Source organism: Amblyomma americanum, chromosome 7, assembly GCF_052857255.1.
Source record: "Amblyomma americanum isolate KBUSLIRL-KWMA chromosome 7, ASM5285725v1, whole genome shotgun sequence".
NCBI lineage: Eukaryota > Metazoa > Arthropoda > Arachnida > Ixodida > Ixodidae > Amblyomma > Amblyomma americanum.
In genome coordinates, this window is record NC_135503.1 from 58,659,798 (window position 1) to 58,731,886 (window position 72,089).

The window sequence follows — 72,089 nt, forward strand, 5'->3', positions numbered from 1 at the left end:
ACTTTGAGTTTGCTAAGCCGTCGCCCAAAATATTTAACGAAACACTATAATTTCAGCGCTAAAAACCGCTAAGGCAGACAGAGAGGCGGAAGGGGAAAACGTATTGCTTTTTTGTTATGCCTTTTAGCAGGCGCACCTCGTGTTGGGGAAATTGTTACTATAGGCAGACTATACGAGTTGATTGAACCTAAGTTTAGGTATGTGAAAAAAATCTCTCACTAGTCATTTTTACCCAGTACGCGCTTTTACACCCCGGCGCTGAAACCTCTCATCGACTCATCCGTCATCATGAAACCTCTCATCGAGCACGTGTCACGGAGGTTCCCCTGCCCTTCGCAAGAACGCAGTCCTCCTTTTGTATGCGCAACAACGTGATGATGACGATGATGATGATGATGACGATGGCCTCTATACTATAATACACGTGCTGTACAAAGCCAACTTTTCTTCGACCGGAAACGACTGCCTCCTCGTCGTTCCTGCGAATCTCCGTGAAGAAATCTTGCAGGCGTGTCACGACGAGTCCCCCGCCGGTCACCTCGGCTACGCCCGCACTATGGCTCGGATACACAAGAGCTATTACTGGCCTAAGCTTTCGGCGACAGTGCGACACTATGTGCGCATGTGCCGCAATTGTCAACGACGAAAAAGTCTCTCTGTCAAGCCAGCTGGACTTTTACATCCTGTACAAGTGCCCAGAGTCCCGATTGAATAAGTTGGCATGGATCTTCTCGACCCTTTCCCAACTTCATCTTCGGGAAACCGGTGGGTCATCGTCGCAACTGATTACCTCGCACACTACGCTGAAACCAAGGCCCTCCAGCGCGGCACAGCAGCCGAGGCTGCGAAATCTTTCGTGGAACATATGTCTTGAGGCTGGCGCCCCGGCACTTATCGCGGATAGAGGCACCGCTTTCGCTGCCAAACTCTTGGAATCTCTCATGCGGCAGAGTGGCACTACCCATAGGAGAACAACTGCCTACCATCCCCGGACAAATGGCCTGACCGACCACCTTAACGAAACTCTCGTCGACATGCTGTCCATGTACGTTGACGTTGAGCATCGATCTTGGGACGATATCTTGCCATATATTACTTTCGCGCATAACACGGCTCAACAGGAAACCACGCAGAGGACGCCCTTCTGTCTGTTGTACGGCCGCGAAGTGTCAGCAATGCTACCCCATGATGGCCGCAACCCCAACGTTGGCGCCGAAGAATTTACGCTTCGTGCAGAAGAAGCTCAACAACTATAGCGAGAGTGTGCATCCTGAACCAACAACGCCGTGACGCCCTACGTTACAACCGCAGCCACAGACTGATGACGTACGCCCCAGACGACAAAGTGTGGGTATGGACCCCCATTCGACGCTGCGGTCTTTCCGAAAAACTGCTAAAGCAGTATTTCAGCCCCTACAGAGTTATCCGTCAGCTAAGCGACGTAACCTATGAAATTCTTCGGGATGGGGTTTCCCGTACTATTCGCCGTCAGCAGAGACCAGAGACGGTTGATGTGCGGATGAAGCCCTATATTTCACGAGACATTTAATGGCTAATTGCCGCGCATTACTCAGTCTTGTTTTTTCTTACTCCCTATTTTCTTGTTAAAGCATCGGGCCGAGGCTCTTTCCGAGAGGGAGGGTAACGCCGCGTCTACAGCAATAGCCACTCGGCGGCTATTCAGCACGCAGCTCGTGCGCCACGCTGTTCGCTTCTGAAGAAGAAACTGACGCTCCGCTCAGGCCATCTCGGTGTGCTGTCGCACCAACAACAACAGCATCTTCTCAGAGCTTCTCGGTGTTGGCGTTTCTCTGCCGTCTAGACGCGAGCTACCAAGCAGCACCAACTGCTGCGTGACAACATCTATATAGGCAACCTGCGATGAAGTCTGCGATGTTGATTCCAGGCCCATGGCACACTATAGCGAGAGAAGCAAACATTTTGGCGCACCTGTAGTAATCCGTACGGTTTGTCCACGCCATTTGCTTGTGCTGATAGGCATGAACTTCTGCGCTGTGTCGTAGCAACCAATAGCGTGCTTCAGGAAACTACTGCGTCGAGAGTACCTAGGCAAAGAATGCTATCAGGCAGGCGCGTGCCTCTAATAGTTTAGTGTGTGAGAGAGAGATAAAAAAAAGTTTAAATGCATAGGATGGTTGGGCGGGCCCTCATTCCAGGAACCCATTGGCTTTTGCCGCCGCTCTTGTCCGGTTCACCAGCAAAAGCTGGTCTTTCGAAGGTGAGCTGGACAGCGCCGCCTCCCAGTCCTTATTTGTTGGGCTATTAATTCTTGGTATAGCTGGGCTTTTCTTGCATGCCCATATCATATGGTATAAGTTAGCCATTTCACCGCAAAAGGCGTTATGCGGATCGCACGATTTTGGAAACATATAGCTCAATTTGACGTGATTTACATAAGTATGCGATTGCAATTTCCTTAAAATGACCCCTTGCTCCCTGTTTAGATTTTAGTGTTTTTCGGCATATACTTTCCTCGTTAGCCTCAAGTGTTGCAGTTATAATACCCTTAGCTTAATAGCGGTTCTGAATAATTATATTCCTGCGAATGTTGGGGGGCCCGGGGTAATAGCACGCGGGCAGTTGCGTGAGCGCCTTCATTTCCAACATCCGCAGAGTGTCCTGGAATCCATATGACTATGAATTTAAAGTCTGTATCTCCTTTAGTTCTGAGTATTCTGTTTGCGTGGTTACGAATCCTTCCTCTGGTATAGCTATGACATGCATTCTGGGAGTCCGTTATTACACACGAGCCTCTACCGGGAAACCATCGTCAAAGCAATCGCCGCCTCCTCCGCCTGAGCGATTCCAGCGGTGGCTCAGAGGTTACGGTGCTCGGCTACTGTTCCGGAATACCCGGGTTCGAACCCGGCCGCTGCGGCCGCGTTTCGATGGAAGCGAAAGGCAAGGAGGTGCCCGTGCGATGTGCGTTGTCAGCGCACGGGAAAGATCCCCAGGTGGTCGAGATTTCCGGAGCCCTCCACTACGGCACCTCTTTCTTCAATTCTACTCTCACTCACTCCTTTTTCTCTTCCCTTGCGGCTAGGTTCAGGTGTCCGCAATATGAGGCAGTCGGTTGGCGTAGACTTCAAACAGGAAGCTTTCATAACTTACACATACTTCGAAAAAATGTTTCCGAACCAGTACGCGGACACATGCAAGTGGTGTGGAGCCACCCCCACTTTATACCATATTACATGGGAGTGTAAAAACAATTATTCATTCCATAAACTAAAAGAGCCCAATGCGGAACAGTGGGAGAGCCTGCTCACCAGCAGCGTGCTGGCAGTCCAAAAAGGACTGGTCCAGCATGCGTATGAGGTAGCAAGACTCAATGGGGCCCTGGAATAAGGGCACCACCCCTGGAAGACTCGGAACTTCAACATGAAGACACCCGGGTCCCGCTGAATCGACCAATTTTTGGCGCCAATAAAGTTTTTCTCTCTCTCTCTCACGTGTCCGCCGAGATGTGAGGCAGATACTGCGCCATTTTCTTCCCTCAAAAACCAATTTTTTCAGTTTAATCTAATGGATGCCCCATTAATTAATTTCCCTTGCGCATCCGTGCATGATTTGGTTGATATCCCGTTTGCCGGCTCTGCCGCGTCCACGAAAATTGCCTCTTCCATCCCGCCCCATTGTCTCGCATGTTTTGTGACCCAAGCGGCACACGGCAGCAGTTTTTAGACGCGCAGTGCAAGAGTAGTAGCGCCGCCTGAACATTTCAGGTTATCTACACTGATTGAGTTACACTACGAGTATGAAGTGATAAAAGACCATGCTTACTGTGCGGTTATAATCAAAGCCAGAACAATACAAATGCAGTACAACAGCGACTTCATCTTCAGAGTTTGGAACTTGCCCCGCGGGAGATTGTCGTGCTGGTGGACTTGGTCGATCTGCTGCAGGCTTCTGTGAGCAGCGCGTGGTTATTTATACCTGATGAACGCATATTTATTAAGCTCTTGTCAGCTACTTCTCATGAGGTGTGTTGAAACCCTTCACTGAACCAATTTATTTTTTGACAGGCCCCAAAGCTTAAACATAAGGGAAGAAAATATCCAGAAACCTTGGTATAACAGGTAAATTAACCTCTACGCATACTGCATGATGGATGGAGATGAATGTAGATTCCCTTGTTTTACATCTGAAAACATAAAGGGTCATTAGCGTTTTCATTATGTCGTTGCCAATGTTAAGTATCCATCTTGACGTATGGAAAGTGCATTATTATTTATGCCTTCTTGCTCTAAATTCATGGAATTAGAAAATTGGCTGCGTATGTACGCCTTATTCTGTAAGTTTCTTTGTTATGTTCTTTGCGTAATTTGATATATGTCGTATATTATTCTGCAAGTGCCGCTCGTTTAAATTTGGCAGGCGAAAAAAATTAAAGGCTAAGGAAGTCGGCAAAAAGAAATCGCGCTTTACATGCGCATAATTATTCTTGCTCGGCACGTTCCGTGAGAAGCTACCAACAACAGAATAACGTAACCTAATAATAACATGAAGTTAAGATAGATATCTACAACGCTTTAGAAAGCCAAGCGATTTAAACCACTGCTTCGCCTGCGATGAACTTCGCATCCATAGTCTTAGGAGAACTTTTCGGCGGGACCGTGCCGGGCTTCCAGTGTGAATAAAGCCGCATGGTTGTCTCGTCGTATCAGTTGAGAGACACTTTTCGGTGCAGAAATTGAAAGTAATAAACAAGTAACCTCGAGTAAGCTGTTGACTGAACAGAACAATAAATTTATTATGCGTGCCTTACCAGGAGGTGCAGCAGAACTATACCTTCCCTAACTTGCACTCCATTAATGAGCTATACAGCTTCCACAACTACTTCACAATTAAAGAAAAATTCGTCCGGGTCCGGGGTTTGAACTATGCTTCCATGGATGCCAATGAGTAATTACCGCCTTATTACAAATCTACTCCACCTTGGGGATTCCCCAAACACATTTGATCATCACTGTTCCCATTTCGAGCTATTAATTAATTCGCTCTCGCCTTACCATAAGCTAGCCGTCCCGGTTAGCTCAGTTGTTAGAGCGACTGCTCCTGTGAAGCGGTGGTCCCGGGTTCGAATCACTGAACGGGACGGATTTTTCTTTACCAGCGAAGTTTCTGTGGAAACTGTATAGCTTTCCTTTGCAGCCGTATGGCTGCGGCTGGGTGGATGTCAGTGAATAATTACTCCTTTATTAAAAATCTACTGGATACAAAGCTATCTCACCAAATGAACATTTTTTTATTATGTGTGAAGGTGGCTCGACACCTGTGTATTACACCTATCGGGGCGCGCCACAGGGTGCAGTGCTCAGCCCTTCTTTGTTTAGTCTGGCACTTATAGCACACCTGAATAACGTACCTAACACCGTCCACGTCTCTATGTATGCCGATGATATCTGCACCTCGGCCTCCTCTGTGACGCGTCTCCAGGCGCGAGCAAGACTTCAGAGGGCAGCAACCATTACTTCCTCCTATCCAGAGAGCAAAGTCTAAGAGTGACAGCCGAGAAGTGCGCTATAGTGGTATTAACGCGCAAAAGTATGACTCAATATCCGCTAACTATCGGCGGCCATACCATTGCTTATCGCGCTTCTCATCGTTTTTTTAGGGATTACCATAGACCCGAGTCTATCATAGAGCCCGCATTACCGCTTTGTAAAAAAAAAAGTTAATCTCTATCACACACCTGTTCAGATTTCTTGGCGGAAAACCATGGGGCTCGTTGATTCAGTCTATGCTGCAGCTGTACAGAGCACACTTGGGATTTTTGCGGTGTAGTACACCCGTGCTTTCGAACACATGTGAGACGAATTTGCGTGCCCTCCAGACTATACAAGGTCAGGCACTTCGGACATGCCTAGGTCTCCTTCGCAGCGCATCAACAGTTGCTATCATTGCTATCGCCCAGGACCACCCACTCTCGACCTTATATAACACTTGGCACCCTGTGGATCCACATACGGCATCTAACAAGGATTCCCCAGCACCACCTTGTGTCAGTGGCGGATCAAAGACCACACGCAGCGTTTTCAAATGTTATAGCAGCCCACCAGTCGTCCATCCCATCACTGTTCACCCCGGCAGCACGGCCTTGCTCTGCGCTGTGGTGTCTGCGGGAGCCATGTGTGCTCCTTACACTTCGGGCATAATGAAAAAAATTGAACTTATCGACGCCGGCCATTAAACAGTTGACACTCTACCCACTGCACGCCGAATATAGTGACCGCACTCATTTGTATACAGATGGTTTGGTCTCAGCAACAAGTTCAACCTACGCCGTGGTCATTCCTGCGAGACAGACCAGTATTGTCCAGCAAACTTCGCATCGGACAACGTCCACCGGGTCAGAATTGGCCGCTCTTCGTGCGGCTGTGCAGTAGTACATCGGTGCACAAACACCCCGCAAATGGGCGGTGTTCTGCGACTTAAAAGCAGCCCTACAATGTCTTAATTCTGCTTTACGCCATGGCGATCAAGACCAACTCGTAGCTGAATTAAGACATCTTCAACACCAGACGCAGGAAGAGGGTCATGACATCGTCTTCCAGTGGATACCGGGACAGTGGACACCGGGACACTGCTGTGACTACTGAGCTTTCTCGGTTCACCTTGTCTCTGAAGAACGGGATAATAATGGCAATTGCAGTGCGTTGTCACCTATACCTGGGAGAGGGAGAAAGCTGCAGCTGCAGTGTACCAGATACACCAAGTAGCATGTGGGACAGACTGCCCATGAGGCGCTTGTCCTAGCCAATGGCGAATGAAGAGGCGGCGCTGCTGTCGCCTACTCTTAGTAGCACTAGAAAAACTTTATTCATCGCAAGTGTCAGGAAAGGACTCACGGGATATTAGGAACAAAGTTCGTAGGGCTCTTTTCCAGACTGGCTGTCACGTGGCTGCACAGCACTGCCTTGCAGGGACATCTTCGGCCCTGCCTGTCGCACTCAGTTGTGCCTCCGGGTCCCAGCTGGACAACACAGTCTTTTCCACTGCTTTAGGTTGGGGAGTGATTGCGAGTGGCTATGGGTGCCCCGCACTTCACGCACTCCGGTCTGAAGTTGTCCGGGCCGGATTTGGAATAAATGTACGTATTAACAAATGTTCCTGTATGAAACCGCCTCCAGATTACTCCTTGCCTTTTGCTGAGCGAGTAGTGCGGGTGCGGCAATTTATGTCTGCTGTTTCTGCAGTGAGAAGTAACTTCATGGCGCGGGGTCATTCTGTCTCTAGCCGATCGGAGACCCGGCATTGAACGCGCTGCTATGACGTTGCCGAGTTCGTCTGCAAACAGAATCGGTAACTTGAATTGCGTCACGTGCCTGGTGCCCAAAACAACGAAATATTTATTTTAGGTTGCGCAGCTAGTACTCAAACAGTGCGTTAGGCGAAAGTGCGCGACCACTCGACCGCCGTGGGAATCCACCTGTTTCTGTCGGCGCTGCGATCGGGCTTTGGTGAAAGCGGGCCGCAATTGGCGACGCCGTTGGGGACGCGCGGAGGTCCCCGCCTGCCACACTGTCAAAATAGACAGATCACTGTACCGCAGCACCTGCTAAAATTTTCACAAGAGCTTGAAACTAGAGGGAGAAGGCCAGTCCATAAGAATGAGGTTCAATGCATTTTTGGACTTTATACGGCAAGCCCCAAGAAGCCTGAACATCGATCCAATGCTTTCGTTCTAAACTATATTCTGCTTAGAAGCCAGCATTGCTTCGAGATTAGCCGCAAGACCTCACAGCAATTTACGTTAGGTAGCCGTTTTCGTGCGAATATCTGGCGTGAACGTAAAGGAGGCGGCACCGGTATTTTTCGTTCTACGAATAGTGTCACGGAACTGTAGTGTTTTTTTTTTTTCACGAGGGTGGGTACCCTCTACTTGCCCTTGGAATTTGCTTTCGGATTTCTTTTTAATGCGACAGTATTTCGGTTGTCGTCATGCAGTTTCTGGTGTCTCCATAACGAAATTCCCTGACTGGTCGCGAGAGGTCGCTGTGTCCTCATCTCAATCTGCCCTGATGGGTCATCCTGATTGGCCGAGAGCTCATGTGACTTTGTGATGTCCTCACAATCTGCCAACGGTGGTAGGGGACCCCCAAACTTGTGTCACCCCAAAAATTCTGATGGACGCCCAGAATTTTGGAAGTAGGCCCACACCAAGAAATTAATTAATGCGGATTAGTGGGTCGGTGCACCAAATAGCGCGCAGAGTAGCAGAAATTACCTTTTCAGTTTATATTTTTGCTCTCTGCTGAGTCGCAGAGCACCTTAATGAGTCTCAATTATAGTCTCAATTATACACGTGTTCAGCAATATTCATAACACGACGCAATTCGGAGAAAATACCAGCAACATATAAGATCATAACAAATTTCTTATCTGGTGTAGCCTGCCGCGCATAAATGAAATGAAGGGAAGAAGCATTTTTTTTGATGAAATTTGTTATTATGACGCCATAATGTCATCTGCAATATGTTTTGGGCAAGACAATGTTAAAAAACATAATGCGCTCTCTTTTGTCATCCGGCAGTTTGCGCTCAGTTCTATGTACAGAAATTGTGCTAGGGGAGGGGGGGGGGGGGGGGGGTCGTGGCCCACAAGTAATAAAAGTCAATTAGGGCACTGAGTGGCAGGAGTGACCTTTCGGTTTATATTTTCCCCTCTTATTGGGTTGCAGTGTTGCTTAAGACTCACAAGTAGAGAAAGATTTCATAAATATTCTTAGGACCCTGCCATGCAATCAAGATACGAAACAGATGTGTATGAAATATCAAAACAGATTTCTCTTTTTTTTCGTGACCTGCTGCATTTGACTAAAATGACGGGAAAAGTTATTTGTTATTTCAACATGACAGCTGTTTTTATGATACCAAGAAGATTACCATACCTTTGCCGAAATACTTGCCTAGATATCTCTAGTGTATTTCCTGTAACAAAATGCTAATGGATGATACGTGTTCTCGATAGTACTAATTTTTAGCCCCACTAGGAACTATACTCTACTTGCTTACCATAAAAAAAAAACATAGAGTTGATTAGTAGCGGCATATGTTTAACAGATATTGCTAGATAGATGAAAGAGTGCGTACCTACGAGGAGGATACAGGTTGTAGCGCTCTGCAGAAGGCCAAAATGATCACCCGCAGCTTCAGTGCGTGCAGTGTCTCCTGATCAGCCTTAATATTCGCAGTTCTCGAGAGCTCTATCACAGTTTCATATGGCTGAAGAATATTTACGGCAGTCTTCATAAATGGATAGCTTCTGATGATTTTTCTTCAAGTCGAGCTCGAGTGGTGGCTTGCATCGCGGTTAGAGGAGAGAAAATCGCTTTACGTTCACGCTCCGCTCTATACTCCTCATCTCTATCCTCTCCCTTTCCCTTTCAACTCCGTCGGCTACAGCTCGGGTGCTTAAGAAAATGGATAGCGATTGCCGCGGCCGGCAACATTCTTTTCCTTAACTTCTTTCTTTTTTCTTTAAAATAAACTACTGCACACATGACGGGCAAAGAAAAAATTCAATGAGCACGCATTTTTGAATGCTTACTTTCAATGTTTGCCTACCGTTCCAGTACTCCGCATGAATATGACATGGCTATGATGAACCATTAAGTCATACAAACATATCCAGATACGCACACATATGCACTCATAAGATGATTCACATGGAAGAGGCAAGCCCGGTGTCGCTGTGCGTTTCAAACGGTGGTTCCTTGCATGCAACGCTGACGCCAGTGTCCAATAACATCAGCCAGGCAGTGAGAAGTGTAGTGCTCCTTTAGCGCAGTCTTCAGACTCCTATGCAGAAATATACGACGACTACAAATGAAAATTACATTCTCACTTCTTTATTAAGTAACGCTTGTGTTATATTTGTTGTCACCAACTCACACCACCAACAAGCAATACTGAACACGCACACAGCGTCGTTTCATTACTTGCGGCGCTCATACCGGTAAGAACACCCTGACAGCTCGAGAAAAGATTCACTGGGAGAGCTAACTATTATCTGTTGGCAGTGCGACAACATTATAAGTTGTTGATGCCTTGGCGGAACTGACGTCATTTCCGGTCGATGGTGTGCCTTCTTTCCAGCCAATGGAAATCATCCGCTGTGGTGACGTCCCATCCCTCCAGCCAAATTATCCGGTCAAGTGACTGCACTTCTCTTCGACCAATGTTCGATATTTGTGACTGACCGCGCAGTTTTTTTCCATTGAGGATTTTAGTGATATCGCATTGATAATTAGGTATCCTCCCAAAGCGCCGTATTTTTCCACATATAGGTCGACTTCGTTTGTCGAAAATTAGGAATGCGGCCTTCCTTCTGTTGCCTCTGCGCGGGCGCTGCCGCCGTTCCACGTTGTTCTCTTTTAGTGTCACTATCACAATTGTCGTTTATAGAGGACATTGGCCTTTTGGAACAGCGGTAGAGGCGTAATCACGTAAGCAAGGGACTCAGGAGGAGCAATCCCCGACACGCCACTGGGAGGCTAACCCCGCTTGTACGTTTACACCACCACCACCACCACTAATACTCCTTTTTCCCTTTCTCCCGCCTCAGGCGACGGAGAAGTGGCGGCGTGACTTATCTCTGACATTCGGCCACAACTCCCTCCAATCCGGCCTTATAAGTGCGTTCGTCCATTGGAACATTTTGGCGGGAACTCGGGAACTCGAGCGGGAACTCGACCGCCCATGCGGGGTCTAGAGAGAGAGTCATCGTAAGGTGGCGCACGCTACTGTTCTTGCAGTGCATACGCGGCTCGCCAAGTCGGGGTGCTGTCGCTTAACAGCGGCTCAAACCTCCGACAGGTGACCTCCGACAGGTGACCTCCGACAGGCGTACCTTGCGTTCATTGTCTACTCATTCTATAGTAAACCGACCGAGTGGTCACAGCGAGAGAGATCACAGCACTGCCGCGGAGACCTTACATTCCGCAGCCGCGTGCTAGCTTCATGAATTGCTCTTTGTTGCCTTGTGCGCGCATTGCCGCTGTGAACACGGATATGCCGATATAGGAGTAAAAAGCGAGTAAGCTGTTTTCTTGCGCACTCCATCTACAGAGTGCGAAAGAAGACAGCTTACTCGTTTTTTACTCCTTCCTGGTTAGAGTGCATGGAGCCTTACTCCTCGCCTGTCCCCGGGTCGCGGTGACATAAGTGGGTGTGTCGCTGGAGGACGGCCTCAATAAACGTCTCCGGTGTGGACATGCAGGCCTGCTTCCTTGCAGCTACTCGGCTTCCTTCCTGTGTGAGATTAATTTCGCCGCAGAGGTTCCCCAATGTGAGTATATATGGTGATGGATGATGGGGGCCTTCGGTTCGCGCGAAGCTAGAGCCCGTGAGGGTTGGCGGCCTGTGCCCACCGCAGACGCCACTCGAAACTCGAATAATCGACTTTTGAGCTCCTCTTCTTCCAAGGTGCATACTTGGGTACCGTACAGTTTGTTTTTTTCCCCAAAGATTTCCGCGATAACGATTCGTTGTTGAGTTTGAAGTATAAGCTGGGTTTTGTTTTTCTCAGGCCACTACAATGAACAATAGCAAATAAAAGGCCTATCTTTAAGCGACTCCGTCTATTTTGGTGCTATAGTTGCTTGGCTGTGAGTTTGTATTTGCGGCATCGTGAGTCGTTCTGTTATTTGCCTTGAATTGGTAAATTTTAAAGAAAAATGGGGGACGAAAAATCATGTCTCCTTATGAGGGGAAAATCACGGCACATGCTGCATCGCAGTGAGCTTTCACCATAGACTCGCGCCGCACACGTACGCTCAAGTGCTTTGTGTTGCACAAATAAAAGAGGCCGGAAGCGACAATGCAATAGTAGGAACGCCTTCAAATTTTCCCGTTCGTGCGCGCGATTTCAATTACATGTCATCACGACTTCTTTATTTAGTCCACCTAGCCACGGACTCGAGAAAACGCAGTAATAGACGACGAAGATTTTCCTTTTCATTTAATTTATTTACTTTCGTCAAGTTTTAAGCGCCACAGCCGCGTTTTCTCTCGCGCGTTGTTGTAGTTACCGCTATCACTATTTTTTCTCCTTCCCTTGAAAATAGTCAAAGCGACCAGAAGCTGATGACGGATACCTATTCGTATGCCTAGACCTGCTTATGCCCGCTCCAAACCCTTCGCAAAGCAGCAGCCCCGTAGAAGCGCATGGCCATGGTTACAAATAAGTCATGTAAGAAAGAGGAGTGCGTGTAACGGGTTTGAATACATAAGGTACGCAAGCGTAGCTGCTGACTTTGTACACAGGGCAGCTGTTTGAATTCGCCGCTTCTAATAAGTTAGCATAGCATTAGAACCACAAAGTCAGAAGTATTTGTCCCTCCGTCCGTCCGTTTGAAGCTTCGGTTGGCAGACGGAAAATTGGAGAGAGGGAAATCTCACTCTATAGCGGGAGAGAGAAGACGAGAGAGGGTGGCAGACTGGAGAGGGGGCTTCGGCTTGTCACGCTGGGATTGCTGGATTAGATCCGGGGAGTATAGCGGGGGTTCAGGTGTCCAACGATATATGAGACAGATACTGCGCCATTTCCTTCCTTTCCCAAAATACCAATTATTATTATTATTATTATTATTATTATTATTATTATTATTATTATTATTATTATTATTATTATTATTATTATTACAGCGTGTCACATGGTGATAGACGGACAGGGTCACACCACCTGCTCGCACGATCCGAACCCGTCACCGGCAGCGACAGCACTGTACGGACGAACGCTAATGCTAACGCATACTTCGCTCATCAATTGCATGATCGTCCACAGACAGACAGTGAGGTGAGGTGGAGGACCACCTTTTTGAGCTCTCATCTTGCTATCTTTTAAGCTCGTTCTTCATAGGATCATTTCCATAGGATGATCGTCGAGTCGCAAGTCTACCTGGTTGCACTACACACCACAAGTGACCTCTCTTTGCGCCTGAAACGCGAGAGGCGATAGGCACGCCTGTGCAGGGTCCTTGCACATTACGTTCCCGAAATGACTCCTTCCCCTGGTGCGGGTTTGAATTGTGCCTCGGCTCTCTTCTGCTTGCTGTGCTTTGAGAGTGTCCGCCCTTCAGCTGGCATGTTTTGGTGACGCTGTATGCTAGGCGTGAGCACTAATTTTTGCGTAAGTGCCATTAGCCCCATGATCTGTCACCACGCCAGGCTCAGTGTCCTGCGAAAATGTGGACATAAAACATGGTTTTTCAACGGCAAGGAAAGATAGCAAGGCGCAGAGGCTGTGTGAACAAAGGCTTTAACGCGCACAACGTGTCCACTGAATCAATAAGCAAGTGTCTGCATGCACTGGTGATTCTCTTGTCATCCAAACAATTGCATTAGCGTCAATGGGAAGAATCGCACCAAAGCGTATAGGCTTCGTGTATTCGTGCTCTGATAGATAGTGTATGCAGTGTCGGTACTCCGCTAGCTGTTATAGCGAAGTTTGGCCACCTATGCGTCGAGCATCCGCCGTCATCATCGAGCGTCTGAGATCACGTGAGCACCCCGTGAACATAGCTCATGCCTCGCTTTAACTTCATCATCCTCAGACGGGGCGCGAAGTCTAAAAAAAGGCGTCGCCAAAACTCTCTGGAAAACTTGCTGAAAGTGACTGCGCTGTGCGGCATGCGGCGCATTTGCGCGCCAGCGCCGCAGCATGCTCCAGCAGTTATGACAAAGCCGTGAAGTGGTACGACAGTGACGTCGCGTGAGGGTCGTAGATGTGCCGAGGCGGGTGGTCCTGCTATGAACGCTCCCTGTATGCGGGAAGCCAGAGCCAAAGGCGTGCGCCGTGGCAAGCAAAAAACGAATGCTCGTCACCCGCAAACACGCTGCATGACAAGATGCTCAGGTCAGTGCGAACACATTTACCACACACGAAAGTACTCGCTGTATCCCTCCAAAAACAGAAACACAAAAGTCGCACACTCTTGAGTGGCACATGCATTCAAACGAAGGGCATCATAAGCCTCCGCACGTAGATCGGTATTACCTGTTTGCGCCGAAGTGGAGTTACTTAGGCTTTCTCACAGGTATGCTCAGGTGTGTATGAACGCTTGCACACGAAGTGTATGGATCGAAATATTTTTATTTAAATGCGAAAGAAGAACAACGGTGCTGGTGGACAGAATTCGGCATATCCTGCTTATCGTACTTTTATACGTTGTGTCGGAAGAGGCGGGCCTAATTATTTGCTTTCGTTCAAAGTAAATGTGACGCATTTAAGTTCTGCACTTCAGCCCGTTGCTTTAATGGTGGACACGTCTGCGAGGGGTTGACGACTTTTAGGCAAGGCTTCCAGTGCATTATCAAAGCGTCACGGAATTCACACCTGGAAATTGTGTCGCAAAATGTTTCTGCTGTAACCAGTGTTGAATGCTTCAAATGTCCTAGTGCGCACACACAAAAAAAAAAAACGAAAATGAAATCGACAGCTCCAGACGCTGTGCGCTGAGAACGAAAGATTTAACAATATTGCACGAACTACTTACTCGACTTTGCTTGATTTGAAGGTCGTAATATTGTCGTGTGGTCATGAATAAGGAAACTTTCTTTGTAATAGCTTCGAGACATCTAAGAGCTTGCTACAGAGGACGGGCTGTACATTGAGCAAGACATTTTTTTTTTAGTGATAATGATGCTTTTTTTTCACGAAGTTAAGTCCTGACGGGTACCATTGTTATTTTCTGAATGGCTCTACAGCTTGACTGCTGTTCACGAGGTGCTTTGAATGGCAAGTGATCTTTTAAGCGAGCTTGTAATCAATGCAGTGATGGGAGAAGGCGCTAGGTTATTTGTTCCTTGAGTGCGTGTCAGTTGCTATGCAGAACCAACGACCTAGGATGGAGCCCATTAAGTTGTAATTTTAACCGATAGTAGCGTACCACTTCTTATCGCTCACAGCTCACTTAAAATGCTTATAGAGACTTCACGCCACCACGAAAAAAAAAATCAATTACAAATATACTAGCGGTGGCAGAGACTGTGGCAGCCGTACTATTGATTAGGCCCAAACCGATCACAGTCCAATTTTTACTCCTCCTCACTGACTCAAGTGATCCCCATCCCCTTGGTATTGACGAGATTTCCTAGTTTGGCAGGTGGGCGAAAAGAGTAGAAGAACCACCAAGAGAAGAATGTTTTGTACGAGCCAAGGGAACGTATTTGGTAACGACTATTTTCTCCGTTCATTCATTTGCCTTTTTTGGCTCTGGCTACGCCCGTCTTACACTCTAGAGCCAGAACATGACGCTGCCTTGACGTCACAGTGGGTCCTCTACCAATGGCATAGAGGCAGAAAACTGAATCGAGATAAAAAAAAATTTTACGGTATACGGCGCTTTGAATTTCTTCGCTACGGAAGTTAACGATGGCAGTGGAGGCACCGGAGGTGCAGTTTAAGCAAATCTAAGTGCAGCCCGGTTCCGTGCCAAATGTATTTGCACAGATAATCGGAATAGATCACTTGTATTCTCACGTCAGGGACACAATACTGAAATTTTACTAGCTCCCTGAAACGCATTGACTCTCTCTCTCTCTCTCTCTGGCTGTGTTTTACCGACATCGCTGTTATGCCGGCGTCCGTGAAGCCTTTTCACCGTGAAAAATCTTTTTGCGGATACCAAAAAGGCCTATGATGAGCGCCCGTCTTCGCGACCGTATATTCCGCACTTGTCTCGCACACCGTCCTAACGACTCCCGGTCAGTGCTCGCGCGAATGTGTTTAGGCAAGACCGGCATGCGTCCAACCTTAGCAAAACCCTGCCATCTCTCGATGGACGTTCAGCGCTTGAGATATGAGTTCTCGAGGAAGTCGAGCATGTAGATGTAACCGAGCGAGTAGAGCTTCCTCCGGTTGCGCATGTTGAGTGGCGGGTACTCGGCGTCCGCTGAGTACACCTTGAGGCTGGGCTCGGCTTCGGCTTCGGCCAGCGTGTCTTCCTCCAAGCTGAGAGCGGCATTGCGATCGGGGTAGGCCGGGTAGTCGGGAAGGCGCACGTACGGATTCTGCTTCTGGCGGAAGCTCGAGCCCTGAGCCGTCAGCCGCTCGCGCCGCCTGTGGTGAACCTGCGATGAGCGATAGGTCAGCACACTTTTGGAGAGTATGTCCGTCCTATTGGTAAAAATCAATGATTCAAGGCTCTAGTGCAAGGAAATTATCAGGGACCCTTTGGAGGGTCATCTGGTTCATGATCGGTTCCAACGCGCCTGCAAACAAAGAAAAGGATGAAGTGGAAGAACAAGCAGTACGATCACAGGCGCCTATTACCACCAGATTTATTGCAGCAGCACACAGTCCTGTTTACGTTAGGCCGTGGCGTTATCAGGAAAGACCAAAAAGAACACGTCGACAGAAAATGGCAAGGCATACGGAGCAAAATAGATTGCAGAAAAAAAAGAGGTACACACATTCCATCATAAAAACGAACCCGCCAATCAACGAATTGCTAGGTTTACGTGTGTCCTTCCAAAAAACCTATTTTGTTGTCGCTGAGTCGTAAAGAGTGTGCGCTAACCCAGGTGGACCGCACAAAGAAAACTGGGCAGAGTTGCATCAACACACCGTTCCGTAGGACTCGGCCTTTGAAGGACACACGTAAACCTAGTAACGGACTTGCTTGGTCGGTTCGCTATTCGGACGCAATAGTTGTCCTTCCTCCTTTCTTCTTTTTTTCGGAACGTGGGCCATTTTATTTTCTAAGCGTTGTTACTTTGTGTTCCGATGTCTTTTTTGATTGCGTGATGAAGCTGTGGTCGCATGTACAAAGGAGGGTGTGCTGCTGCCATAAATCAGTTGGTTACCGCCGCTTATCTCGTCCTGCTTGTCATTCCACTTAGTCGTTGTTTTTCCGAGCTCTGTTAAGCCTGAAGTAAACAAGGCGCGGGTTACAGACACTTCAAATACGCCAGGTCGGCTGAAGAAAGTTGTTAGCAAGGGGGCCGTATTCTGTACCTGATCATGCCCATTGGTCGCTGTGACGTACCAGGGCTGATAGCCAGGAAGCTATGTAGGTCGCTTCTGTTATCAAAAGCAGCGCTAGTTAGAGGCAAAGGGATGAGCAAATGGATCGCTAAAAATATAGGCTATAAATAAAGTCCAACGAAAAGGCATTTCGCATAATATTTATACAATTACTGAAGAGTGTTGGCAGTATATACAAATCCTTGCATATGCCGGGGGAATATATTGGCTGCCAGCTGCGGAGGAGGCGTGCAGCAAAATAAAAATCGTATAAACAGTACTTAGGCCGTACTCATGACTGATGAACAGTTTCATGGCTTTCGTGATCTTTGTTACGTGTCTGTACCTTATCTTGTGTTCCATAAAACTGCACGTCATCATTGGCTTATTTTCATGGATACGAGCACGATTACGAGTGTGTAGGGATTCAAGCAAATAATACATAAGGAAGTTTTATTAAAGCTTGATCACTGAAATATTGCATGCGCTTCTTGCGATGCGCTAGGACCATCCCTGCACCCTATGACGCGCGAGAAATGCTGACAGGAGAGTGGAAGCCTGGAGGACATGGAAAGGACATCGTAATGGAAGGACACTGCAACGAAAAAGTATATTTTCTTACATTAATACCAACTTATAGTTTTTGTAAAGGCTTTAGCGAAGACGCAGTGTCAGAAACAAAGATGCGGGCGACGTTAGGAAGCCGTGGGCACAAGAAATAGTACCACTGACGCAGAATTATGTTAAGTTTAGGTTGTAAAATTCTCTGAACCAAAAATTGGAGGGGACAATTAAGATGGCGTTAATGAGATGGCGTTAGTGAGTCAATGACCATGTATCCGGAATTGGTCATTCTCAACTTTAAATTCATAGTTTCCTGGGAGTCCTCATATCGCTTCTTGGGCACTGGTGCAGCGGTTAAGGAATGCGCCACTGCCCTGCGATGGCAGTGGTTTCCACTGGTTGGTCTAGCGCGACCCAAGTATCTCTTCCAGAGCAGCCTCTCGCGATCAACCTTTAACTACCAGATGCCATGATGGGTAGGTTTTGATGACCCCGCAAAGGCCATGTGACCTAAGTTGCCCACCTAGGTTGCTTCTTCGAGAGTTGCTGCCTGGACCACCCTGTGCCACCCTATTTATCGCTCACAACGCCGGATTTTCTACGTAACGGGGCCTTTAACGCTATCGCGTTCAAACTTTCAGTGATGCATTCTGTCCAGCTGAGCCCCACAGACACACGAGAGAGAACAAGCAGAAGCAGATCATTATCCTTTGCGTATGACAGCTGACCAGCTGCAGGTTACAGTCGGAATTACCAAAATGGCGTACCGAATATAGCTGCCGCTATGACTCAACAGTTTGTCTGCAAGACGACTCACTCACCGGTGCGGGGTGTGGAAGCAGCACTAGCGGCTGGTGGTGATGGTGGACGGCATGGTGCAGGTGCTGCACAGTGACGTACGTCTTGTGCGCCGGGGCCCTGGACAGCAGCGGTATGTGTCCCGTGGAGATGAGTACCGGGACGTGGTGGGTGGTTTCACTGTGCAGCTGGTAGCCGTACGAGCTGCTGGTCGAGGCGGCGGCTTGGTGGCCCCCGGAGGTGGCCCCCACTAGCTGACCTCCGGGTGTTACGCTGGCACCCGGTGCCCCCTTGACTGCAGGATGGTGGATGACCAGGTACGTTTGCACCTCCTACGAGAAATGTCGCAAAGAAGACGTGACTCGATGTTACGTTTCGCAGTATAGGGTGATGATAAATGCGGAATTATCAGTCACAGACTGAATTTGAGGCACCACAGTGCATATATCCTCAAAGGCTGCATTTTCGCCTGACTCTAAATGGGATTGTCCAGTACTGCTGCTAGGCACAAGAGTCTTATTTCAGGTAGAAATTAAAAAAAAATAGTGTCCAGAGCAAATGTTTTTGCAATCCTTACGATACTAAGTGGCGCCCTGTGACAACTTGGGCTATCACCACATTGAATTGAAGCGTTGACGTGGTGACAGCCTAATACCGCGGCATTTGCTGCGACTTTATTCACAGATCGCGCACACTAACCAGTGGAGTCATTCAGAAAATATGATATGATGTTGCTTACGGTAAAAGCAGTTCCCATTTGCTTTTGCTGATATTTTGCAGCGTACTGGGTCAAAAATGAGGTAATCCTGCTTTGCCAGTTAGAATCCGCGCACGCACATTGATGAAGTTTGACACCATACCGAAATTTTTCGAACACGGAAATATCGAGAAAATTGAGCCTCCAGTGGACTTCCATATTTTTGTTTTAGTTGAACCTTTCTCAAAAGGGAATAAGATTCTTTAGGAAGAGCGACAATAGCGCAGTTTGCTGAAGTAGCACTCTGCTGATTTTTCTAACGCCTGAGTCTCATCGAAGAATAAAACGGCTTGTTTAATTTACTCCAGCCGCAGATATGAAGCCGACGGAAATTCCCACAATCACAGCAGCTGATGAGAATGATTAGTGTGTTGCTTGTGTTAGCTTCCAAAATTTTCGCTGATGACTTGTTGACGACCATAATATCGCAAAACATGCCACGAGCTGATGTGGCCGTTCGGCGACAGCGTACATGTTCTTTATTGCATGCCAACTCAGTGGCAGGATGCCTTCACTGACCGAAAGAGCAAGGCAGAATCCTTCAAAATAAGCTGAGGCCATGATTGCTGACGATGAGCAAGACAGGCGGAATGCGGACATTGTGAATCAATATTGGATGCTGGGCAGCTCGTTCTTGACGCAAACGAAAACCGAAAGCGCTATTGTGAAGTGCTACAAACCGGAGCACCTATTGGTTTCTGCGAAGTTAATGTACCATCTCATTTTCGTTTTTTGAATGCAAAAAAACTGGTGGCGACAAACTCCTTGGCATCCCTGCGCATTTATAAACATCGGAATTCAACTGAGCTTTTAGGCATTTTGGGGGAAATTCCTTTTGTGCGACTGCTTAGTAGAAAAAAAAAACGTATATGTCACATGTGAACTGATAAAATTTTCCTTGTGGTTTACTGCATGCATAGGTTCCGTGTAACCAAGAAGAGGGCTTAGTCGGGCTGGTTGGTGCATGTTGATGGAACTCGATTGAACAGCGCTAACAGAGAGGACGGAAGAGAAGAACACAGGCACAATTTGAACAACACAGGCACATTCGCTTGTGTCTGTGTTCTTCTTTTGTCTGTTAGCGCGGTTCAATCGATTTCCATCTCTCTGTAACTCGCTGTGCTCATTGGGACCTTTTCACTGTTAACTGTTTTTTTTTTCATCCGTTGTCATCGTCTCCATCGTTTTCATTGCTTTTTTGTTATCCTTTGTTATTCTTTCTATTGATCTTTCCTCCTTCAGTGCTAAGTGCACCACTGTAAAAGGTCAATGGCCGTTAGTGGTCACCTCACAATAAAGGAATAAAATTAATAAATAAATAGCGCAAACCATTCGGTACGTTAATCATTGAAACACATTGGTCTTGATTTGTCCGCGCATGTGTGATTTTATCGCTTTATCTTACCCGGATGCTTTTGGTGTGTTCACTTATGTATTTGTTGAATAATAAGAGTGCAGGACGATGGTAAACTTGGCAGTAAAACTTTCACATATAACAAATTTATTATCTTAAATAGATGCGAAAACAGCTCAATACTTAAACACACGCGCTGCTCTCGTTTTAGTTGACAGAGAGCGGGCACTTTAAGAGAGCGTTATACTCTGACATCGGTTTGTTGAATTCAGTGAAAGGGCGTTCCATTAACCTGATTGCTCTTTGTGCTTGGACATGTCCCTCGTGATTAGAGAGCTGCTTTCGTTAAAACGTTCAAAGCCTTGTCATTGCTGTTACAGAACTTGCCAGCTTTGCCATTGTTGTCAGCCTTGTCATTGCTGTTACAGTGCTGGCGTTCCTACGAAAAAGGACGTGTCCGTGCTGTTTGACTTCCGGCAGCGAGTAACCAGTTTGCAAGCAGGTGAAACCTTGTTTCACCTTGTAAGCTGTTCTTCGTCAGCGGTCGACCGCGACGGCCTGCTCAAACAATCAGGTCTTTCAAAACCAACGGAAGCGAGCTGTGCCATGTCTGAGTGTCCGGTAAGTTGAGCGTAAGCTCGACCTCGCAAGGCTGGTGACCACACGCCGAGGCGGCATACGCTGATACAACCGTCCTACTTGCGTTTGGATTGACCTGATGCGCTGGTTCCAACCATTTCAAATTGTTGGAAGGCGCCTGCGCGTGTTTGTCCTCGTGTACTTTGGATCGACTTTCCTCACTTAAGAACGCAATACCAAGTTGCTCAAGAAGCTGGCCTCATAAGCATCTTAGAATTTGTGTAGAAAATTATCGTCTCTTTTGGGAGGAGCAGAAAAATCATGTAGTTGTTTTCATGAAAATTTCTGATTCTTCCATTACATCAGCTCCCTGTAAATAATATACAAGCCTTTTCTCATCTATCCACCGATCGCTCAAAAGTTTTCCGGGGAATGGCTTGCCAATCGTTTTGCTTGCTTTCTCATTTAGTCACGACTTGGCGTCGAATGTACGGGTTCAGACGCATATAGTTCGAGGCATCAGAACTCTTAGAATTGGCCGGAGATCCGTTGTGCTGATGTTTGCATACGCTGCAAACATGGGAAAGTTTTTTTTTTGCAGCTGATATCGCGACTTACTGTATTTTGTTTAATATTTAATCTTGATGACATCAACTTATGGTCGGCCCAACCGACATGGCTGAAAAACCGTTTTTTTAGATTTTGCTTTAGAAATAAAGCAAGCGCACAGAAACTCGACGCAAAAAAATAAAGAAATGAGAAGGCAGGCATAGCGCGAGAACTACTTAGTTTGGTTGACAGGGAAGTAGAGCACAAGTCGGTGACACTACTCAGCTAAGCTAGCGGAAAAAAAACTGTAAATACCATATTCAATACCGAGGAAAGGTTAGGGCTCAAAAGGCGTTATAACACACAACACCACATATTTCGCGCACCAAGAAAAAGCCCATCAACTAATCACACTTCTCGTGGGGCTTGTAGATTTCAAACAAAACACAGTGGAGGCCAGACTGCATCTTTCCGGCATTCCTGAAGCAGGCTGACGCCTCGACAAGGCTCATTGGCGGCTTAGGTTGCGTACCTATGAACATATAGATTGCACAGCATACCTTCTTAAGAGGCACGGTACTGTGTCTTTTTTCGCATCCCGTCTGATTACTTGTGTGGCGCGACGTTGTTATTGACATCTAGCCTTTAGTTTATTAACCAAACCTTTATCGACTGAATTCAGCTCGTATACAAGCGTGTACAGCCTGGAATTCAGTGTGTACGTGTCATAACGTACGCGATCAAACGGGTGGGAAACAAACTATAGAAAACGCTTAAAAACATAAAAGCAAAAATTTTCGCGAGAGCAGTCTACACGAATTTCCTTCACCAAATTTCAATTTAAATCCAGAATGAATTTCAAACTTGTACGAACTTACCCGTGATCGATGGGCCATAGTGGATGTCCCAGGACTGATGATGAAGATTGCAGCAGTCAGTGCAACTACGCAAGCAGCCTGAAATGCAAGACGAACAGAGGTCAGGGTACGCTGCAAACCGCCGGACACACGGACAGGGGAATATTTTCATTGACAGTAATTGATTGCAGGCCTCGTTGCCTTTCCTTCTGAATGAACTGCACACATTCACGCGCCACAAAAACGATAGAAGAAATTGCGCACTCTCTGAATACGATGTTGACACCTGAACTTTGCTAGTACCCACGATCGAAGCAATTCCTTTGGCGTGTGTCGTGCTTCACAGTGCGTTTAGCTGGCTTTAAACCATAATACGCTCAGTGCCAAGGTATATTAGGACAGGAATTGTTTGAGTGAACATGAAGCTTTCCGCCCATTTGCTGGGATTTCACGATAACTCACCGCGATGGCCAAAACTAAACATTCGCAAATGCCGAAAGAAACCATATCCTGTCAGTTACAAGCGTGCTCCTGTTCAGACCACTGCGAACTGTTACCAGGGCCGTTGCACTGTAGGTCTCATAGAATGCGACTGCATCTATATACAATGACATTTCCCCTGCCGCGCAGGTAATCAGTCTGGAATGGGAAAAACGCAGATATTTCCGCTTGTTTCAAAGCAAATATATTTTCTTGGGATTTTTACAGAGTATTCATGCAGTGATACTGCGTTGCTTAAACGTTCTTAAACCTTTGCAAAACGTTGGTTCCGTTTCTCAAGTGATGAGGAATAAAACGTTTGCCGCGAATGCAAAGAAATCACGAAATACTAAGCTGAAACTGCGACGACCATACAAGGCGATGCTTAGGGAACCGTGCTTCTTGTTTCAAGAGAAATTAGATTGTTCAGTGAATTACACAATATATTGAGAACGTCATTAAAGCTGGCAGCTCTCTGGAAAGAAAAAAAGGTTCTTTTTATTTGATTCAGCCCCGCACCGAGAATATTCACGGCTGTACTGGGTGTAAACGTATACACGAATGTGCAGCATTGATCAGCCAACTTATTTGCGCGAAAAAAAAATTACCGTCTTAAATATTTTCTCGCTAGAGCCCCATGGACATTCACTATAACATACATAATGCTGATATCGGTAAATGAATATATCGCTTCAAGAGCTGTTATTGGAAGGGTCACTCAAGCGGAGTTTCATAAAGTACTCGATAGCTGGTCCTGAAGCCAGATAGAGGGCTGATATAATATCACAATTCTTTTTGCTCCTTTCAGTTCTGTTGTTATCATGTCCCGCCCCGACTGGCCAACCACGGCGATAACAATGATGTGACAGTGCTGGAACTGATGGCAAGGGGCGAAATGAAATATAATTGTAATATAACTGTTATATTATTTTGGTGCTGCCGACGTGCACGCTGATCAAAAAAGCCATATGTCAGCGCATCTCTCAGCAGTGTAAAGCAATCTCAGCGTGCGCCTTGGACGTCTGTTGTGCGATCTCGCAGTTAGTGGCGTTTTATTTAATTTTCAGAAGTTACTATTTCGCAGACTTGTGTGCGAAAAGCATTGCGAGAAACTAGAGGTGTGTCGAAGGCTGCTTTGCAGGGGCACTTCTAAGGAGCTAGTACATACGAGGTAGTTTCAGCAAGGCTTCAATGTTCTCTGTTTACGTCAGTGCTGCAGCACAGTTTGTGCTGCAAATGATGTTCATATTGAAGGTTTGAATGCTGAGGCATTTATAGCACTACACAAACATTTTTTTCTCTTTTTCTTATGCTTCTGTAGGGGCTTTTGGCCTGTGATAGTATGTGTTGAATTAAAGGTTTACCTTCTGACTGCACTGACTTTATGTCTGTGAAGTTGTACTGCAGGTCGCTCCTGTTAATGATCGCTAAAGAAACGAGAGCTTGAATGCTGCGTAAATGCTTAAATATTACGTTTTATTCCTAATCTCCCACGCCCCTTTTTCCCCTACTCACTTCATCTCTCCCCCTTTCTAAACAAAACAAAAAGAGTAGAGGAAAACTGCAGGCCACTGTGTCAAACAACGCTTCTTCTAACTGCGCTGAAATTCTTTACTTTTGAAGTTCACTTTCTGAAGCTTTGATAAGGACGCATTCGCTTTCATCTCTAAATGTCCTTAAACTTTGCTGCGTCCCGTTAGTCTGCATTAGGAATGCAGGTATTAGAAATTAAAAAGCGGCGCGCTTTAATATAGACGCCATACGTTTCGCGGTACGAAGCATTTTTTCCTCACGAAAATGGCTGCCTCCAAACCATATCCGTAACATCCGGATCCGCCTATACTCTCTGTGCTGCCGCGTAGCCCCCCTACGATCCCCCCCCCCCCCCCCTCCCAATCATTCCACTCTGTACATACTGGTCAAACTGATAGATCTCGAGTGCACAGCGGGATGCCTCACAGCGCAGAGAAAGACAGCAGCAGCGGTAGCTAAGACGTCTTGTTCTATTCCCGTCCTAATCAGTAGTCGCAGAAGCCGTCATTTTTAATGAGGAACCGGTTTGCCACGGCTCCCGTATGCGCTCTCGGTGTCCGCGCAAAAGCGCACGCGCGCGGTATGTTGCCCAGGCTCCTCTTCCGCGACTGGCGCCTGATTTGTGGGTCACGGCGACGTCTAGCGTCGTTCTCGTTCAGCGCAGACGACAACCGCGCGAGATTGTTTGTTGCTGTGCGTAGGCCCTCGAAGAGAAAACGTCATCGAGCGCTCTCGCGCGTCTCCGTCGCATTTATGCTCTGTCAAAAGGCTGTCAAACGGAGGACGAACTTAGAAACGCCGCCGAGTGTTCCGGTACATGGTTTCGGCGCACACGGTGCGTGTGTGTATAGGAAGTCACGGAAATGAATGGGTTGCGCAGAAACACATTGAAGCCGCGTCGGAGTTACAGGGCATACTCGCCCTTGCTTGGGCTGACGAGTTGGTTGAGCCGCGACGTCTGAACGCGACCAAGAAAGCAGTGACTGCTCCTATTGCTCTGCCTTCGCTGTGCGAGCGTAAAGGTTTCGCTTGCACATTGACGCCCAATGCGCGACAAGAGAACGGTGCACATGAGTGACAAAGGGTGTAATTTGGGTCTGTGGCCTAGCCTTACCAGTATACCGTACCTTGGTTTGTTCTCGTATCTATTAATGTATAGCCTTCGTCTAGGTCTGTATGACAGAGAAGCCAGCGGCGGAGGAATTAGACGTCGGGTCGGGAACTATAAGTATATATAAAAAAATAAAAGTGCTTCCAATAATGAGCTTTAAAACAATTTTCTAGCGCAATGGATAGTTTGGACTACACTAACCTGTGTATGCGAATGCATTACCACTGTAAAAATTCACAGAAACTCACACCTTCGACACATCTGTAGTGGGCGAAATGCGCACCTCCACCACGAATTAAAGCCGAATTTAACGACCAAGAAAAAAGTGTCAGGATTTTAACTTGGTTGAACCGATTATAGTGCGAAAGCATGGGAAGTATTAGTGGATGAAGAAGAAGGTGTGCAATGCACAGCGCAAGAGTGCTCTTGCGCAGAGTCTTCCGAAGCTGATCTGCTTGTGGCGCCGTGGGTTCGACTCGTGAATATTGATTTGATTTCTTTTTTAACTCAAGGTGGTGTCACTGTTGCAAGGCACGGCACAAGATCCAAGAATGACAAGATTCTTGGTCGGTGTTAGTGTATGAGTGCTTTCGCTCTAAAAGACTGGTGCAAAACTATTAAAGGACGTCAGAAGCTTCGAAACGCTTGTGCAGATCCAGGATTGCATGCGTATTTGGCATTGAATTGAGAAAATGAGCACTTCATACCAAGGCATAAATACTGCTGCGGAAAGGTTTGTTACTGCATGGTTAAAGAACAAAAGTGTAGACTACAAGCGTAACCTCAGATTCCACGCCGTTTGTTGAACGTGTTATGGTCTGTTTAGTCTCCGCCGCGCTTTCCTTCAGCAGGCCTGTTATTTAATAACGCCCGACAATTGCTTAGTGGAAGGCCCGCGAAACAAATAATCGCTGCTGTAGGCAATCGTGACAAATTGTTATCGCTCTGCTTGGCTAGCGGGGCGCGCTGCAAGGTTACATGTCCAAAGCGCACTTTCCAACTCAACGGTGAAACACGACCAGAGTGCCTCGTGTGACGTGGGAAGGCAAACTCAGCCCTGCCGAAACAGCAGGATGACGGGCGGCGTTACTATACCAGGCGGCGAAGAAATGGCTCGACCGACAAGCCGGGGCAACCATTATTCGAAGCGAGGACGTCGTCCTTGCTCGATGGCCCAACTCGTTTCCGTATATTTGGGGGCCGTTTTTAGTGCATGCGCTTGGAGGCGGCACTATAGCTGAGTCCTTGAGAAAAGCCGCGCCCGCGCCCCGAGTGTTTCCCAATCTCGGCGGCGTCTAACGGCACGCTGTCGGCGGAGTGACTCTGCAGGAGCACGCGCTCACACACACCGCATGCGCGCATACGCACGCACGCACGCTGGCGCGGCATGCGTATACCGTGTTAGCCCATTTTCTTCACCGACGCGTAGCCATCGCCGCTATCACGAGCGGCCCAGAAATTAGGAGCGCCTTTTGAAATGCGCGCCGCCTGGTGGGAGATGTGGACACGTTTGTCGGAGGGTATACGGCGACGATGCAGGTGGTCGCCGAATGCACAATGAGCCGCTGCTCGCTGCGCGTCGGAGGAAGGCGGGATTCTGACGTGCGCTATGCAACCTGCACGACGCAATAACTTTGGAGGCGAGGGAGACACCTACGGTGGGGACCGTTAGCGCCGCTCTGCTGGCTTTGAAGCATTCCAAGCTTAAACGAGGTTGCGAGTTGGAAAGAGCGATGCAGGTAACGATAAAATGTAGGAATGCACCTTTGGCTTTTGTAGCTGGCACTCAGGAGAAACGGAAAACTTTATTAATTTTACAGGTCTCTGCCGTGGTGTTAAGTGAGTGATTTGATCTTCCGGGTAGCATGATGGCTTTTGATCACATTGGTGATGTAGGGAAACCGGACACGATAGAGCAATTGTGTCTTCGCATTGTATCTGGACGCCGAAGTTTATGGTAGAGCCGGCGTGATAGCGTCAATAAGAAATTAAATTCGGTGGCTGTGAAGGGGTAGGGGGGAGGTGAGGAATACATGAAGAAAACAGTGTTAGCCACGTTTAGAAATCACGCATTGCATTGCAGAGATTCATGCGATCTAGAACAGTCAGAACACGCAGCATCTGGTATTGAAGCCAATGTACTATATTCGACTGCGTCTTTCAGCCTATTGCGCTTCGCAATGTCTGCGATATGAGAATTTGCGCTGACCCAGAAACTAACAACAGTCCGAAAAAAAAAAGAAAAGCAGAGGGGATATGAACAAGGAAAAAATTCCTGTTTCTTATATTTGCGGTTCTCTGTCTCAGTCAGAACGAAGCTGCACGATACTAACAATAAGACGGTGCAATTATTGTCCTCGCGCTTTTAAAAGTAGGCGCGGATGAAGTCGAGACAGGTAATGAGCAATGAACAAAAGCACTAGCACGTTAGGACTTTAAAAAGTGAAGTACTTTGTCGTGCTACACTGACTTTTGGGCGAAAAGCGTTATTGAATGGCAGGGCATCAACTAAGCCATTAAATGAGTTCAACGACAGTTTGTTTGCGGTAATTCAGTGCAGTCATGCACCTTGCAACAAGTGGCATATAGGGAATTAAATATGCGATATATGAGGGATGTACCCTGCAACTGTAAATTGCAACGACTTTTTTTACCGTTCCATTTTTTTTCTCCTTTATTAACTGCTGCCGCCGGTAACATCAAGGTTTATTGCTGCCAAGCAGGGTGCGTCGCTGCATATGGTATAAAAAGCAGGACGAAAAATGCGTGTGAGAAATGGGGTCAAAAAACGATTACATGAAATTGCACCCATGGACATTGGGTGGCACTGGTATACGTGTAAGCAAGGAGGTCATTTAGCCTGATTTTTGACTCAATTAAAAGCTATAGGGGGACTAAAGTATGGTGCAGCTCCTCGGCAGAGCAGGTCGTGATCTCGTTTACTTTCACCTTGAATTTTACAAATGTGATCGGCATAAAAACCGACATATATGCATGCGTCGTTCTAATTGCTATTGTCCATTCTAAACTATCTCACAGTTAAAGACTTATACGTTGTCCATGTCCTCTTTTTGAAGTGCACTGGGGGCAACAAGTTGTGAAGGATAAGACTTTGTGAAGGATATGATTTAATGGCCGTTAACTAAAGACGAAGTAAGGAATAACGTTGATCTCATAAATGAAATGCAATTATTCTAAGCATCTGAGATTCCGCAAGCTATAGGGAGCCAAGAAAGAATTAGCTTCAGCGGCACAGAGGTGTAGTGCAATGGCGCAAGCGGCATTAACTGCATTTCGCTTTGAACCTAGCCGGGAGCTCGTTAAATTTTTCCACAATAAAGTGAACGAAAAAACTGGGATTTTATCTCGAAGGGTATACGTTTATTTCGGACGCCGTAGGGTAAAGTTCCGCTTTATATCTGCAACCGGCGCCGTACTTTATCATTAACCATAATCTCCCGCATGTCCATCCCATTAGATATGGCCGCCATGGCCTACAAATCAAACCCGCGATCTCGCCTTTGATGTAGGCCTCTTCGAGCAAAATGGTATCTTTCTCAGCACAAGTACGCCTCGCCCGTTTCTTGCCTCTGACCACGCTGGGCCCGCCGTGCGAAACTTCGTCCTCTATCACGCTGAAGTGAGGGAGTCAATAAAAATTAACTGGTCGCAGCTAAAGAAAACTTCCCCGGGCTTTGCCTCTAGTCCTGAGCCACAGTGACACCCCGTTGTTGTTGTTGCTGCGACTGAAGGAAGGATGAAAAGTAAAGTACACGGGCTTGTCCACTTACTCCAGCTGAGCCACAATCGCTGTCGCGTGCAGACAGAGGGGAGTTGAAAGACGCGAGAGGAAAGATAGAAAGAACAGATGCGCGTCGCAACAACCGCGTCCTCCGAAGCGACGACGCCGGCTATAAAAGATACGTCCCAGTGGGCCCAACCAATGCTGGTTTATGAGGACTGAGCGGAGCGCTGCAACACTCTACTAAAGCTCAAGAGTCTTAGAGGGAGAATATTAGTTCTCCATTCACGTCAAGCTGTGCCTTTGTCCCATCGTGTTCCGGAAATTTCAACTGCTAAAAAGCGTTGAAGAGCTTTTCTCGTTTAGTGTGGATGACGGGAGAGAGATAAAGATTTTTAATGCGTGGAGAGGTGGAGAGGTCCGCCGGAGTGACAAGTCTCTGGCCTGCTAATGCACACTGGTGGAAAGGAGAAAAGATTAATATGCTGATAGTGGCCATGAGAGGTGATACGGTCAGTTCTACTCGTGGTTCCGACCTCCTTCAGTGATAGCAAACCCTTTGTGTTTTGCTCTTTCGGCGTTGAAATAATTGTGCCGCGCTGATAGAGACTTCAAGGGGTTGATTGATGAAAGTAAATCGATTTTTCAACTCGATTTATCTATCCTAAAGTGGCTGTCGGTTAATTGGACTAAGGAACGTTGGCGATTTTTTATGTATGCATGCATATGAATTTTACGAGCAGAAAAATGTTCATGGTGAAATTCCCAGAGGGAACCCCACTAGAAAACGCTGCACCACTCTGCAAAATCCATCGACTTGAAGGCGTGAGTGTTGAAGCCTTTTTATCTAATGCAACCTTCGTTATACCTACCCTGAAGAGTTCTTCAACTACGCTACGTTACAGTGTAAGAGTTTCGCGCTGCACTGGAGCGAATCGCAATTAAAGCGCCATGAAGAAGCCAAGATTAGTAAATGAAGAGAATTCCTGACAGGACAAGCATTTTTTGTGCTCTCAGCGCCTTAATGCTACTGTGGGCTCGGTTAAAATCAAATCTTGAGTAGCCGCACGTCATTAGGCTTGATGAGCACAGGCTGTGGGACAGACTTAAAAAAGTCGTTTCAACCATGACAATATGGAATATTTTACAGAAGCAAAGTGGGGGATCATCGCAATCAGTTTAGAAACAACCGAAAAGTTCCCCAGACGTTTACTTTTGCAATAATGCAAACTTGATGCCTGTTTGATTAATAATTGTGGATAGGGGTGCAGAGTAGGTGAGCGTAGGCGTAAGTAAAGCACGATCATGCTGTTACACGTCACGCACGATCGCTCACCCATCCATGCTAAAGGGCAAATGAATAGCTTTTAGAAATCGACGAGCTTAAAGGGCTCGAATGTGTGAAACTTGCAGGTAAATCATGCGAAGTCCTTTTGGGATAGCATTTGAAATGGTGTCATAATCGTCGATTGAAATTACGATGCCCTTCAATCTTCTCCGCAGCACACAACGCCAAGTGGGGGGCGTATGGTGACGTCGTCGAAGGTACCGGTGCATTTCCAACGCATAAAGGCTTGGTTTGAAGGAAAAAAAAAAGCAACTCCACTGAAGTCAAAGCCCAGCGAGAGTTGTTTGGCAGCTTCAAACGGGGCACGGAAGGGTGTGGTTGACGGTAGCGGAAATTTGAAATCTTATCTTCCATGACGTCACACCGAACTATCCCGCATTTCGCCGGCGCTTTGAGAAGAAGCCTACAATTCAATCGTCGATTATGCCACTATTTTAAATGCTAACGCAAAAACACTTGGCATGCTTTACCTACAGCCTATATAGATTTGAATCCTTGAAAATCGCGGAATTCTCAAAAAATGGTGCAGTTGCCCTTCAAGCAGGCGTTCACAGTGAGAGCTGTAGCATGGAAAACGATGGGGGGGGGGGGGGGGGGCAGCGAGAAGAAGAAAGAAAGAGAGAAAGGCGTAGAGCGTGGACCAAGAATATGCACACAAGAGTTCTTTAGTTGCAGTGGCAGAAAGCTTACGATAATTGAGAGCTGAACACTGTAGGCAAGGGTAGCGGATCGGGCTAGTTGGTGCAGATTTGACATTTTCAGAAGCGCTTCTGAAACTGTAGGCAACACAGTGCATATATGGCCTTCTTCATTTCTTGAAGTCTGTAGCTCATGCTGGCTGAATAAATAGACGCGTACAGGTAAAAAAACTTCAAATTTTTCTCACCGCGCGGCGGAATGCGTCCGGTGGAGAGTGACAACCAACTAATTTGTAGCTAAACAAATATCCAATTAAAAATGCTGTAATTAAGTAATGTTGCATGCTCGCGGATTAACGGGTGCAAAATCATTCCAGTAAAAAGTGGCAGTGCTTAAGAAATTTTGAACACACACAAGCGCGCGCAAACATGCGCACGCACGCACGCAATGCTTGACTGTGTTTTGTAGACATTTACAGCGCCTGATAAAGTTTTGAGCTGCTATCCATTTGCGTACGTTATTCATGAATTACTTGCCACTCAATACTTTGCGATATCAAGCGAATTAATATTGAATGCGGAAAATGGCACTTTGCTTAGTGTGACGCTGTAAGAAATGTGAAAGTTCGTGTCTCTTCCCGCCCTTTTCGGAGCAGTGAATTATTTCATTCGTATCCTATGCCAAAATTTTATTTATTTTTATTTCATTTTATTTATTTATGTACATACTGCAGACCATGGTTAGGTCCAAGCAGGACGGGCACTGTATAGAATGAGTGAATCAGAAAAATCACATGGCAACTTGCAGTTTACAAAAAAAGAAAAAAAACATATGCATACATTTGCAAAGCATTGCTCATGTCAAATATGTCAATGTTGGTCCGTGGGTGCAGAGAGTTCCAGTCCGCTATTGTGCGCGGAAAAAAAGAAAATTTGAACACATTTGTGCGTGCGAAGTATGGTGCTAATAGGCTGGTGCGATAGTGGCGGGTGCTTCTTGCCCTACCGGTCTCTATATGGTGAGTATAACTACTAAAAATGTTGCAGGCATGGCTGCACCTTTCAGCTCTTCAGCTATGTCTGCTTCTAGGACGGAATTAGTTTTGTGACTTTCGTTCGAGGTAAATACTTCCCCGCCGCTATAGTTTGAAGGGCTTCTACAGGAAATATTTCGGTGTTAAATATTTTTCTCTGTAGGGAAGCATTGTTTGAGAATAAAGGCACCTTTTTTTCTCGGTGGCAGATTTTACGTTTATTTACGCTCTTCAAAATTAAGGCAAAAATTGCGCTTGCCTGATTGTGAACTATATTTTTCGTTGAGGATCTAACTCACCTTTTAAACAGAGGATGTATCAGAACGTTTGCCGTCATCCGTTTCAAATATTAGCCTTTTGTACGGGCGTTAGTGATGTGGGGATATTTTCTGTTAAATATATGTTTAACTGTGCGCAGTTTCTGTTTATTTTTTTACAACTTGTTCCAGTGCATTTTTGTTACTGCATTTTCAAGAATTTTTCTGCGCTCTCCCGCGATACTTCACACGTGAAAACGACGCAAATACCTCAGAAAGCCGGCGACGTTTTCTAAATCATTGCAAAAATGCGCAACTAATGTCGCTGGTAGCTGACAAAATCATTATCGCAATTTAAGACAAAAAAAAGCTCCTATGTATTTCGCTCTCTCTATGTGGAGCACTAGGGCAGAGGAAGTTTTCTACATCTCTCTTTGATCTTTCACTCTTACCTTCCTCCTTTCTCTTACGACGTAGTTGAGGTCCCCACCAGGGAGTGAGACAGTTACTGGGCCTTTCATTTCCTCATAGCCAATATTTTCCTACAGCGGACCTTTCCGCCAAATGTTAAATACACTAGGTTCATACAGTAAATGCTCCAATGTAAATACTTGCAGAGGAAGACAAGGTCCCAATTTCGATGGAGGAGAAATTCTAGAGGCCCGTGTGCTGTGCGATGTCAGTGCACGTAGAAGAACCCCAGGTGGCGGAAATTTCCGGAGCCCTTCACTACGGCGTCCCTCATAGCCTGAGTCGCTTTGGGACGTTAAATCCCCATAAACCATAAACCAAACCGTAGACAAGGTCCCGCGAAATGCTGTCCAGTCTGCAAGTCATTTCGTCCCTGAGCACGCAGGGCAGCCGGCTCGGGGAGCAGACAAGCACTTCGCATGACCCACGGCAGTGCTCGCAAACTCTTTCTGAAAATTTCCGAAGGTTCGCAAAGAGCGGTGACAGATAAAGTTCCATACAATGGAAGTATACTGAAGCCTCGGCAGCACAAGGCTCCGGTACAGGGCAAGATGGCAATCAGTACTGCGTAGGGCTAACAAAAAAAATACTGAAAAATAAAGATCGCGGCCCGTGCCACTAAACCAAGCACTACTCATGGGGCCAAAATGCGCCAAAATGCGAGGGAAGCCGCGTCACCAGACTGGAAAATTCCCATTGGCTGGAATGAACTGACGTCACTTCCTGCAAGGGCATCAACGGCTTCTAATGCTGTGGCGCTGTCCCTGTGAATTTTTATTTCACGGGACAGCAGTACTGTAAACGAAGTTTTTCGCCCCTCCTCGTCGTCCTCCCTATGGCCAGCGGATCATATGCGGCGATATTTTTTCTTTCTTTTGGCGACGAGCTTGTCAACCCCACTCCAACATTTGCCTTATAAAGTGCGCCATTCCCCTTGTTCTCTCTACCATCCTGACCCGATCTACTATCCTCGCTGCGAAGCTAAACAAGACAAACTCAGTCATGAAAGCATGTAATACATATTGTTTTACGGAGGGAAGCCAAAGGAGATGACAGCATAATGACAGGAAGAAATATGTCTTAAAGACTGGGCGTCTAGCGTGAGCGCTCCGTCGCGCGTCACTGCCCGCTTTGCCGCCGTTCCGCGCCTACAGCACGACGCACGCGGAGGAAATCGCGATTGCGCTCGCACTCTCCCTCCCACAAGTGAAGCACATCATTACCGACTCGAAGGGGGCTTGTCGGAACTATGAGCTGGGTTGGATACCTCCTCTCGCCTGGCGCATCCTACAAAATTGCTGTCGGTCCAGCGCCCTCCAAATTGCAACCTCATCTGGGCTCCCGGCCACCAGGGACTCCAGGGCAATGAGTTAGCCGATCAGGCGTCCCGCGCGCTTTCTCTCCGGGCACTCACACTTGCTGGGGAAGCCTACTCCGAGCCTACACAATCTCCAATTACATTCAAAGACATCACTACATATTATAAGGACAGTCATCGTCGCTTTCCGGAACCCTGTAAGGATCTCCGGAGAACAGACGAACGGCTTCTTCTCAAAATTTTTACGAATACAATGCTGTGCCCGGCAGTATCGAAACACTTCAATTCAGAATTTGGTGGTGGCTGTAGCCAGAGGAGCGACATTCTCGGACGTTTTCCATATGGTCTGGGCCTGCCCTTCCAATCCCCACCCTTCCCAATCCTTCATCTCCCACCCTTCTAGGGAGGCCTGGGAGGCGGCGCTGCTCAGCTGCCATGACCTGCAGTCCCAACGGACCTTGGTCGCCAGGGCGCGAGCGGCGCTAGACGCCGTTGGGGCTCCGGAATAGGAGCTCCACCTACGTCTGTGAGGACCTCGGCCAATCATACAACATACAGGCGCATTCTGCGTTTCGTCGCCTTGAAAACGTGGCTGCCGCAGCTGGGTTTGGACCCCGGTACTCTTCGCGCCCGAAAACAACGCCGACAACCACTTGCATATATAATCACCCGTTCACCGCCATTGGGGAACAACGGGTAACTCAATGTGCATATATTTAAACTTGTAATTTTGATAAAACTATGGGGGTCCGAGGAGATTCTACGCGGATACGATGATTATCAAGGCTGACTCTTTCCTCATCTCTGCAAAATCTTCTTCATGAAATCATTCCTGCCCTCACAACCATTTCCGATGGTCATAGAAAATCAAATGGGATGTACCGAAGATTCGAAATTCCCGCGCTGTTTTTGAGTGTTCAGCGCCATCCGGCATATGGTGGCAGCTGTGAAGCAAAATACAAGCGTTTGTCCCGTTTTCCTGCACAAACGAATCCCGGTCGCGGTAGCAGCATTTCAATGAAGCGAAATGCAAAAACGACCGAGTTATGTGCGATATGTCAGTGGAAGTCAAAGAACCTCAGGTGGCGGAAAAAAAATCCGGAGTCCTTTAGTGCGGCGTCTTTCATTTCTCCTGTGCAGCCGTCGGACTTCGAACCTCTCATACCATAAAATAGCACATAGCAGATTTTGTTTCTGTCCTAGATTGCTGCTAGCTTTTGTGACCGCGTCGTTAAACATTTCAGGCGGTATCTGCAGAGTTGTGGACATAGCGAATTGGCCGCCTTTTCTTGGTAGTTTTGAGCAGCTAGCAGGGATTTCTTTATTTAAGACGAATTTAACACCTTTAACGTCCTAATGGACTCCTTTTTTTACATCGACTACCAAACGCAGCACGCAATATTTCTCAAAATAAGCTTGGTAGCGCGTCCTCCGCCGTTTCTGCGGATACTGGATTTGATGCCCGTGATAGAATAAGTTTTATCTACGCTTCTGCTGCTGTGTGCAGCTTTGAAATGAATAACATGGATTCCCTGATTTCTTTCTTACTCATAAAAAAAATCCTGGTGTTTCAATTTTATAATTTCTAACCATTGTGATACCTTTTACGAAGGTTGGTGCACGGCTGTAAAAGTAATCATCGCTAGTGTTTTTTGTTGCAAAGCAAGCAAAGCGCATATCTTCAGGTCTGCATTGAGTATTTACACGGTAAACAAATATTTCTCCAGAAAGACTAATGCGGGGCTAATGGGATTCATGGGTAGGGTAAATTTTGCTATTTACGGCTGCCTTTTTATGCCGAATTTCGTTGCAAAAACTTCTGCCCAAACGTTTGATTTCTTTGTACTTACATGTGTTCATTTACGGCTGAGTATAACTTTGCACCGGTTGGTGCGACCTCCGTGCGTGAGTCAGTACAATGCGTCTGTCGCCATGTAGGAAAACATTTCAGTCAAACCTGCAATCTGATTAGACGTTGTCCGTAAAAGGATATGACATGAAAAAAAAAACAAGAAAGGGGTATTTTTTTAGACGTCATTTAAACAATTGAGCAATGCCATATAAGTTGTAAGGATGTTATAATATTCTGTATATGCCGACAGGTGGCTCTGAAAGATCCCAAGTGTTCTTTCTTCATAAAGCATGTTCACCAGCAGCGTGCTGGCGGTCCAAAAAGGACTGGTCCAGCATGCGTATGAGGTAGCAAGACTCAGTGGGGCCCTGGAATAAGGGCACCACCCCTGGAAAACTCGGAACTTCAACATGAAGACACCCGAGTCCCGCTGATTCGACCAATTTTTGGCGCCAATAAAGTTTTTTTTCTCTCTCTCTCTCTCCATGAGGAGCACGTGTGATATACTGCCACTTTGTGTCGTTTTGCCAACGTAAGCGAAACGTATGGCCTAGCTGCCTGGAAATTGAACTGATACTCTAATGCTGACTTATTCGCTAGCGGTACTTGAAACAGTTTTCGAATGTTGACACCAGTTCGATGTCACTTTTTGATAGGAATTTCATTTAACAAATAGCATATTAAGTAAGAAAAGGATGCGGCGAATCTGAGCTTTCCCTGAAAGCGCATGATGATTACTGCAACGCGGTTCTGAAGCACATTGAAAAAATATGATCCAAGTGAAGGAAACCTATGAAGAAAGCGCGGCTTTCCGCCTGACATCTTACCGTTGTTGATGTATTCTGTCACCTTCCCCTCCCCCTTTTTATTTCTCAAAATCATGACGATATTCGGCTGAGCCGCCTTCAGGAATTATCTTGGCTTATGCTAGTGCATGCGCACACTTTTCGGCCACTTTTTAAGCAGCTGTTTGTAAAGACGATGCTGTTTCTCTGCGTATACCTTAACCCCTTTAATAAACATTACGTTACGTAAAACAAGGCGATTGCAAAGTGGTATAAGATTCATGATAGTTCCCCAGCGCAAACTAACAGGACCGAATATGAGTAGGGGCAACAGAACGGCACTCTGTGCCTTCTCCTATTCTATTCTGTTCGTTAGCGCCGTTTAACTATCATGAATTGTTAGCAACTCGCCCAACCTGCCGTTCTTCTTTGGTCTAAGATATCAGCGTGTTTGCTTGCTCCCGACCCATTTGCTTCTAATTCAGCTTGGTGTTTATAGTATTTTTAGCTCATGTAACAGATTCATTGCAGAAATTTCGGCATTATATTTGGCGTTCGTTTCACCGTCAGCTTCGGTGCTAATTCAGGCGTCAACTATGCCGCAATATCGGGGCGATGTTCGGCTAAGACTGGTCAGATTGGGAGCAAAAAAAAAAAAATGTGGTCACCAGAAGCTTATAAGCATTAGTGCTTAGTACAGTTGCAAGGCTGCGGGAAATAATATTTCAGGGTAAGTGCCCATGCGTACGTAGTTGTCTGCCAGGCTAGTTGGTTGTTCATCAAGAATGGAAAAAAGTGCAAAAGCACACAGAGGACACAGAAAGGAAGAGAAGACGAGAAGAGATTGCAAACTGAGGAGTGAAAGCAAAAAAAGCCGCTTTATATGGAAACGCGTAACACCATAGAAGACAACTGAGCTACCTTTACATGCGAAGAATGGCGCGGCAGAACCTGATGAGGCGGAGTACTGTACACACACAAGCGCGTAGCACTTCTCACCAACTCGCCCAAACCTTTACATTACTTTCCAATATAAAGGTATTTGCATCAAAAAGCGATAATAAATGTTTCATTCTTATCAGTATTGTAGTGTGAACGTATTGTAATACTCGAGGGAACAGGAGGCCGGTTCTCTTAAAGACAATACTGAAACTACTAAGAAACTGAAGCCACAGAGATAGTTTGTGTGACGTCATTCACGAGAGAATAAGAATCCGGCATACACGAGTATGCCATTGCCGCCTCGCGAATGAAATCAACGTCATCTTTAGCTTTACAAAATTTAGCGCGAACAAATTCTTACTCAGCGATCAGCTACTGATTGCATATAAACAAACATGTAATTTCCTTAGTGGCACTGGGATCTATTGTAGTTATTTTTGCAACATTTGAAAAAAAAAAAATTTATGTCTTTATCATACTTGTACGTCTCGGATTTTAAACTCACGTGTTATATTTAATAACCGGAAGTAACTAATATTATGTTGTGAAAAAGTCAGAGCGATAGCTAGAAGAGGGAGAGGAGAAGGATAGGAGAAAGAAGGCATTCTCGTGCGCTGGTGAATGTCTTCTATCTCCTTTATTTTTTCTGTCCTAACTTTCACGCTGACTTCTTCATAACATACAATACTAACTAGACCGGCCGCATGTTAGGAGCAATATAGCGTTAGTCACCGGTGCACTTCCAAACCTCAGTTATCAGTATTATCACGTACGTAGCCAAAGGGGCAGTTCTCTTGGGCACGCACCGTCAACCATCTGTCCCCGCCCTTAGTACAAGAAGATGATCTTGGACCCCTTGCGGAACAAATTCCCGCTTACGTGCCTTATACAACAGCTGCTGCTAATGTTACTACTACTGCTAGTAATACCACCACTACTACTGCGGCTACTACAAAAATACTACCTCATACAACATGAGATTAATGTCATGAGCACCGAAATTCATTACAAAGCACTAGCTTTAACCTTCTGAATTCTTCATGGAGGATTTTCAAGTGTCGCATCCGCCAACTTCCATGCACTACACAGTAAGCTGTTTCGTCATGCTCTGCCCTGCATTCGCGGTCCTAGGGAGATGTTATCAGGCGGACAGGATTGCCTCATATGTGTAGCGTCAATGCTACTCTACAGCCACCGCGGTGGCTCTGTGGCTATTACGTTCTGCAGCCGGCGGCTATGTCGCGGATTAAATACCTTTAGTAGGGGACGAGGCACTAAAACACCCACGTACCGCGATTTTGGGCCACGTTATCCTGATGGTCGTGGGGTGGAAATGGACCCCAAACGGACCCCGGGCCCGCACGTGGGCTCGCCTCATAACCCGTAGCATTGTTTTGCCCCGTAAAAATTCATTAAGCATTAGCTCAGCAGTGCCAATCCGCGACAGCATGGGTGGCTGCAGCCGATATGTGGGAACTGTGCCATTGGTGTTAGCTCGCCAAATTGAGACATCGTGCGGTTAATGTGATGGCGTCTCTGCCGATAGTAATCTATTATCCGTCCGCTAATGTCAGCAGGAAGGCTTTATCAACCTTAGCATGCGTTTATCGAAACCCACCTGTCGTGACTTGCATATAAGCGAGACCGAAGGCAGGAGTGAACTCGAGGCGATCTAATTAACGCAATTAAAGTTTTGAATGCGAAACAAATATAATTTATTTCCTGTGGGCATTACAAGCAAATAATGCATTGACAAGATATGGAGCGTTCCCGCTACACTCTTTCGCGAGAATACGAAACGGCAATGTAGTGTACCCTCCAGATAATCAGGGATTGTTTCGTATGCACTGATTTCAGCTACAAAGTACAATCCACGTCCGCTAATCCAAGTGCGTGTGAGATCAAACAGCGTGCACACCGATACGTATCGAAGATCTGCGACAAAACTCACCTGCAAGTTTGGCCAATCCATAACGATGCCAGTCACACCCGATGGTCGCGCACAAACTCACTAAATCGAAGAGTCTTCTGTGCGAGCGGGTTACAATCAAGAGAAAGGAGAACGGAGACGGTGATCGCCTTGACGATCGCTCCCGAACGCCGGAAGGTTCCGAGAGAACGTATAGGTCCGAGCAAGCGAGCGAGCCCTTTCACCGGCGGAAAAAGATAATCTCCCCGCGGACACAGCATCCACAGCGGCGCGGAGTCTCTTTGAGCGGCTCGGTGATCAACGCCCAGCGAACTTTCTTCTTTGCGTCCGTATCGTTCGCCAGCGAAACAAAAGGCACGAATTGCTCCTCGGAAGGTGCGCAGGGCTGGTCGGACTCCGAAGGTCTGCGGCTTTGTCTTTCGTATTTTCGCTTTTCTCACAGGAGGCGGACGGCGCGTTTATGGGGGCGAGCGCTCAGGCCGATGAGACGTTCGATCCACCTCTCCGCTCGGATTGAACAATGCGCCGTCTCCCAATGTTGCGCGTACTGTTCACGAAGTTCCCATTCGCACCGGGCGTTTGCTGGCCAGGGAAGACGAGGACGTCTACGTAGAAGAAGTATTAGCTGGGCACTCTGATCGCGCAAGCTGACTCTCACGACCTCGGTATAACGCCGTGAGGTCGGCACGGTACGCCGGCGACGCTCGGGGGCCACCGACACAACGTCCGCGCTCTCGCTCGCCGGAACACGCCGTGGAGGACAGGAAACGAAAGGAGGCAAGAGAAAAAGGATAGGGGAGGGGGAAAAGAAAGACAAAACGGTGCGATGACAAGCAGAAGAACGAGGGAGCCACGAGAAGAAGGAGAGGAAGGTGGAAAGGGAGCACGGCAGCTTCCACTGAACCGGTCACTTTGTGCAGGTGGGCAGTGCCCCGCCACTCTCGCTTTCACCGACCCGTGGCGTTCTTTTGCGAGTGCTTTATTTCTTCTTCGCTATTGGCGTCGTTTCCCAATTGCGCGGTTGCGCACCGCGGCCGACAAAGCGAGCCTCGTGGCCGCCGTCGTGTTCTTGGGAGGACGCAGACAAACGAAACGGCTGTTCGCCTCACTCGGATTCGTTTAGTGAAGCACTGTGGCGAAAAGAAAGCAAAGCAACGCGCAATTTCGCTCTCGAAACTGGCTGGCCAGACAGAAGAGGGAAAGCGAGGGAGGGCGAACACCGTGATCTCTTTCCTCCTTGCCCCTCCCCCCACTGTCTTCTTTCCTCCGGATCCGCCTCTCCCATCTTCTCAACTGCGGTTGAAACGTTTTGCTTTCTTCTAGTCTGTCTTGATATTCGAGAGTACAAAAAGATATTTGCCCTGGCATCACGGATTGGGGGCTTTATCTGGCTTCCCATCGGGCGTGCTTGCATATGCGGTCGACTTTTCATTAGACAGTTTTAGCGCAGCGTTGAAGCGGCGCGACGAGACGGCCTGCCGGAACGCGAAGCGTCTACGTTGCGTATCATGACGCGGTTGGACGTTGCCGTCGCGAACGCATTGGCCGCGCACTTTCGAGCGCCGCGGTGGTTTCACGTTCGTCGACTGGTTGACGGGTCGCGCGGCGCGTGGCTGTCGAAGGAACGGAGCGTGAGGCCCACTTCGGTAGCGTACTCCTGCGGGACGTGATCAAGAGTCGCGTGCACGCGGTATTGTTTTTGCTGGCTTTGACGGCCTCTACCTGACACGGCGACGAGATTCGAGGCGTGCCGCTGAGAACTGCTAGACTGCGGCGGCACCCGCGCCGCGGTTCAGCGCCCTCTGTTGTGGGTTGTGTGTGGGTGGGAGGGGGGGGGGGGGGAGGTGTAAGGCGATCTCGCTCATTCTACTTCACCCCTGTGGCTTGAAGTCGAAGCACGCGGCTGGCGAGCGCGGTTCACTTCTCTCGTGCTGTGCTGTGCTGTGCCAGAGTGGACACATGACTTGGACTTCGTAAGGAGCGCTTGAATTCAAGCAGAGCTCTCACAGCAGGACACTACAATAAACTGACGGCCAGAAGGGGCTGCTGCAACCCTCCACGTGGCACACTTAGCTTATAAGACGAGGCTGAACTCAGCACGATTCTCGCCTTCTCACTGGTGGTACGTCATCAAACTGTGAAATGCACATTACTGTCACGAGTCGACTACTCTTGAACCATAGCCTACACGAAATGCCTTGTTAATACCTTAACGGATGCATTATTTTTCCGAAAATGGTACCAAAATGGTCATTTAGTACCCATGCAGCACAAACCACGAAAACGCTTTGGACGGGCACGACTCGTCTTAAACCGGACATATAGTGCCATAAAACTCTCGACCGATTCCACTCGTCAGGAGCCAGAAATGAGTGTCGGCCTATGACGAGCCTGGCTCGTCCAAACCCTTGGGGGGGGTTAAAACCAAGGGAGGATTGATAAGGAGTGTTTGGAGGGGTAGTCCTAATTTCAGAATACACTTCACCTTTTTTCGTTGAAGAAATGGCACCGACCGAGATGCAGTTTTTCCCAAGGTAAGTTTCTTGATGCGGGACGCCTCCTTCCCCCTTTCGTCCCGGTTTTACCCATTTCTCAGTTGTCTTTTTCAAACGTGCTCTCTATAATGGCATTAGTCGCTTGGAGGAACTGCTGACAGACCGCAGTCTGGATTTCCGGATGGTAATGTTACATCCTACCCTTAATCTTTTAGGCGATCCGGGTTCGCCGTGCAATTGAAGTTATGCATGCTTTCACGCGCAAGAGGCGAACATCGGATCAAGATCGAAGAAAACGCGGGGACTTGACGATTGACAGGAAATAGAGTTCAGATATAGAGGGAGACGGTTGAGTTACAAATAAAAGTAAACAAGAGAAAAACGAGGAAATTTATTAAGTGTTTAGAGTATATTTTTTAGCACAGGCAGAAAACTGGAAAACTGCGACAAAGAATTCACATGTAAGTATGAGTAGAACAATAAGACAATGCTCGAAGCAGAAAGAGAAAAATGTCACTCTGTACAGAACGCCTCTCTGAGTCTGAGAAGCTTAAATAATATAATAATAATTGGTTTTTTGGGTGAAAGGAAATGGCGCAGTATCTGTCTCATATATCGTTGGACACCTGAACCGCGCCGTAAGGGAAGGGACAAAGGAGGGAGTGAAAGAAGAAAGGAAGAGAGAGGTGCCGTAGTGGAGGGCTCCGGAATAATTTCGACCACCTGGGGATCTTTAACGTGCACTGACATCGCACAGCACACGGGTGCCTTAGCGTTTTTCCTCCATAAAAACGCAGCCGCCGCGGTTAAATCAGAGCATCATTTTGGCTGATATAAAATAATGGACTGAACGGGGGTGAAGCAAAATCACGTCTTTATCGAAGTTCCGAAAGGTTCATGCAGCGGGCAGACCCTCCCAGTGCCGTATTTTGTAGCCCTATTGTTGTTTTTTTTGTTGCCCGTGTAACGTTCCGCTTCGCTTTCCTTCCTCTTTGTCCTCTTCCATTGATCACGGCTTTCCTGTGACATAAGCCGTGGCGGAGGACACCAATAACAAAGGACGTAAACAAAGGAAAATCAAACGAAACGTTACAAAACGCGTTTCGTGGAAACAACGTCCACACGAACCCGGATTACGGCTTGCAACTTCCTCGTTTAACTTTCAGAGGAGCGCCATGGAAAGCCGCGCCGCACCGTTAGCACCCCCGGAAGGACGACGACCCTCCCCATGAGATCATTACAGTTCAAGCCCAGAGGAGCACCTCCAACGTGTGAATCCCCCGTGGCACGAAGTTGGAAGGGAGGACAGGCGAGCTGTCCGGCGTGAAGCAAAAAAAAAAAAAATGGGAGAGGACGGGCTATCACGCGCGGGCAACTGATGCCGGTGTGGGGAAACTGTGTCGCTCCGAGTAACCTGCCCGGATCGAAGGACGGCGGCGTCAAGAGGAAAGCGCCGAGGAGGAGAGAGGCTCGCCGAGGGACCGGCCGTGTCGAAGATGACAGCGCTCGGCCGTCTCTGGCTCGATCGACTTTCGTTGCTCGGCGTTGATGATGATGTGCGGACAGTGCGGCGTATAAGCGACGAGTATTGCTGTAGAGTCCTACATTTTGTCTAAAGCGCTCGAAGGGCGTGCTCTTTAGAGCACTGACGTCATTTGCGATTGGCCCGGATGGGGATGGAAGCAGTGCCCTGCCATGCATTAGCTTTCCTATGGATTGTTACTAATCGCGTTACGGAAGCCTCTATGAAGTCGATGAGGAAGAGCCAGAGGGCATGAGCGTGCTCTGGAGTTCATCGTTCGAAAGCTCTGAACAGCTGTGTTGAGGAGTTTGCAGTGAAAGATTCATGCTATGAATGTTGGCAGCAGAAGCTGGGCGTGAGTTTATATTGCTTGCCGAGAAATACAGACCTGTAAACGTGCGCATTTACCACGTGCCTGCTGCACCACAAGCATAAGGTATATGTTGTAATACCATTCGCAGAGATATGTAAAAAAGTAGGCTAATAAGGGGGCAATAATAATAATAATAACAATAATAATAATAATAATTGGTTTTGGGGGAAAGGAAATGGCGCAGTATCTGTCTCATATATCGTTGGGCACCTGAACCGCGCCGTAAGGGAAAGGATAAAGGAGGGAGTGAAAGAAGAAAGGAAGAATGCAGTGCCGTAGTGGTGGGCTCCGGAATAATTTCCACCACCTGGGAATCTTTAACGTGCACTGACATCGCACAGCACACGGGCGCCTTAGCGTTTTTGGTGGTGGTAGTGATTTTATTAAAAAATAATAGTAAAAAGGAAGGAAAAGATTTTTGCTAGCCCCGGCATCTGCCATCGATACTGAAGCACCTGAGCTGGGGCAGCGGAAATAAAGGACAGCAGGCAGAATGGAGAAATGAAATGAAAGGGTGAGGGGACAGGAATAGAGGACAGGGGGAGAAGTAATATGTACAAACTATTTACACAATAAGAAATGTGTCCAGGTTGTGCGCGTGATTAGTTCATTTTAGAGGAATTAAATCACACACGCGCACAGCACTGTGTTGGTTACAACTGGAGTGGGGCGTCCAGTTATTAATCGTTCAAGGTAGAACTCGCGGAGCGTTCGGTCACTGCGTGTAACTACCTGACGGAGAACAGACGGGACGTCAAGCCCGTGTGTTCGAGGAATGCACAGAGGCTCACCAAAGTTCCCTCACGAGTGCGCGCACTGCCCTGCGGCCACAATAGCGTCTTGATGGAGTCTGGTAGCATGCCCTGCGCCCTATAGGCCGCGAGCATATCGCGACGAGCATCGGCGAACTCGGAACAGCGAAAGAGCAGGTGTTCTAGTGTTCCCACTGCACCGCATCCGTCACACACATCACTCGTCGCGATTCCGTGACGCACCCGTCGTTCTCCGGGCCGGGCCACACGCAGCCAATGCGAGCGCGGAGGATCATTGCACGTTGTGACCGTGTAAGTGCGCGACAGCCGGTGACACTGTCGATGCGCTCATCTCCCGCGATGCGTGGGTCGGGGTGCTGCTTTCGGAGATGGTCGTGGATGGCCGCACGCACGTCCTCCAGCGCAAGGGGCAGATCGCTGGCAGGTAGTTGGTGTGCAGCGGTCGCGAGGTCGTCAGCTTCTTCGTTGCCGGCGATGCCGCAGTGACCGGGCACCCACTGTGCACGCACGGCACAACCTGTCTGCGCGAGGCGCTCGATGCGCGAGCGAATTTCCCGCACTAGTGGGGTACCGCGGCCGTTAGATTGCAGGCGGCTGAGGGCGGCGCGGGAGTCCCACAGCAGAGCACTCCTGGGCGGCGGAGGGCCGAGGGTGAGCAGCAGGTCCAGCCCGAGCCGGATCCCCATCAACTCCGCCGTGGTGGAGGAGCCCAAGAAGGCTGCGTGTTGCTGGCTGTGCAGTCGCAGGGCGGGGATGGTGGCCGCCGCAGCAAGGGAGCAGCTGTCGCGGGCCACTGAGCCGTCGGTGTACACGAGGATATGGTCCTGGAGCTCCTCGTGTATGACGGCTCTGGCCAGCTGCTGCACAGCACAGAGGGGTGTGCTCCGCTTTCCCGCATTACCGTTTTTCCGTCAGTCTTATTTTTCGCTTAGACGGTCTCGCTGCGAGGTGTTTTCTTTTTAAAGCTTTTTATTTGTGGCATACTTTTCGTGGATGCGATATATTTAAAAAGCGACTAGAGCCTTTTCTGATTTAGTCGAGTGCCATCTTTTCTAACAGGATCTATTTATTTTAATTCTTTTTTCACCTTAAATTCATTATATTACGTTAGTATACGTTCCAGCTATCATATCGCAGTTTGTGGAAGAAGTGTGCAACGTTAATTTCCTGCGTAAAAATAGTTGTTTTTGAGGAAAGGAAACGGCGCAGTTTCTGTATCACTTCTCTGTGGTCAACTCGACCACGTGTTGAGAACAGGGAGGAAGATGGGAGCGAAAGCAGAAAGGAAGAAAGAGGTGCCTTAGTGGAGACCTCCGGAATAATTTCGACCGCCTGGAGATCTTCAACGTGCACTGACATCGCACAGCACACGGGCACCTTTGCGTTTCGCCTCGATCGAAACGCGGCCGCCGCGTTCGGGGTCGGAGTACCGTGTACTCCGGATAAGCAGCCGAGCACCCTAACTGCCCGCATGGAAGGTGATTTTGATGACGAATTATAGGAGGATGAAGCACAAAAGATGTAGTAGCTTTCCTTCTTACAATGGGTGCACAATCTCCACAAAGCGCGTGGAACTAACGAATAATGTTAAGGAGAAGGAAATGAAAAAAAAAAAGAGACCCCGGAAAAGGTAGAGAGGGGACTACGAGATATCACCGATGCTAATGGCTAGTGGCCGGCAAGCGAATGCTGTTACGAGGTGTTTCCGGAACAATAACATCGCACATCAGGATGATCTGCAGATAAAAACACATGAAATCTGTGGAAAAATGTGATATAAGAACTTCAGAGAGGTGCCTTTTCTATTTGCCTGTCAAGGCACACTGTGTAAGTCAAGGTGTGCCAAATGGAAGCTTTATTCAAATGAAGCTTTGTCACTTGCTGTCATACAGTATCCCTTGCAGTGCCGTTGCTTTAGCCAATTGCCCGATGATAATCGTCTGATCTGTCTTGATACCAGAAGACTCTACCTTTGGGATTGGTATTATCGTGTAGGTTTTTGGGCCTCGAAACGGCACATGGGTCATGAGGGACGCCGTACGGGAAAGGCTCCGTATTCATTTCGACCGCATTTTGTTCTTTAACGTGAGCTGACATCGCACAACACAGAAACGTTTTTGCGTTTTGCCTCTGTTGAAATTCGGCTGCTGTAGTCGGGATTCGATCACGTGACCTTGGGATTAATAGCCAAACAAGAAACCTTTTGGTCAAATCTACCTTTAGTTTTTTCACTAAAGGTTATTGTGGACAGGGACACTCACTCATATATGAGTTTCTAAGTGAATTTTTTTGCGCGGTCCTCTGTGCTAGTGCAGGGCCTAAGATGCAAATTCAAACAAATAAGTGATTATTTACTCATGATGATGGTGGCGATGATGGGGACAGTGTGGCATAGCCGTTTTTAGCGGGCGGGCAGTAAGAAATTAAAATATAAAACGAGATAAAAATGAAAGTAAGCACACACTACCAGGAGTCACAACAGAGCACAGGCGTTCCGCGACTACTTCTGTGTGGGTGTAGTCAGCAGAACAGGTCACCGCTGTTCCACACATCCACACAAGCGCCACCATGTTGCATCAAGAGGAAACTATTTTTCGCATGTATAATGAGTATTTACTCCCTTATTTCAAAGTAAGTCCACCTTGGGGTGGGCTAAACAGATTTCCCTAAACAGATTGGACTAAACGCAAAGTATATGGAAATAAGAGCACGAACTGCCACACTGCTGTTTCCGCCGAAGCGAGTGAATGGCGACGGTGGCGCCCCACTGCAAGTGCTGCAGTGCTCTGAGGCCTCTGAACAGAGCCTTAGCAGTCGAACACCGTCCCGATCTGCTCCTGCATTTGTTTATGTTGAACTCACATGGCTGAGTTCGTTGTTCTAACGATGTTGGACGTTGTAGGAGTGCTTGAGCCGAATTACGCCCGGTCGTTTTCTGCCATCTCGCTCAAAGAATCAGTGCTTGCGTCGAAGTTTCGCCGTCTAACACTTCCAACAAAGATTCATTATTTGGGAAATTGCACCGGATTAATATTTTTACGCATACGTACTCTTTGGCAAGCCTGTTCCTTCTAATGTCAATCAGATATTGAGCTGTCCTGATCTAGAAACGATTTATGCTCAGTAATAATTTTTAAAGCGCAGCCACTTCACACGATTCCCGTGGCTACGGAGATTAATCTGCCGTGAGCAGAACTGACTGTGTCAAAACGTCTTTACGATATCTACCTGCACCCGAGTGCATAGGTCCCTACAGGTGCGTACGTATTTTCACCCGTTGCCCTATGAAAATATGGACGTTTGGCATGCGCATGCTGCAAGCACTTGCTGGTGCGGTTCCTCATGGAAACGTAGTAAGTCTTTATTTCTGCTGGGACAATCGTGATCGCACCTGGAACAGAACAGCGTGCTCTGTTTAGCTACGTCCGCATTTTTATGCTTCAAGATATGCGAATTTGGCTTTTAGCAAACCAGTCTCTTTCGGACGCCATAAATCTGAAAATTAAATCGCATCAATATAAAAGTGAAATAAATCAGTGAATAAATGTCGTGTTGCATCAAGTGGCAATTGAACAAAAAAAAATACGAGTGGGTCAGCAGAAGATGGGGAGCCGCTACGTGAACACTGCCATCAAGGTGCAGTTCAGCTTTAGTTCAAAAAACAGATCAAAGGAGGCGTCGAGGCGGCAATAATGAAGGCCGGTCGTGGCCTTCCTGCGATAATGGATGCCAATCGACATGCCGTTTAGTGGCCGCGGCGACAGGGTTATTTGGAACGCGGCTAGTAATAGCCACGGCTATTATCCTCCACAGCGGCAGAGCGACGGCCAAGGACTTGTGTCGAGGCTCGAGGGCACGCAACGAATGCTGGACGCGGAGGTTCCTGCACGAAGAAATACCGAAAAGGCAAAGCGCCCGTTGCCGATACCTGGATGCAGGGCGTCAAATGCCGCACTGTCGAGAAGCGCAGCCAAGAAAGTTTTTATTTAATCACCGATTTTGTTGCTTACGTAGCGCACTCTGTTCTCAACGTATCAATTATGTTCTGAGCAATGAACGGCCACGGTAACGATTGCGCAGGCAGAGAAGGACCGGTTCTCTGACTTCAGGTGGTGACAGCAGGGTGGTATTGGAGAGAGCCGTGGGTGATCCTCTCAGCATTGTCCTGGTTAACGCGGAGTCATTGACTGCATAGGGTTAAGGATCCCGGTAGCTGGAGTTTGGAAGATATTTAAGAGTAAATTTTCTATGAGCTCTGAAGGACAGTGAGGCGGAAAGCTGGGCTAGTTGGGCCAGCAGAAAAGTGGACTAGCGCATGTCCTGCCTCCTTGTATATCTTGGTTTCCGTCTTAAGCGCTAGTCGTTTTACATTAACAGTACGAAAGACATGCGCTACGATTAGTGTTTGTATGCCTGTTGCACCTCCGTTCACACGCAGAACACTTCCGTTATCGATCTATAAAAAAACTGCAATCAAACAGCGTTCTGCGTACGCGTGATGAAATCCTGCGCCTCCCAACGCAGAATTGCGCACATTTTCGCGACCCTTCTCTCCCTCTTGTTCGTTGCTTAGAGCACTGACTGGGCCACTCGGTCCGCGCTGGAAAAACGTACTAGGTAGAAACGAAATCAGTTGCGCTTAGGGTCATTGCTAGGCAGTTTTGCATGCAAGCTTGGGTTGAGTGGGCGAAGCAAACCGCTGTTTCGATCCGTGGATATAGCGTCACGTGACTCACGAGTGTGATTTAGTGCACGAGTAGAGGCACCTGAGGACCACGCGAATTACGCAGAGCCCTGTTCTATGCTCCTGGGTCACGTGACATGTCGGCCTGCGCGTATCGGAGGAGCCAAGAGCGGAGGAGAAAAAAGTTTTTGCGTCAGGTCCTTCTTTTTTTTTGTTTTTGCTTAAGAATGCGTTCCTAATGAAGCCTAGCGTAAAAATGCTGCCTATGCTTTCTGCTGCCGCAGGAGCGTACGCAACGAAGGAACCGACGAAAAAGCAACAGTAAAATAAAGAAACCAAGAAACAATTACCAATCTCCATTTTTCGTGTACTGGCCATTGCAAATTAGCACATCTCACTACGCAGGCAAAACGTTTTACCGCTACTAAGACGGACAGTGGGTATTGTCTAAAATTGAATAACGTGACCACAGACAACGCATTCTCGGCAGTGGGCATTCCTTAGCTTTCCTGGCTATTTTCCTAACCGGCCCCCAGGTAATCGCTGGAGTTTTCGGTGCCGACGTATTAGGACGCTGGCAACGAGAGAAATCTCGCACACTGATTTGAACGTGGAGCAAGAAAATACAAAATTGCAACAAAAAGCTGCTTTTGCGTGAAACGGTAGCCGTCCACGGTGCGCTCCATTTCGGACAAGGCCATCTGGTTCAGTAATCGATTCTCTAGCCTCGAGGTTAATGTCCTGTAACGCGCAGTGACTTAGCCAGGAACGAAATTCAAGGAAAACTATTGTCCTGTGTTAACGTTGTGTCCCACTTAACTCGATTACTTGACATTCAGTGCAGGCTTAGCCTGCCAGTAATGCATTAGCCCAAAGGTACGAGCAAATCCTACCGCCAAGGTTTGTTTGTTGATTTGTCGAAACATCCAATCAAAAACCCTTTTATTCTTCATTCTGGCCGAAATACGAACCCCACGGCCTATTGGCTCCACGCAGCTAACGTTGGACAGTACAATGTGGGCGTAGCCGATTCACTTCCGCAGCAGCCGCTATTGAGAGTACGATGCTCGGTTGAAATAGAGGCGCACGATTGAGAACAACCATCGAAAGCCCGGATAGCGGAGTCGGCGCAGTTGCGAAGCTGGGACAAATGATACGACAATAATTCACACGGGCAGTGACATCTTCGCCTGTTTCACTCGTGCCATTCGCGGCTTCGGCTGTTGGGAAGCTGACAACCCCATTTGCAACCCAGTGGTAATGCAGATTTTGCCTTGCTGTTCGTATAGGCTCAGTGGCTTTGGAATTAGGCTGCTGATCTCAAGGTCGCAGGTTCGATCCCAGCTGCGGCTGACCCGTTTCGGTTGAGGCGAAATTCAATTGACGGCCGTGTGCTGTGCTATATCAGTGCTTGTCAAACAATCTCAGGGTGACGGAAATTAACCTGAGGCCCTTCACTACGGCGACCCGTTTTGTGTCTCCCTCTTCTCACTACCTCAGTCATGCCCCCTCCACGGCGCTGTTTGGGTGTACATCTTGAGAATAGGATGGTCCACACCGGCCTCGGAGTGGCCGAGCTCATGGGCCACCTCGTGAGCTTGAGGCACACCGCATAGACCATTGTCACTTATTTATTCCGCAAATGATTAAGAAGAATGGGAGGTTTTCATTTTGTAGCGACAGCTATATTACGGTAGCATTTCGAGCCTTCAGCGTGGAGGCGCCGCCACCCTGTGGCTGCGCCGCCACGCTGTCACGTGGTTGGTCACGTGATGCGGAGCAGCTGCCGGCGGCACGGCGCCGTGGTTGCGCACGTGACCAAGTTCCACTCGGCCAGCTGTAGCTATCGCGCCACTCCAGGTTTAACCAGAGCTAAACCACCGCCAGTTTTTTTGTTTTCCGTTCGAAGTTCGTAGTCGTAAAAAGCACTGGCCTGGGCACTAAGTTTGCTTTACACTTCTCTGTGTTCAGCGAGCGATGGGGGAAGGGGGGAGGGGGGGAGGGTGCGGTTAGAGGGAATACTCTTTATTTCGTACCGACCTCAATCGCTAGTTCGGATTGATTACTCCTCAGACAACTAAAACGCATAAAATACTAGGTAAGAGAGGCACTCATAATCAAAGAAACTATAGATAGGCATATCTTCAAAAATGTTTGTCCACTTCAAGCAGTTTTGTTTTTACGATTTCAAAGAAAAGTGAGAAACCCCAGAAAAGCGGGGAGATAGCATAAACATCAGAGCTGGCTAACGTGGACGAGGACGCTGGTAAATAGCGCGCATAACACACGCTTGCCGTGCCTGCTAATTTGCCTCCATCCCCGTGCATGTGCGTTACTCGTGGTGCAGTTGTATCGCACCAACGGGCCCAGATATCTTCGAATTTATGGGGTACAAGGATCGCGGCCATTCAGGAGCGTTAATGGCGATGGCAGCTGTCTGAACTTACGCACGCCACATCGCCAGCCAGTAGAGGACGCTACCAGGCGCAGGACCTTCAATGCAAACGCTCCTGTTAGGGTACATTATTTTTCTTTCTTTTTATCAGCCCACTCTAAAGTATGCCATTCCAATTAGCCTATTGTGCCTATAATAGTGCCTGTAACACACACACACACACACACACACACACACACACACACACACACACACACACACACACACACACACACACACACACACACACACACACACACACACACACACACACACACACACACACACACACGCACACACACACACACACACACACACACACACACACACACACACACACACACACACACACACACACACACACACACACACACACACACACACACACACACACACACACACACACACGCACGCACGCACGCACGCACGCACGCACGCACGCACGCACGCACGCACGCACGCACGCACACACACACACACACACACACACACACACACACACACACACACACACACACACACACACACACACACACACACACACACACACACACACACACACACACACACACACACACACACACACACACACACACACACACACACACACAAATACTGAAACTGTCAGTTCCCTGATGAGGCCAACTATGTTGTAATGTGTGAGGAACGAATACCGTACAAAATGCGGCAAAATAGCGTTAAATGGACAAATTTGCTGTAATTAAACCCGAAGGCCGTATAAGGTTAATACTGCGTGGCCATAAGGAGAGTGAGAGAGCTTTGTTGTAAGAAATGAAGGGAGGCTTGCGCCAGCGGCATTGCTCTCACCTGTTACTCTGCATGGAATGAAACAAGACCTTAGAGATGCCCTTCCTTTAAGTGAGCAAGAGCCTACTGTTCGGTGTGAAAATTGAAGATTGGTTTTGAGGGAATAAAAAGCGCTGTAACTGGTTCACTACTCGGTGGACTCCTCAACCACGCCGTGAGGGGTTGGAGAAAGGTCGGATTGAAAGAGAAATAGATGCCGTCGTGGAGGGCTCCAGAATAATTTCAACCGCCTGCGGATCTTTAACGTGCACTGACATCGTACAGCTCAAGGACGCCTTTTGTGTTTCGCCTCCATAGGAACGCGGCAGCCGCGGCGGGTTTGAAGCTGTGTACTGCAGCTTAGTAACCCAGCGCCCTAACAACTGAACAACCTCAATGGGCCCAGGTGTGAGGCGCCGAGGCCGTATAGGCTCGCCAGTGTGGGGGTGAGAGGGGTTGGCGATGGACCATCTCTTATCCTCGGTAGAAAAGTTATATGTAGCGTAAAAACCGGTCTTGGGGCCTGAAGTTTAAGTGTTTGAGGTTGCACGTTTTATGTCAAATGCTTCTTCGCGTGTTTTACGTTAACGGACAAATTTTGCAGAATGTTGCCACCGTGCTTAATTATGTATTGTGCGTGACATTCTTTAAAACAACAATTGCATGCTATTAATCCGACCTTTTAATATCGCTTAGCTTGCAGCACCGGAGTCGTCGAAAATGGTGCTTCTCGTGCTTCCTCTCTGTACTGTAGACGTCCTTCATATACCCCACAACTCGCATCATAGTAGCGCCGGCAGGTTTACGGAGAACTAAAGCTTGGCCCGTTTTTGCATGACACCTACAGTCATGGATAAAATTTTAGGGGATGGGGGCTCGAGGAATAAAAATATATATCTGATCTATCTATCAGCCAAACTAGGGTACTAAAAAGCGTGGAAGCTTGAGCAACATGCATACTTTATCTAAACCGAATACCAGCTGACTGGACTGCAAGGAATCGCAGAATTAAACGATTATTTTTTCGCAAACCCATGGACTTACCTTGAAATTTTATTCACGAAAGTACGGGGTACGAATCGTTAGAAGGCTTAGCTATGTCGATAAAACAGATTCTATCCGATCGTTTCTTATGCTTACTCTCCTAGCAAGGCGCCATATCGCCCGAAGTTTTCGTCACCCGAATGCTGTGTTAAGGCTTGTTGCAGCTGAGAAACGCGAAACCCGGATACTACCGCTATCATCGGTGGCTGAAGCGGTTGGGGTCAGGCTTGCTGGGAGATCGTTCTATTAAACGAACTCCAATCACTACAGAGCCTATGCATATCGTTGTTTGTAGCTGCGTCCACCGTCTACTGAGCTTCGGCACGAAGTCCAGGCCGTTCTCGGCGGTGATGCTCCGGATGTCAAGCGAAGCGGTCTTCTTTTAGCGACAGTTTGTATCCACGCAATGAGTGAGCGTGACTCACGAGAGCTGCCCGTGCAGCACACGCGCGCCACCCGCATGAGGTTCCGCTTATGCGGAAGCACACGCTGCGGAAGCGGACGTGGCCACCCGCAGATTTCACTTTCACGTTTGCGCTGTACAGAATCGATTATCACGGTTGTCTGGACAGCGTTACTTGTGTTCGGGTGGGCGCTATCGAATAATAGAAAAATATACAATAGAGGGCGGTCACGCGTGGAGGAGGTGCAGCACGTCTTTAAGAACTATCTATGAGAAATAGGGTGACGCTTGGCTGCCACGTTCCTTAATATTTAGCGCGGTGCGCCGTGTGCGACTGAGTTCGTACACTCGAAACACTAATACACCTATATGGGAGTAAAAAGAGAGTGAACCGTTGTGCACTCCCGTCAAGGGCCGGGGTATGCTGTCGAAGCCCTGGGGTAGATTTCCATCGCAAAAAATACAGAATAATTACGGTTGACAGCGGAAACAAATTCCTTCTTCAAAGCATGCGAAGTTCTACCAGTTACTATGAATTTAACTGAGGTTTAAATCTCCTCTTTATGCTTACCCCTAGAACGCGAGTACCGCTTTAAAAGCCTCCTTTCATTGTTAACTGCTTCATGTTACTATCCTTTAAGGCAGGAATGTGCCTCTGTAGCCAGCACTAAGCATTCCATGCAATAAAAATATACCGGGGGCACTTACATCTGCTTAGGTGCTGTGAATGCGAAAGCATTGTGCACTACTGCTGTTTCTGTTGGTGCGTTTGTGGTTGATTATGTCCGCGGTATTCTGTGCGTTTGTGTAACTTAGCATTGGCCACCAAACCGTACGCCATTCAAAGCTCCGTGCGGATGAGCAACGAATCGCCCGTTACGGTGGCTTTATTGGTTGCATGTATGAGACTCGCATGACACCCAAGCTGGCTGAGCTTAAGTCTTAAGTATGAGGTTAAGTCTTAAGAAGGCTATTTTGCTCGTATCTACCCGCACCTTTGATGCGAGCATCGATAGTGTTCTAGAGCGCCTGCCAAGAAGTGACCCACTTAACTTCATAGCTCGACGTCTCCACATACTAACCGAAAGTGAGTGTCCCAACAGCGCTTATCGAGCACAATAACGCTTTCTACGGCGGGCCCCGAGTCTTGAGTCGCCTTTTACTAACGGCCACTTTCAGAAGCCTTTCTCCCGCGGTTTGAGAGGTAGCCATCAAGAGCGCCTATTCTTACCTTATTGTTGACTTCGGCTAATTTATTCCATTAGTCCGTAAGTGCTCTAATAACTAGACTGATATAGTTGCCTTGCAGCAGTCTGCCTGCTTGAAGCCCTACCATCAGCCTTAGCCCACTTCCGCTGCAGTACGGCATAAACTGGAGAAAATTGAGACGTCCGCCAAAACACTAACCCCGCCAGATAATTGCCCCCTTTTCAATGGGAGCGCTTGGCGTTTGTTTTTTTCTTTCTTACGGCACAAACCTCGCAGATTTTTTAGTCTTATCAGCTATACCTCAAGCCAAGCAGTTCTTAGTTGCGGGCCGATAAGGAACACAGGGGGACTAAACAACGAAAAAGGAAACAAGGAAACAAGAACGTGCCTCGATTTCACGCGCTTTGCATTCGCGACGCGTCGCCTGTATAAGCTCCTGTTACGCCGGTGCCGTCAACTCCAATTTAGTATGCACGCTATCTCAGGCACGCGCGCAGCACGCCCCATGCTCTTTCCGCATAATTACGTGCAGCAGTACGGACTACGCAGAGAGGGCTACCCACAAGGACTGTCACGCATAGACATGAGACCCTATTGTTCCTTCTAAGCGTGACGAAAATGCCCAAACTAGCATTCAAGTATTTAATAGCTCTAATCACTGCGTATGCTCAATAAAGCCCATAGAACGCATGAAGAACCTCAGGTATGCAGGAACTAGTTGAGTAGCTGATGGAAAACATTTATGAATACGACGTCCGGCATGTGCTGCATGTAGCTGTGCCCGTCACTGCATACTGCACCGAACTAACCGTAGTGAACGCATTAAAAGGCGCCCACTTGCACTTCGGTGATCCGTTCGCACGAGATTTCTGGGCGTTGGCGCGTAATTCCGCTTGACGCGCCTTTTCTTTCTTCTTTTTGTTTGTTGTGTACCTAGGGCATATGCAGATAAGGCGCTTGCGGCATGGCCAATCCGTCACTGGCGGAAAGGTCGCACTCGCTCTATGCATGAGTTCGGCGGTCGACGCTCTACGAAGTTACGTAACTCGCGCCTGACCGAGCAAGTAAAAAATCTGTTTCGTTTTTCTTCATCGCTTCCTTGCATCTGCAGACGGTGCAGAGACAGCAAAAACAACGAAGTATATTTCTAAGAAACAGCGCCGAGTAAAATGCCGTTCACCTTTTCAGTAGAAGTAATTGTAAAAAGGTGGCCTGAATAAATCTGTGTTTCAGTTTTGTGTACAGCCGCCGCGGTAGCTCAGAGTTTATGGTGCTCGGCTGCTGACCCGAAAGATGAGGGCTCGATCCCTGCCACGGCAGTCGCATTCCGACAAAGGCGAAATGCTGGAGGCCCGTGTACTGTGCGATGTCAGTGCACTTTAAAGAATCCTAGGTGGTCGTAATTATCCGGAGCCCTCCACTACGGCGTCCCTCATAGCCTGAGTCGCTATAAGACTTTAGACCACGTGAACCATAAACCATCTTTGTGTACATTCATGCATCGTACTGCCAACTGACGTCAAGCGCCGGTAAAAAAAAAAAAAAAACCTCTCGTTTAGACGTACGTGTCCCTGCAGTTGAATGTTTAGACAGAGGGGGAGCGGAAACAAACTGAATTTCCATCAAGGCTATCCCGGCGAAAAGAAACCTTTACTAAGAATCTTCTTCTCATATAGGAGTTCCTCAAGGTAATGCAGTAATACCGATAGTAACACTGCCCCCTCCCAGCACAGGGTTGAATGAACCACATGATGAAATGTAGATAAGACTGCGGTACTTTTGCGTCACGACCGCAACGTTAGTCTCTTGAGCTAACTTCCTATACAACGCTATGATTGTAACGTCAGCAGGCTTCATTAGCAGTGCCAGAATATCACTGGTGTGCTTTCCGCTCTCGCTCGTACCCCACCGCTAAAAACTTCTCCTGGCTTCTCCACAGACAGATCTGTCGCAAGAGGAGAGGCGGGATATCAGCCGCCTCGACTGCTCTGGAAGCCTCGTTACGAAACATTCGCTGGGTCACGCCTGTTGCGTTAGCGCTGTCAAACGCGTCTTACCCTGACGTCGAGAAACACGTCGCAGCAAACCAATCGTTAGCTAAGAGAAGCAACGCGTCTCGCATCTTAGATCACGAAGCTGAAAATTCGTAGTTACTCTTGACTCAAAAGATAAAAGAGCGTGTCACCCAAGAAGAAAAAAATTGGTAGGCGTTTAAAGTAGTTAAACCGAGTGGACGTGCGAAACCAGGTGCGCATAACTAAATTGGAGGGGGCACTTAAGCTCCGCCTTAAGGTTATGACGCGATATTTTTAGTGGCTTATTGCCCATATGGGCAGAATTAGTCATTCTCAACTTAACATCTATAGATGGCGGCGAGTCCTGATACTACTACCATAGCAGTGGCGCAGCGGTTAAGAGATGCGCCACTGAGCTAAAAGGTGGCTGTTTTTGTCACTGCCACCGGTCGGGATTGTGCGACCCATGATGCTCTTCCCGAGCAACATCTCGCGCAGCTGTGCGCGACGCTTCTCCGAACTTACCTGAGATAACCCGAGTAGTGCGAAAGCGCTCATACGTTCACAAACACCGAACAAGAATCTTGTGCCGTTGCCTAGCAACCCGAACTGATACTCGGGTAAACTCTGGTAGTAACTCGGGTTGCTAGGCAGCGGCACAAGATCGCGTACAGTGAACGTATGAACGGTGATAAGATTCTTGGTCGGTGTAGGTTAGGTATGAGCGCTTTCGCACTGAAAAGATTTACTGAACGGTCAGACATCTGATGGGAGAATTCTGCAAGAACAGCTGGCTTTGCACACGTTGATTACTTTAATGTTCTTGCTCTACTGCATGTTTTTACTCAGCCGAGTCTTCACACGGGCACAGAAGTTTTCTGGAGGGTGATGGTGGACGGAGGTGGGTCGAGAGTACGGTGGGTGGGCGTGGCACCTCCGATATTTGGGTGGTCAGGTGGGGTGGGGAGGTGGCTGGTGGGTGGTACTTTTGAATGGCAACTGGCCTTCCCACTGCGTCTGCCGTCGCTTTTTGATTCCTCTGCAGCATAGGTTTCTAGTAGTTGGAGGCCCTGTGGAGATTGGAAGTAGATGGAATTTGTTTGAACTATGCGTACATGGAGGGTGGCACTGGATGGCACTCCTGGAGGTTGAGTTGGTCGTGGCGGGGTGGAACACTGAATCGAAAGCGGCGGTGGTTTCGTAGGGAGAACCCTAGCTGGAAGGGCGCGTTGGAGAGGTAGATGGTGCTTATGAGGAGTGAATGGTGCAGGTGAGGAGTGTAAGTACTCGTCTGGGCTGGAGGCATCACTTCAGCAGACACCACATTTCCAGAAAAAAAAAAGGGGGGGGGGGAGAGGGTACCGTAGCGCTGCTTGCGCTGTAGAACTGTAAATCATATAAATTGTGGAGATTAACATCCATAAATATGGTGGGGCAACCTAAAAGGAATGAAAAATAATAAGCCCCTGCCTGCACCACTACGTATAACAGGCTTAATCCAATTTTAAAATAAATTAAAAAGCCCAAAGGCAATGTTGTACTTTTACCACCCGTAGGTGGGGAAAATGGAAAAAAAAATGAGGGGGAGGGGGAGGAAGCTACTGTAGCGACCCACAGCCGGGAGAGCGGGACCGGGGAGATTCCTCTGATCTCCCCTGGGAAATAGCGGAGAGGGTGAGATGACGGGTTGTGGGAATTGAGAATTGGGATGGGGTTATGGGAATTGGGAGGGGAATGGGGTCAGCGAGTTATGGCTCTGATCCTTCAGTTGTCTCGACTCCATTGCTGGCCTGTATGGCCAGGACAGGGAGACCATCGAGATTGCCCAATGGCGTGGCTCCACTCACGGGATGGCCGACCACCCACAAACGCAACGGGCTCCGACCGCCGGACACAGGAAAACCTAACCCGGGGTCAGCTACCTCGGGCTCCTCCACGACTTGAATACAGCGGTTTATCGTTTCCGACTTGCCAGCTACTAGCCGTTGAGTGCTTTTCGCGGTTTTTCGGACTCCGAAAGTATGTGTGGTGTGATCCAGCCAGTAGAGGCTCATGTCGTCAGCCTATCGGCCGTCCGGTCCTCGGCACCATGACCGATCACCTAAGGGGGGAGGGGGGGGGGACCTCCTGGGCTTCCAACCAACCAACCATGCACTTATTTTCTCCTCTAGCTTGCTCCACGCCTACTGAGGAGGGAGCGTTCTAGGCCGGGCTGACCGGGCCACAAACCAAGAACGTGGCTTAGGGTGAGATGACCGGGCCTACTCTGCCGGTACTCCACAACATCGACGGTTTTTGCACTGGTCCTACTCCGGACTCCAAACCTCGGCGTCCCGCAATGGCCATTACAGCCCCGCGGTCAGCCGTGAGGCTGCTTCTCCGAGGACATCGATTCCGAGGAGCCCTTCTGTTGTGAACCCCCGCGCGGACCTGGCCTCTGCGTGGCCAGAAACCGGCGCGTCGGTCGCCAGCCGCGCATGCCCCCGAGTGCAGAGGCTGGATGCATGTATTTGAAAACCTTTTTGCTTTTTTACATGCCTTCCGTGCCGGATTCCGTGGGTCCAGCCTGATGATAGAGCCAGGCCTGCCTCCGCTCAGGCATCGGACCTCACGGGCTCGACTGGCCCTCACAGTCGCCTGGGAGTCGCTGCCACTCCCATGGGGTTTTGCATCCCCAGAGGATGGGCCCGGCCAACCCATCCCTACCGCTGGCGTTGCACCGGAACAAAGCCTCGTAGCCGAAACTACACCGGCCCGTATCCGGTGGTGATTGGGAGGGGGGGGGGTTGCACGAGCATGCCGCACAGTCGGATTTCCCCTCCAGATTAACATCCAGAAGGAGCACACGTGGATTTAAGGAGGTGAATTTAAATTAGATCCCTTTAGGTTCTTTAACGCACAGTGACAACGCACAGCACAGGCCGTTTTTGCATTTCGCCTCAATTCAAACGCGACAGGTGAGGCCGGGATACGATCTTGCGACCTCCGCGGAACAGTGTCCAAACGCGAAAGCAACTGAATCACCGCGGAGAGTTTCGCTAAAATCGAATAAAGAAAAACAGAAGGTTGGAGTGCAATAGGGCGAAGCTAATGTTCTTCAATATCAACGCCGTTGAGATTGTGGGGAATGTGTTCGTGTGATTGAGCATACTGTCATTATTGCGAAACAGAACATCTTAAAAAACAGGACAAAGGAGGCTTTTTGCGTGCTTAACATATGGACGCTTACAGTGTATATAGAATCCGAAGAGGCCTTCCTTCAGTATCTTTCGCGACGGATAAAGCGAGTGTTTTTTGAATACTTTTGTATCTAGAGAAATGCCCAGACGAATAAGAATGGGATCGAGCGCTTATGGCAGGTTCTCTCAGATCACGAGTGGCAGTTAACGAATATCCTTCAAGACAAAAGTATACAACAGCTGTATATCACCGGTACTCACCTACGGGGCGGGAACGTGGAGGCTAACGAATAGGGTTCAGTTTAAGTTAAGGTTAACGCAGCGAGCTATGGAAAGAAAAATGATAGGCGTAACATTAAAAGACCGGAAGCGGGCAGAGTGGGTGAGGGAACAAACACGGGTTAACGATATTCTAGTGGAAATCAAGAGGAAGAAATCGGCTTGGGCAGGACATGTAATACGAAGGCAAGATAACCGCTGGTCTTTAACGGTAACGGAATGGATTGAAAGAGAAGGTAGCGTATCAGAAACATCAAAAAGTTAGGCGTGCAGATGAGATTGAGAAGTTTGTGGGCATACGGTGGCTGCAGCTGGCAAAGGACAGGGTTAATTGGAGAGACATGAGAGAGGCCTTTGCCCTATAGTGGGCGTAGTAAGGCTAATAATGATGATGATGATTGATGTCTCTTATTGATTTGATTGATTACTTCAACTTATGCGGACTGATGCTCGATATTGTCTAAGAAGCGCTGTGCAGTTCTCATAACCTGAATTACATTTTACGCCGAACGTTCGGGTCCTCGCTGTCTATGGCAGTAGTGACGGAAGGATACAACAAAGCTATCCGGTGCCGGCACCCTGTGACACGCCGGGTCACTTGCAAAGCAGGTTGAAGCGTATCCTGTTCATGTACACCAAAACACGAGCAGGGCAGAGGAGAGCGTATACATGCTGATAAAACGCCCCGTCTCGCCTTTAAATTTTTATAAAAAACATCTGCTGGGCTGCTTTCAAAGACTTCTGGAAAAACAAAGAAAACAGAATATTTTGAAGGCGAATGAATGCAGAAAAAAAGACAATGGGAGAGAGAAAACGTTTATAGCATTACCGATGTCCATATCGCCCGGAACTACAAATAAAAAAGAAAGAAATAAAGAGAAAGAAGGAAGAAAGGGTTGTTAACAAGAAGGGTGTCCTAGTTGGCTTCCCTAAAGAAAGAATGGATGCAAATTAGCCAAGGAGCTGCTGCGAGAGGCATACAAGAACCTTATAGTTGCATTTGTGACAGCTAAATAAACCCAGCAGATTGTTGAGAGTCTGCATAGCTTCAATGATGAAAATTACTTCTTTTTCTTTCTCGTGGCGTCAGTGCAATATGAGTTTCATGTCACGAGTACTAAATTAGAGAGCACCATTTGTTAGAAGTCGGGTTCTAGCACCGAGGCGTTAATAAATATGCGTTGCATGCCAAAATCGAACTCCATTATAGTATAAAGGCTTCCAACTTCAAACGCGTCTGCAGCTGGACACTATTGGACTTCATTTTCCTCAGGAAACTGACAAAGGTTGCAGAGCGAGTGAGGGAACCATGCCATTGTAGGCACTTTTTCCGCTATATCGAGTTCAGACCGCGCTATCCTTGGAACATTCCCATTGAGCTGCCTGACAAACTGAGTTAGCTCGAGGAAGCACTTTCAGTAATCCCGATTTATCGCTCGACTGGCTGACCGCAATGCAGTGTGTTTTGCGGAAGAAGCAACCCGTCTCTCCGCATGTTTTCTCTTTATTTTTGATTTCATCCAAGCGTGACTGGCACGTACACACACCTGCTTTCCTTTCGCGATACACGGCTTCCGCCTGAAGCGCATATTTGTGTTCGTTCCATCGAAGAACGGGAACCTGGAGGCCGGGGGGGACAGGACGAAGGAAAACAAACCTACTCAAGCAGTGAAGACGAGAATCACACTTTCCTGAGTGGAGTCTCTGCAGCGGCTTTTCTTCTGCTGGCTCGACAAGTGCCGCAGCGTTGAAGCAACGCGCTGCGAGCTATCTTGACGGAAAAAAAGAAAAAAAGATACAAAGAAGATGATGCGTCATGTCGAAATTACGGCTCGAAGGCGCAAGAACAGCAACAACAACAAGACAACACTTCCGACAGAGGTTACGGATGCCATGAGCTAAAGCTTTCACCGGCGAAGCGCGGCGCGATTGTGGCGAAACGAAGACGCACGAAATGGCGGGGTTGAGAAAGAAATCGAGAAGAACAAAAAAAGAAGAAAATGCCGAAGAAAATAGCTGGGCGAAGGCGTTTCGGGTATCGTTTTCTTGGCTGCACCGCCGCGCGGAGCTTGGAGCGCACCCGAGAGTGTGATTATGTGGGAGGAGCGTGGCGGAGGGCTCGGTTGTCAACTCCATCTCCAGCTGACAGCGGTATGCCTGCGCCGCGGTATACTATCGCGGGTGTGCTGTTCTTACGCTATTCTCTCCTTTTATGCCCTCTCTCTCTTTCTTAGGGCCTTTCACTGCCAGGGTGGTGAATCACAGGCGAGGTACAGCGGGATGACGCCCTTTCAACGCAGCGTTCTGTTTGGCCCGCCCTTTCCGTGCTATTCATTTCTTTTATATCGTGGGCCAGTGGTCAAAAATTGCCCCGTGTATTCGCCACCGTTCCTCTTGACTGAGCGCATTTTAAATTGAATTCCCTTATTGAAGCTGTCGCTGCAGAGGCAAAGAAAGAAGGTCACACAAACATGTACAGTCGAGCTTATTGCGACATGCAACACGCGGGTGGTGGTGGCCATGCGGCGGTTCGATGATATTAGCAGATAAATCAGCTTTGATGCGTACCGCGTAGACATGAGAGCCCGGTGACCTAGAAGACACAAACACAGGAATGGCGCCAATACTCTGCCGAACCCAAGTGCCATTCCGCAAAGGGACTCTGCAGAAATATATTATTTCGGCTGGCAGATAAATACATAATGATTCAACACCGTCGGAGCCACACGGCTTGGAGATCACATTTCCGGCCGTATATTATATGTTACACATCGTACTGAGCGTGACGCTATATACTTGCCAGAAGTGTGCCTTGGCCAGAAGTGTGCCAAACACACAGGACTGAAGGACAAATAAATAGAAAAATTTTTTCGCTGAAAGTCCCGACATTTGTAGTACGGTATATTTTATTCTTTTGTCCTCGGGTTTTTCGCGCCGTGTTTGCCAACACGTATTTCTAGGTCGGACTCATTGAAGGTGCTGTAGCACGTCGCCCAATCGGTCTTTTTCCGAGGGCTGGACTCAAGGCTTAGCCTTACTAGTATGCGTGAGCATTGAGCGCGTGTTCTGGTTTCTGTATTTCATCCCATTCAGAGTTGGAAGCTAGTCTCCTGTTTAGCGTGACTCTCTAGCTCGTTATTCATATACATTCAGTCGTCGTTGCTTTTCCATGAAGAAAGAGCAAAAAGTGGTCAAGAAAATAGAAAAAATATTTTGATCTTCAACTGCCACGAGCCGCGAAAGTCGAATAAGAGCCATTCTCCGTTGGTTGATATAGTTTTAAATTACCTGGTCATATTGCCTCCACGCAAAATGCACAGATTGGAAACATGTCGCGATTTGGCACAGGCTCCACCACCGATTCATCACGGAGTTCGCCGTTACTGGCGTAATTTAGGTTGCTTGTTACGGTCCTTAGAACTAGATTTACTACGTAGGTGTTGTTTCAACATTAAAACATTCGTCCTTCGTGTGACGGTCTGCAGCAACAGTACAATCAGGATCTCACGTACCACGTATCGAATTCAAATGCGAAATTGGGAGTTTCAAGAAAGAAAAAAGGAAAAAAATTACTGGGCACTTGATGTGCAATTCGAAACCATTTCAATTCTATTACAGTTCGTCACTTTCTTTTTAGTTTGGGCAGTTATTAGTAATGACTAGTACTGACTACTGAACATTTCGTATTTTCCCGTCCTTATTGACGTCACGCTCCACTTTTTGGGTGACACCGGGTTTTTCGTGTCGAGCAATCTAATGCTTTTGCATTAAAGGTACGAATGAAACAACGAATGAAAGGTCGGAAGAGATCAAGAAGATAAGAACACAACGATAGAAAGAATCAAAGAATGAAAGAAAAACAAAAAAGATAGAAAGAAAGAAAGAAGGAAAGAAAGAAAGGTAGAAAGAAAGAATAAAAAAATGGCAGGCCATCGATTGAATGTTGATGCTGTGTACCCTGAATGAAATCTAAGGTCTGACGAAATCTCGTCTGGTCGGGTAGAAAGTAACTCATTTCAACAGAAAAAAAAGGCAGACGCCGACCAAAGGTTTTTGTCAAAAGAGACGTTTCGGCTTCCATATGGACGCCTTGTTCACTTGTTCACGGAAGCCTTGTTTTTTTTTGTTTTTTTAGTGAACAAGGCGTACGGAAGCCGAAACGTCTGTTTTCACAAAAACCTTTGGTCGGCGTCTGCCTTTTTTTCTGTTGAAATGAGGTACTGTGTACCCTCGCATGGAAAAGCAACTTTTTATTATTTCTGCATTGACTTTTGTATTAGCGCCTGTTTTCGCCCCTTTGAATTCTCTTGCTCAAAAATATGTCGCGATGAACAACGCATTACAAAACTACGAGGGCGACAAATTCGGGTGTTCACTCAAAACATGAAGAATAAATGCAGTTTGCTTTGGAACAATAGGGTTTATTGTTTTCCATCAATATGGTGTTCTAGCTTGGTCTCAGTACATCGGAAATAAGCAAGAAAACGAGAACTTACTTGTTTTGTCGCGATTCGGGGTGACATAACTACAATATTCCGATGACGGAATCGTCGTAATTAGGGGCTGTGGACCCGCAGTGGAAAGCCTCGACTCGAGGCCTGCACTCTCTTTTGTTAAAAACTTCAATTTCTAAATTTCTAAAAAAAAAAAGCGTAAACAAGCCATTGCAGTATACAGTATTGAAGTTCGGAGTCACAAAATTATGAATTAATTAGGCCTCGCTGGAAAAAGCTGCAGCCTTGCATGCAGTGGCATCAGTAATACCTCACGTTCCGCTCAACCTCTGTAGCGAGTTCTCGAGCTGGGCCAGGGGAACAGGGCCTCCTATGCAAAAAAGAAAAACAAAAAAAAACAACGCGTTTTTCCTCCATAAGAACGCAGCCCCCGCGGTCGGGTTCGAACTGATCCGGAGTTCCCGGGTTCGAACCCGACCGCGGCGGCTGCGTTTTTATGGAGGAAAACGCTAAGGCGCCCGTGTGCTGTGCGATGTCAGTGCACGTTAAAGATCCCCAGGTTGTCGAAATTACTCCGGAGCCCTCCACTACGGCACCTCCTTCTTCCCTTCTTCTTTCCCTCCCTCCCTTTTCCCTTCCCTTACGGCGCGGTTCAGGTGTCCAACGATATATGAGACAGATACTGCGCCACTTCCTTTCCCCAAAAACCAATTATTAATTATTTACGCGATTCCACTGAATATGTTCTTGGAAGATGATACGGACGCTGAAAGGTGCTATGCAAAAAAAAAAAAACTCGCAAAAATCAAACAAAGAAACAAGATGTCGCCGAAAATGTTCCTGGAAGATGAAACGGATCCTCCTTTCAGCTGGGTGGGGTGTTGCCGACGCGCGGACAATACATATGCACGACACAAAGGCAGCACGACCCTTCCCGCCAGGTCGGTGTCGAATGCGCGCCTGTGCCCGCGGTGGCTTGAGAGGTATAAGATTTCTGCGATTACTGTCGAGGAAGACGCGGAGAAAAGAAGCGTGTCACTGGGTCTCCAAAGACGAAACAACTCATAAGCAAGTAAATAAGGAGTGTAGGAAAGCGGCAACAATATGCGCAAGAGGCCGTGTGGGCTCTCTTGTACGCGTCCGTATGCCGGAAGAGTACTGCGTCAGGACGCATCACAGCCGTTCTTCAGTTCGGCTGACGCTGGCTGTACCAGTGGCGGAAAAGAGGACACCGTATAAAGCTTGTTCGCTGTTCGGGGCTCGACCGGCAGATCGCAATGTTCGTGACCAGGAGTGAGTGGGCGCAGAGTCGGTTCCGAAGACGGCGGTTGAGGACTGGTTAACAGGGGCTCGCAGGATGGACGACCGACTGGAATCTCGGAGCCGTGATTACACAAATAAGCGTGGGCACGGGGCGAGAAGCACCTATCATCTCGACGAGGACATAGGCTTTTCGAATACGAGGTTCCCTATAGCCCCAAGGAAAAACGGAAGTAGGCCTCAGCTGTCCGCGCATTAATGCTTGTATATTAAGGAAACCTTGCCGAGCCCGCTGCAACCGACCTCATTGCTTTTGTCAACCTTAAAGAATGAAATATTTTCGATATTTGGCTTTATAGAGGTCTGTTTGCTGACCCTCTCCCCCACCCCCCTGCCACACTCTGACCCACAATAAAAAAATACCCAAAGCCCGACACATATTTCATAGCCAAACCACTCATAGCGAGGAACAGTATAGCAGTGGCTGCGATTCCGTGCACTGGTACAGCACCGAAAGGTAACGTATGAAAACAAGGCTTACAGTGTTCTGCTTAAAGATGGAAAATGTGGCACTACCTACACCCTGCTTATTCCCATTCATGTCGGTGCTTTCTTGGTGGTAGGCGGCATTACTGGTTGTGGGTATGCACGCTCAGTAACTACCACTGCGACCCATTTCTATTTAAAAATTACTTGCAGAACGTTTAGAAAACCTCTAGAAGCAATGGCACATGGGTCAAATATTTTTCGCCGATCTGCGGAGTGACTTTCGAAGTGTTTTAGTACACTGCGCCGTGAAGGCTCGAGCTAGGCCTGCATTGTGTGTGTTCGATGCAGAATGTGATTCACTCCATCCGATGCACTAGAAACCAGGTTCCAGCTCATCTCAGAGTGAAACGCGCTAGGAGGACGGAACAAGTTAGCATGCCAGAGATAGGTGCACGAGAGCAGGTGTTTGAGCGAGCCATGGTTGTCTGCACACTCACGTACACTTGCTCTTAGGCGGCTTACCGAGCGTACAAGTTGCGAATAAATCGCACTCGCACAGTACAAGCATTAACCGACAATTAGTACCGCTAATGCCAACGACCGAGGTTTGGGCGTGAGTGAGCACGTGCGTGCAGACTCGTGACACTATTAAAGGGGTGGAGATACCAAATTTTTGGTTGGCGTGTTCTTTGTTTCAAACGTTGCGTATTGCCGCAGGACGCGTGATACACGCTGCGCAATTCTTATAAGTGCGGTAAATAATTTATTATTGCATTATTTATACTGAGCGATTTCGCTTTCGGTTTCTGAACGCCGGGCTGTGCTCTGACGTCCCGATCAGGGAAGAGAAGCAACCCTGTTCACATGGGCCCCCAAAGTTGTGACGCACGTATTACTGCGTCGTCTGCACTCGTACAAATGCTGTGCATAGCAGCGCCTTTCGAAATCATATGCCGCCAAACTTGGTCGGTACTGCGATGTGCCGAAAAAAGCCAAGCGAGCGAGGAACGACACTGAGTCCTGAAACCAAGCGGCTCGCTTCGACCGATCTCAGTCGCCATACCGCGTATGCCAACGCGGTGTTTGCGCTGTATTTCGCTTTGCCACGCCGGCGCCGATGCTCGACGGACGTCTGTGTCGGTGGCCTGTTGCTGACACTTTACAGCGACACGATGCCTCACTTTTCCTACCGACCAATACCCGTCTCTGTCTTCACTTCGCGCCGCCTGCGCAGCCGCGCGCTGCGAGACATGCTCAGGGTCCCCTGGCTCCTGATTACGATATATGCTGCTAGTTTAGCAAACAGTCCATGCATACGCAAAATGAATGCTTCCAAACAACTTTACAGGGTTGAGAATTAACCGCACGGGTACGTAACTCCTCCAGGAATTCGCCCATAACGACGACTTCATCTCGGCGCTACCTTTGTTTACATATCTGCATCTATATGCAGGCACCAATTGCGCGTTATAGTTCGACAATAATTGCAATTAAGCTGCGTTCCACTTAGGTTAGTCAAGCTCATCTCTTTTGCGCCGGCTGCGGGTTTACTTGTTTGCGCAGTGCGATAACTTTGCAAGAATCACCGAAGAATGGGGACGCCAGCCTAGGGAATGCTTCATAGCCATATTGTTGACAACGCTTAGGACCGGCGTTTCTGACTCGTTGTAACTGCTTTTTTTCGATGTGTCCAGTACTTGAATTTAAAGTGGTTTATCTATAGGTATGTTCGGCACGCATTTGAGATAAATAAAATGGATTAATTTGTTGCCCTCAAGCGACGCCGACGACTGTAGCTGGCGCCGCGGGCGCCTGCAACATTGACCGACAGACGGGGTCACACCGCCTAGCAGCGGCGCTTCCCGCTTGATATATTTGCGTCCTAAGACGTAAGCAATCCTCGATTTCAGGTCACTGTTGTCAAAACTACGCTCGATGACCATTTGTATTCGCTAAAACTTGTGAACTCGCTCTCCACAATCGCCGACATTGCACATACGAACCCGGCGGACTGGCTAGGCCTATTTGTATTGCAGGTGAGCCGAAGGGTGAAGACATGAAATGTAGTCGCTCGTTTCGCTTATTCGTATTACGGAAAGGTCCAAACCAAACAGTCATCGTCTCATCGATGGGAAAGTTTCGCTCGTCCGCCAATATGAGGTGCCGGGTGGTGCGTCAGCGACGGCCCATAGCGATCTGCTCACCGACCGCTGAGTCGCCGAAGCAGCGCCTCCGGCGCCTCGCCGATGTCGCCGTTCATAGTACGTCACGCTGCTGTGTTGTGATGTCACTGCTATTCACTGATGTCGTTCCCAGGGCTCTACGTCACCACCTATAGCGCTAGCGATGGGCATCGATCGTGAGAAAGAGCACTTATGGACTCTTTGGAGCTCAATTAAAAACATATTAAGCGATTGTTGCGCCCAATACTTGGCCGTGGGTGACCTTATATACAAAGGAAGCCAATAACAAGCTTACTATACCCTCAAAATTTGATGTCCCAACCTCTTTAAGAATGAGGGACGTGGCGGCGCAATTTTGTGCAAGAAGAAAGCGCTTCGTATGAACACTGTTTGAGCTGGACCGAGCAGCTCAAAGCAGACATCGTAGCCTCGGAACGAACGATTACTACGGATGTTAAGGTAGAGAGAATGGACAGTCGGCTAGCGAATCTTCTCGAAGCCAAACATTCCATTCTAGCCATGCAAAGCATTCTAGCGATGCAAAGCAGTACTGCCGAAGCACTTCTGGATGACCTTGCCAAACGGTACTTACCGCTTAAATCAGGGCTACCTAGTAACTTACAAAGGACGAACTATGACGGTGCCCCAAACTCAGAGCTAGATAAGGACTTCACAGAAAGCGAAGTACGCTTCGCAATTCACGAACTCAACAGTAACTCTGCGGCAGGCCCCGATGGTATCACAAATCGGGCTCTCCTAAATTTAGAGGACCACTCGGTCACGTTCCTAACGCAACAAATCAACGAAGCCTGGAAAACTGATCATCTACCTGCAGAGTGGAAACATGCCAACGTGGTCCTCATCCCAAAACCGGGCAAGCCGCTGGGCCTACCAAACCTAAGGCCAATCTCATTAACGTCCTGCCTAGGAAAGCTAGCCGAACAAGTCATCCTGAAAAGAGTATCGGAATACGTAGAAGAAAAGGAGTACTTCCCCTACAATATGATCGGCTTTAGGCCGGGCCTCTCAACGCAAGACGCTATGCTACGAATCAAGAGAAGTCTGCTGGATCGCCCCACACGAGACACCAAGGCGCTACTCGGACTCGACGTGGAGCGCGCTTTTGACAACATCCACCATCAAGCCATTATCAAAGCCATATCTGACCACAATATCGGAACACGGTTCTACCATTACGTCAAGGCGTTCCTGGAGGATCGAACGACCACTCTCCGGATAGGCGAGCACGTCTCGGAGAGCTTTGATCTGGGCGATAAGGGAACACCACAAGGCTCCGTACTTTCACCATTCTTATTTAACTTGGCGATGACAAAGCTCTCTCGCACACTGGGTGCAATTGCCGATGTGGAGCACACCATATACGCAGACGATGTCACCATCTGGAGCGCCAGTGGCAGCGATGCGGAATTGGAAGCTCGCATGCAAGCAGCCGCTCAATTACCGAGGCCCATCTCACCTCAGTGGGACTTCGCTGCTCTTATAGAGAATCCGAGCTGCTCATCTACAACACCCCAAGACCAGGGCGCCCGTCCAACGACTGGCGCAAACACCGCACTCCGTGCATAGAGTTATACACGACATGGACGGAAATCGCATACCTACGGTTGACAAAATACGAATTCTAGGACTAATCATCCAAAGTAGCGGCTCCAACTGGGCGATGCTGGACAGCATCACGATCAAGATTGCGAACGCGATCCGAATGTTTCGGCGCATCATAAACAGACACAGGGGACTGAGCGAGGACAACGCCATTAGAATGGTAGACGCTTTTGTACTCTGTCACATCACATACGTGGCTGCGATGCTTAACTGAAAAAAAAAAACATCGGAAAAGGCTCGAAGTACACATACTCCAAGCTTTCAAGACGGCGTTGAGGCTCCCCTATAAGGCCTCCACTGATCTAGTTTTACAGCTAGGAGTCCACAATACCCTTGACGAAATCATCGAGGCTCAGCACACGGCACAGATCACACGCCTATCAAGCACCAAAGCGGGCCGAGAGATTCTCGTCAAGCTCGGCCTGAACACCATAACAGAAAGGGACAACGTCCTGCAGTTACCTAAAGTCATGCAAGAAGCAATTAAAGAGCTCCCCTTCCCAAGAAATGTACACCCGGTCCACAATCAAGGACGAAGACTTGCCCGCGCCAAAGCCCTCGCTGTGGACGCGGCAAGGTTTCCCGACGAGACAGCTTTCGTGGATGCAGCCTACATACCGGGAAAGCATGCCTACTCGGTAGCAGTAATCGACGGACACGGGCGAACGCGCAACTCACTCACGCTTTACACCAAGAAGCCAGAGGTAGCTGAACAAGCAGCGATAGCACTAGCTCTCAAAGACTCGAGCTTCACAACGGTCTACAGCGACTCTAGAGCAGCCACGCGAGCTTTCGCCAAGGGCGGAATAGACAAGACGACGCTACGAATCTTAGGCGGAAGTAACATCACCGATCACTGCATGGTATGGTTCCCCGCACACATGGGTAGCTTAATGGACGGTCTGCGGAATCTCAACGAGATCGCACACGAGGCGGCGCGAGGACTCATCGACCGCGTCCCTCCGGTTTACT

The 72,089-nt window shown here is 48.0% G+C and overlaps 1 protein-coding gene across 1 annotated transcript; it reads right to left on the reverse strand.

Moving 5' to 3' along the window:
• Positions 1-14,103: 14,103 nt before the first annotated feature.
• LOC144097133 (uncharacterized) lies at positions 14,104-40,646 on the reverse strand. Its single transcript, XM_077629915.1, has 4 exons — positions 39,913-40,646; positions 22,472-22,549; positions 18,378-18,686; positions 14,104-16,097 (listed from the first exon to the last, which is right to left on the reverse strand). Exons 1-4 carry the CDS (start codon positions 39,931-39,933, stop codon positions 15,813-15,815), a joined length of 693 nt encoding a protein of 230 aa, XP_077486041.1. The 5' UTR covers positions 39,934-40,646; the 3' UTR covers positions 14,104-15,812.
• Between the last annotated feature and the right edge of the window lie 31,443 nt (positions 40,647-72,089).

Excerpts from the sequence above, each read along its gene's own strand:
- LOC144097133 (XM_077629915.1), bottom strand. The coding sequence starts at position 39,933 with ATGGATTGGCCAAACTTGCAG. Across the intron at positions 18,687-22,471 it reads CTATGGCCCATCGATCACGG|GAGGTGCAAACGTACCTGGT; the intron begins GTAAGTTCGTAC and ends CATTTCTCGTAG. Across the intron at positions 16,098-18,377 it reads TGCTTCCACACCCCGCACCG|GTTCACCACAGGCGGCGCGA; the intron begins GTGAGTGAGTCG and ends CGCTCATCGCAG.